The 70,832-nt window shown below is 41.5% G+C and overlaps 5 protein-coding genes across 7 annotated transcripts; 1 reads left to right on the forward strand and 4 right to left on the reverse strand.

Moving 5' to 3' along the window:
* Positions 1–2,743: 2,743 nt before the first annotated feature.
* gch1 (GTP cyclohydrolase 1) lies at positions 2,744–21,687 on the reverse strand. The gene is made up of 6 exons (XM_079165331.1): positions 21,202–21,687; positions 12,610–12,719; positions 8,470–8,525; positions 6,238–6,269; positions 6,047–6,131; positions 2,744–5,087 (listed from the first exon to the last, which is right to left on the reverse strand). Exons 1-6 carry the CDS (start codon positions 21,590–21,592, stop codon positions 4,961–4,963), a joined length of 801 nt encoding a protein of 266 aa, XP_079021457.1. The 5' UTR covers positions 21,593–21,687; the 3' UTR covers positions 2,744–4,960.
* Positions 21,688–22,662: 975 nt separating this feature from the next.
* On the reverse strand, positions 22,663–40,881 carry wdhd1 (WD repeat and HMG-box DNA binding protein 1). 2 transcript variants are annotated; one of them, XM_079159017.1, is made up of 25 exons: positions 40,683–40,881; positions 39,721–39,832; positions 39,442–39,593; positions 37,785–37,896; positions 37,348–37,398; positions 37,171–37,266; positions 36,966–37,058; positions 36,188–36,294; positions 35,948–36,077; positions 35,477–35,693; positions 34,891–35,072; positions 34,211–34,395; positions 33,836–34,077; positions 33,171–33,308; positions 32,893–33,049; positions 32,358–32,472; positions 31,918–32,049; positions 31,214–31,437; positions 30,907–31,037; positions 30,759–30,815; positions 30,539–30,570; positions 30,228–30,392; positions 29,654–29,781; positions 27,681–27,816; positions 22,663–22,993 (listed from the first exon to the last, which is right to left on the reverse strand). In XM_079159017.1, the coding sequence occupies exons 1-25, from the start codon at positions 40,757–40,759 to the stop codon at positions 22,808–22,810; spliced, it is 3,357 nt and encodes a 1,118-aa protein (XP_079015143.1). In that variant the 5' UTR covers positions 40,760–40,881; the 3' UTR covers positions 22,663–22,807. The 2 variants fall into 2 exon arrangements, with proteins under 2 accessions (XP_079015143.1, XP_079015142.1); XM_079159016.1 differs by having other exon boundaries at positions 29,648–29,781.
* A 5,211-nt stretch (positions 40,882–46,092) lies between these two features.
* Positions 46,093–47,283, reverse strand: socs4 (suppressor of cytokine signaling 4; the record flags this gene model as incomplete). Its single annotated transcript, XM_079165697.1, has 1 exon — positions 46,093–47,283. The coding sequence occupies one exon, from the start codon at positions 47,281–47,283 to the stop codon at positions 46,093–46,095; it is 1,191 nt and encodes a 396-aa protein (XP_079021823.1).
* A 10,052-nt stretch (positions 47,284–57,335) lies between these two features.
* vps33b (VPS33B late endosome and lysosome associated) lies at positions 57,336–67,572 on the reverse strand. Of its 2 annotated transcripts, XM_079163596.1 has the most exons (24): positions 67,438–67,572; positions 67,028–67,124; positions 66,138–66,218; positions 65,982–66,043; positions 65,837–65,886; positions 65,107–65,174; positions 64,960–65,005; positions 63,669–63,763; positions 62,882–62,986; positions 62,692–62,782; positions 62,037–62,114; positions 61,431–61,504; positions 61,266–61,352; positions 61,104–61,194; positions 60,958–61,032; positions 60,111–60,175; positions 59,976–60,030; positions 59,842–59,888; positions 59,611–59,743; positions 59,411–59,484; positions 59,213–59,314; positions 59,024–59,099; positions 58,513–58,626; positions 57,336–57,910 (listed from the first exon to the last, which is right to left on the reverse strand). In XM_079163596.1, exons 2-24 carry the CDS (start codon positions 67,121–67,123, stop codon positions 57,831–57,833), a joined length of 1,845 nt encoding a protein of 614 aa, XP_079019722.1. In that variant the 5' UTR covers position 67,124; positions 67,438–67,572; the 3' UTR covers positions 57,336–57,830. The 2 variants fall into 2 exon arrangements, with proteins under 2 accessions (XP_079019722.1, XP_079019721.1); XM_079163595.1 differs by lacking the exon at positions 67,438–67,572 and having other exon boundaries at positions 67,028–67,159.
* Positions 67,482–70,416, forward strand: hddc3 (HD domain containing 3). Its single transcript, XM_079163614.1, has 4 exons — positions 67,482–67,712; positions 68,895–68,950; positions 69,024–69,264; positions 70,201–70,416. Exons 1-4 carry the CDS (start codon positions 67,601–67,603, stop codon positions 70,329–70,331), a joined length of 540 nt encoding a protein of 179 aa, XP_079019740.1. The 5' UTR covers positions 67,482–67,600; the 3' UTR covers positions 70,332–70,416.
* The last annotated feature ends 416 nt before the right edge of the window (positions 70,417–70,832 follow it).

The following is a 70,832-nucleotide window of genomic DNA, read 5'->3' on the forward strand; positions in this document are numbered from 1 at the left end:
TTTGATACTGAGCACCTGAACTGTTAATGAAGATTAAGAGGAAGTGTTTTCTACCAAAGTGTCTCATCTTCACCACTAGAGGGCGCAAAGTAGTAACGCTTTTATTTCGACACACTTTGACTCTAATGAAGAAAAGAAAACAATCACTGTTGATCCTTTAAGTCATTGTATTGAGAAACCTTCTCATAATAATAAGTTAGCATCTCATAATAATGACTTCAAGATAAATGACTTTCTATTTCAAAATGATGAGAAACATTCTCAAAATGTGTATTTAGTATCTCAAAATAATGACTTATAAACTCAAAATAATGACTTTTAAACTCAAAATAATGACTTTTAAATTTAAATGAATGACTGAGTATCTGAAAATAATGAAAGATTGTGTCAATATTTTGAATTACCATCTCAAAATGATGACTGATAAACTCAAGATATAAGCATCTGATATAAATGACCTCATCTGACGATAATGAGGATGTGTCTCAATACTTCGACCTCAAAATAATGACTTAGTATCTCAAGAAAAGGAGAAACCTCCCAAAACGTTTGACATAATACCTCAAAACTACGAGTTAGTGTTTCTTTCCTCCTCATTTTAAGATGCTGACTCATTATTTTAAGGTAGTTTCTCATTAAAATCACTGATATGATCTATTTGTTTTTTATCACCGTGGCAGAAATGTTTTTTTCTATATCGACACAAACACATTTTACAAGTTTTCTGTCTGAACTTCTTCAGTTTGTAGAGTTGAACACGAGGAAGCAGACTGAAGAAGCAGAGCGTGGTTGCTGTGGGGTGACGATAAATTAAATGCAGATTTGATGTTACAAAACCTTAAACCTGCTGAGTCAGGCCTCTTGTCAGGCATCCAGATCGTCATCAGCCCCCCCCTCTGTCTCTCTCTCTCTCCCCCCCCTCTCTCTGTCTCCCCCCTTCTCTCTCTCTGTCTCCCCCTCTCTCTGTCTCTCTCTCTCTCTGTCTCCCCCTCTGTCTCTCTCTCTGTCTCCCCCTCTCTCTCTCTGTGTCTCCCTCTCTCTCTCTCTCTGTCTCCCCCTCTGTCTCTCTCTCTGGGCTCAGGTCCAGATTAACCCTCTAATTGGGCTAAAAAAACAAGCTGTTGGGCCCCTTTTTTATGGAACCAGCTCAACCTTCTTCCACTTTTAGTTCATCATTTTCTACATTTTCCAGAAGAGGTAACGAGCTCATTGCAACCAGCTGTTGGAGGTTGAAAGGTCACATCGTTACCTTCTTCTCAGTTAAAGGTCTCTATTTTCATCATGAGCACAAATAGCTTTAAGCTTCACTGCATCCTTGGACCTGAGAGGAGGAGAGCTCAGCTCCCGGCAGCAGTAGCGTGTCCTCCTCCTCCTCCAGGAGCAGAGCTTCTCCTCTCTGCTGGAGACCCAGGACGTATTGCTGGACCCGCTGGAGGGACGGGAGAACCAGAACCAGGACTGAGAGGGCCAGACTGTCAGACCCTGCTGCAGTAAAATGAGAGGTTTCCTAAAGGGACTCTGGTGAAACACTACAGCTTTAGTCCACAGGGACGACAAAATCAACACAACATGAACGTTCTTTGTAGTAACTTTGAGTATAAATGTATCAATACTACAGTGTAGAAATACTGTTACAACTAAAAGTACACATTGAGATTGTGAGATCTTATAAGTACCGTAGTGTGTTCACTTGAACAATAAACTGGACTGCACTGATCACACACATGCACTGTATAAAAAGGGTCAGAGCAGACTGCTGAGGAGACTCCGGTCTTCTGGAGTGCAGGGAGCTCTCCTGAGGACCTTCTTTGACTCTGTGGTGGCGTCAGCCATTTGTTATGGAGTGGTCTGCTGGGGCGGCAGCATCTCGGCAGCTGACAGGAACAGACTCAACAAACTCATCAAGAAGGCAGCAGTGTGCTGGGGTGTCCACTGGATACGGTGGAGGTGGTGGGAGACAGGAGGACGATGGCTAAGCTATCATCCCTGATGAGCAACACCTCACACCCCATGCGGGACGCCCTTGCAGCTCTGTGCAACTCCTTCAGCCACCAGCTGATTCACCCCCGGTGTGTGAAGGAGAGGTACCGCAGGTCCTTCCTTCACACACCGTATATATACATACATACATACATACATACATGTATGTATATATGTATGTATGTATATGTATACGGTGAGTGAAGGAGAGGTACAGCAGGTCCTTCCTTCCTGCTGCTTTCAGGCTACACAACCAGCTGTGCTCCCAGTAGACCCCTTAGAACACTAAAACAAAGCTGTGCAATATAACAATTATTCTGTCGGTATATATAATATTTTTAGTTTTTAGCTATAGTTATGTTTTAGTTATTGTGGATATATATATATATATATATATATACTGTGCTGCTGTAATCCTGTAAATGTCCCCACTGCGGGACTAATAAAGGATTATCTTATCTTAAAAGTATTACCATCAAAATATACTTAAAGTAAAAGTACTCACTATGCAGAAAGGATCAATGATATATACACAGTATATCTATTACAGGATTATATTCTTAAACGGTTTTCCTAAACCAAACTAAGTGGTTTTGTTGCCTAACTTTCTGTGAAGAATGAAGTTTATTTTGACAGGACAACATGTAACAAGAGCACATCGACACAATGACGTGTTACTAGCGTAACGTAGAGCGTCACAGTGTGAAGCGTCTGTATTCGATGAGAATGTGTTCAGCTCTACATGAAGTGCATGTCAGTCACGCGCTGTGAAGAAACAAACAGTCGCCGCGGTCACATAGAGATTCATTTTATCCTTTGATTAAAAATGATCTGAAATAAACAGTTTACATAAAGTGACAATGGTGGTGAAGAGGCCACAGAACAGGCTGTCCTTCTCAACAAGGCCACAGAGACAACATGGCAGCCGTTTGTTAGCGCTCATCTTCCCTCCAACACACACACACACACACTTAAACAAACACACACACACCTTGACCCACACACACAAACACAAGTAACTCCAGTCATCACACTAAACGAGCTAAAATCTCCCAAAATAAGTCTGCAGACAAAATGAAAAAATATTCACTTAACAACACACACACACACACACACACACACACACATACACACACACACACATACACAGACACACTAACATACATTCACACACATTTTATTTGCCTCTCATGGAATTAAAAGTTTCAGTTTATTTTCATTCTTTTGGTTTTAATTGAGAGTCAAGTTGGCACATACAGGCAGATCCACGCACAGGATAACAATAATAATTTATATTATTATTTTGTTATAATTATCAGAATAATATAAGAATAATAATATAAATTATACTAACAATGATAATAGATATTGGTAATATCAATAATGATTATTCTTATTTCAAAAGGAGGTTAAACATGTATTGTAACATATTTCCTCCCACGATGATTTTTATATGTAAATAATTGTTGTTTCTTTTGATGATACAAACATTGTTTCAATTCAACTCATAAATCATCGAACATTATCAGCTTAACAAAAAAGTCCTGAATAAAAGAAAAGGACGTTTTTGAGGTGATACGAGATGTTATTAAAGTGACGACAAACTGGAGAAGAAAACGTATAACTTTATAAATTAAAATCCTATAAAGGGCTGCGACTGACTAGTATTTTCATTATCATAGATCTTTTATTTATCTTTTCAACTGATTTGAATAGTTGTTTCGTCTATAAAAGTCAGAAATAAGTGAAAAAGGCCCAAAACGACATCTTCAAATTGCTCGTTTTTGTCCTAAACCAGATATTTAATTTAAAATAATATCAAACAGAAAATTATTCCATTTCAGAAGCTTTTCAGAAGCATTTCATCCTTTAATCAGATAATTCCATGTAAAGCACTAATTATTCAGTTATTTCATTTAAATTGTATGTAAAGCGCCGGATTAACAATGTTGTTTGAATCTAAATATTCCTATCAGATATTTACAATGGTGTATCAGCGCTATTGTATGTAAAAATATAAAGTCTAAGGGGGGGGATAACATTCTGAGATTAAAGTCGTAAATATGATAAAAACTGAAGTGATGAATAAAGTGATAAAAGCTGTGGTGGGATGAGATTCATCCAATCTTGCAAAGTGAAGCAATGTGGTTGCCTGACAAAAAACAACAACACAAGAGTTTATTTCTCACAAATGTATGACTTTATAAATTCAGAAAATATTCAATTATTTTTTCGAAAATTTGTGATTTCTTTTCTTGTAAATTTACAACTTTAATCTCAGAAAATATCCACGTTAATCTTTCATTTTCCACGTAAATATATGACTTTAATCTCTGAATATTACGCCCCTCCCCTTGCTCCATAATTATTATTTTGTTCACCTATAATGGCCCTAATATGCCAGCGCAGATATTCTACATCACTGTGCTAAAAAAAGGATACTACTGTAAATCTGAAGCTGTTTATTTCACCTGCAAACGTTTAATTGTTTAGTTGTTTTGTTTGTTTGTGACACACTCTATATGAAGGGCCGTTGGACATTATCCAGAAATACAAAAGACTAATAATTGTGTTTTTTGATGATTTCTTTCAGTGGATTCTCTCTGTTGAACTCTCCCTCTGTGTTCCGAGGCCGACGCTTGACATTTGATGAATGAGCAGAGCAAACAACTCACGTGAACAAAAGGGAGTAAAGTCCCGTCGTCTGAAAAAGTAAACATGTCAGTCCGCAGCCTCGAACACAGAAATCGTGACGCTTCTCCTTATCTGACCAACAAAAAGAGTCACAGTAAACACTCTTTGGTGAGATGGAAACACACACACACACACACACACACACACACACACACACACACACACACACACACACACACACACACACACACACACACACACAAGTACAAGTAACATGACGGCTGGTCCGTGAAGGTGGAGGTAACCCCAGGCAAGAGGAGGAAGAGGAGGAAGAGCTTCGTCGTCCTCAGCTCCTGATAAGCGCCAGGAACTCGTCGCGGGTTTTTGGATCTTCCCTGAAAACTCCCAACATGGTGCTGGTGACGGTTTTACTGTTCATCTTCTGAACGCCTCGCATCACCATACACATGTGCCTGCGGAGAGGAAGAGAGGGGGAGTTAACACGAAAGGAAAGGAAGTGGAAAATACAAGAAGATGCGTAAAAAAGACATTAGATTAAGAAATTAGAAGGAGAGGGAGGAGGAAAGAATGAGAGGCTGTAACAGAAAGAAAAAAAGAGGAAAGTGAAAGCAAATGAAGTGTTAAAAATCAGACAAATGGAACAGGAGTAAAAGAAAGTAAAGGAAATTAGATTAAAAAAATGTAATTAAAATATAAAAAATCAAAAAGAGGGGAAGGAAAGAAAGAGCTGTAACAAAAGAGGAAATGAAGTGATGGAAGTGAAAGTAAAGGGAAATGGTTCTGAGAAATTAAAATAAAGTATAAAAGTGAAAGGAAAGATGAAGGAAAGGAAGAGGTGTAACGGAAAAGAGGGCGCAAATGAAAGTAACAGAAAAGATGTCAAATAAATAAGTTAAATGATAAAATAACAACAAGAGGGGAGGAAGAAAGACAGGGCTGTAAGGAAAAAGGAAGTAAAGGAAACAAAATGATGAAGATGAAAGTATTGAAACCGAGGCAAGTATAAAAACAAGAGGGCGATATCAGAGAAAAGAGGACGTTAACGAAGAGGTAGAAAATAAATAAAGGAGAATAAAAAGGAGAGCAAAGTAGAAATAAGGACAAAGAAAAAGAAGGTGAAGGAAAGAAAATGAAGTGGACTAATGGAAACAGAGAACAAGAAAGTGAACTGAAGGAAGGGAAGAGGTGCAACAGGAAGGAAAAGAAGAAATGGAACAAAGTCAAAAGAAATTAAATGAAAAGAAAGAAAAGAAGAGTGGAGTAGAAACAAAGAAAAAGGAGGTGAGGAGGAAATCAAAGGAAACGAAGCGATGGATTAAGTGAAAGTAAAGGAAGCGAAGAGTGTATGAAACCACAGTAAAGTAAAGTTAAAATGAATAAAAACTGGGTTCCAGTTTGAACGTATACGTACGTTGCCTCGATGACCACACCGACCCCGGTGGGGTGCAGCGCCTCGGTGATGGCCACCGCGATCTGTTTGGTCAACCTCTCCTGAACTGTGGATGCACAGACAGACGGACAAACATGAACCAGGTCGGACAGAGCAAACACACCACCAGAGTTAAACAACTCTGAACTTTAACTTTGACTTAAAGGTGGTACCTTGTAGTCGACGGCTGTAGATTTCAACAATCCTGAGAAAGAGAGAGAGAACACTCCTCAGTAATAAATCAATATCCTCTGATCCATAGATCTCCATTCAAAACACATCAATGAGCTTCACTGTTGCTCCTTCATCCCCATGAACACACACTCTTTAGTTTATTCTGACTCAATCACACACACACACACACACACACACGTCCTGCTGCCTTTAAATACTCACTAGAGCTACCGATACCCGTATACCGAGGACCGATCCAACAGTATCTAATCAATAAGCTGTTTAACTCACTGTGTGGAAGAGACTGGGATGGGTAAAAAAAAAAAGGTAAAATATTTTATGGAACACTTAATTTCCAATAAATAATTAATTTCAATAATTCATATTTTTCATATTTACCGGAGTAAACATTGTAAACATGAGTTTATGGTCTCAATCTCTAGTTTCAAGTCTTCTTCAATACAGCATGATGTTCATTTAGTAACTGATGGGCCATTCAGAGTCAAACAGACCATAAAGCAGAGTAAGCTTTAGGGCGGGGCTACACAGTGATTGACAGGTCTCTACGTCACTCCTCCTCAGTCCAAATATGGTCACTTCCTGTTTATCGGTTGCAAAAACAAACACATGGCCATAATCGCTGAACTCAAGGCTTCAAAACATCAGTCCACAAACCAATGGGTGACGTCACGATGACTACGTCCACTTCTGATATTCAGTCTGTGGGTAAACCCATAGCTCCAAAACTTCTACCAAAAGAATCTAGAGTGATAAATAGCGCTACAGATAAGAGGAAAAATACGTATTTTGATTTATGGGTGAACTGTCTCTTTAAACCAAACAACAGTCATCTTAAAGCTATTCATGGACCGACGAGGGAACAGAAGAAAATGAACAGATCTGTAGAAACGACCCGGTCTTCACCTTCGACCTCTTGCTCTTCTCTGTGAGAAAAACCACTTTGGACAAATTTGACCTCATCCACCTCCAGGAAAATGTCAGAGGATCAAACAGGACGTACTGTACGTACAAAAAGGAGAGACGAGATGCTGCAGCAAGAGGACAAAGTAGAAAAGGCTGCGTCCCTGAGAGTCATGTGGACAGGACTTTGATGAAAACAATTATAATACATTTGATTTCTAGAGTGATTTTCGTGGTGCTCAAAGACGCTATAAAACAACACACATGATGAGCAGCTGTGAAAGGAAAGGGAGGATGCAGGTGAATTTAGTTCTCAAAAATGTCTTGAAGAGGAATTTGATGCTGGATTTCCACACATGTTCATGTTATACGTTCATATGACTTTACACCTGCTTATTAATACATGTGTATGCATCTAAGTGTGTGTTTTTCTATTGTTATTGTTTTATTTTTATTCTTTTTATTTACTCATGTTTACAATGTTTACTGAGGCAAAAAATCAAGAGAGAAGTAGAGTCATTTTCTCATAGACTTCTATACAACCAGAGGAGTCGCCCCCTGGTGGACACTAGAGAGAATGCAGCTTAAAGACACTTCCTCATTTGCTTCGCTCGGCAGAACCGGAGGTTGCCGCCTGGTGGAAACATAACATTTTATAAACGTGTGTATCTCCTCCCAACCTCTCCGGGTAACGAGTATCACTATTACACAAGAGCTCCAAATCCACTAAACCAGCCTGAACATGAAGAACATCTGAAACCATTGATGAGAGTCTACGGAGCAGAGGCGGATAGTTTTTGGACCCTGGTCAGAGCTGGAATGATGCTACGCTATGATTGGCCAGACTGCGTTCAAGGGGCGGGACTTAGCGAAGGCTAGGTCAGATGTGAACCAGGAGGTCAGTCTGTAAAGTGTGAAGGATGTTTACAACAGATGGTTTGGGTGATAATACTACTGTTTTCCTTCTGCCATGTCGCCAGATCTCAGCCCAAAAAACTATGGAAATAAGACCAAAGTAGTTTGAAACCAGATTTTCCTTTGAAACATTCTTACATCCCTGTAACATTTCTTTGCTTTCTCTCAGCTCGACCAGGACAGAGCTTTTAGTTCCAATCACAATTTGAGTCTGCATGTTCAGTACCGGGTTAGTAAGGGGTGTTAGTGCGATAAGCCTTAAGGTATTGGGGTCAGTGGGATCAGATTCTACGCTAGTACACACACACACACACACACCGTTTAATAATCAGCTTAATCACACACTAGCTCTCACTCTCTCTCACATGCACATAATTAAGAGTAAATTGACTCACCTGGCCAGCTTGCTGAGGCCCAGAACTCTCTTATTGGGGAGGTAACCGATGTGAACCTGCACACAGGGAGAAAGTTCAGATATTTTATACGTGTTGAACCTGTTTTCACTAAAGCGAGACGGGTGGTGCAGTAGCTCATGGAAGCAGATGAATGTGAGCACCGCCATTTATACCAAGGGATACTCTTATTTTGGAGCGGTAGCCTTTGTTAATGAATGAGATTTTTGTAGCACAAACCACATTATTCTAAGTGAAACTAAATCTGGAGTAAAATATCCTGACATTCATAGTCCCCAGAGGATGAATCCTGATGTTTTTGGCTGCACTCAGACCATAGAAATAAAGAAAGGACTAGAACGGAATAGACATTCCCATTCAAATCAACGTAGCTGAATGGTCAGAGTGGCGGCCATCTTTATGTGTACCGTTGCCATTGCACCCATTGCAGCGGGCTCACTTCCGTATAAACTAAACAGACTCACGGCAAGTCGCAGACTCACCGAGGTGAAGTTTTGCGGTAACGACTAAAACGGCAATCTCCATTTTCTTATCTACTAGTCAAATGACTACGGAAAGCAGTTCAATGTCGGTTCTACTCTGATTCTAGTTATAGTCATTTATTCAGGTGAGAATTTTCCCCCTTTGATTAACACTCAAAAAACGCTGGCTAGATTTCCATTAAGTTAACGGTGGCCGTTCATGGTCTCAGGGGATGACTCCATGACCTCATGACCGTTCCACAAGAGGCAGCGTTACACAGCGTTTTAGATGGAGCTCTGTGTGACTCATAGTGTCTCTTTCCTGCACGGGAAAAATGGCTTGCGGCAGTGGGCAGAAAAAAATGTGTCAGTCTGTGGTTACACTTGTCCGATCGTGCCAGAACGCATCAACTGTCAAGTCTCTGAGAGTCAGATCTTGCTCGCGTTGGGCTCGGATCAGTCAGACCACATGGCCGTGGTGGGCCTGGCTTGCATTGAGTTCAGATCTCAGTGAGGTGTGGAGCAGCATGTGGACACAAACCAGATAATTTATCCAAATGAAGGTCTCCATCATCACCACCTGATGAATGGAAGTATCTCTTTTAGCTCTGTTTTTGGTCTCCACCATCTCCTGAGGGAAATATCCATCTCTTCAGCTGCTAAATGCTCCGCTATGTTCACCAGCTGGTCTCTTAACTGTTTCAGTCTGCTGTTTGGAGCTCATCTGGTCGTGTACAGAGGATTTACAGAGATTTATTCATAAGCAACTGAACCAAAACAGTTCAGTTGTGGGCACCGGACAGATACAAAATGAGATGAAATGAATGTAAAGTTGCCGAACATGTAAACAGCCTTAACTTTAATTTATTTCCAATTAAAATGTTAACATCAGAATGACAGCTCTGTCGTGTTTTCCTCTTCCAACCCACATGTTGAGTTAATTTGGTGAGTTATCTAACCACTTTATCTAACCATGTCTGTCGAAACTGTGTAATTTCGCTGTGAGTGAAGCAGCAGGAAAAAGACGGCAGCAACAGAAGACGAAGATGAGAGCGGAGCAGGTGGACGAACAAAAGACAAGAGGAGGAAGAGATGGAGTCGTCAGCTGGAGAATCATTGATGTCTGTAGGCTGTAATTCTCTAACACACACACACACACACACACACACACACACACACTCACAGTCCACTCAAATGTCAGACGCAATTTGTTGACGAGACGAGAGAAAGGGCAGCGGCAACAAGCGTGCAGAGATCTCTTTTTCTTCCAGTTTCCTCCCTCTCTGCTGCAGCGGCCTGACATATCAACATCAAACAGACGGACCGTGACGGCTGCTTTTCCACTTATCTGCTCACGTTATTCATGTTTACTGGCACACGCTGGGGTGTGACGACAAAAAAATCAAAACAATAATAGATTTATTCAATTGTAGCCAACTAAACTCTGATAAACTCACTGTACATTTAGCAATGAAAGGGACGGATGCAGAGAGAGACTGAGTGACTATGACTCCAAATGAATGCAAATGTTGCTCTGTGTCTTATAGACACATGTTGGCAACGGAGGTGACGTTTTGTCCCAGAATTTCCGGACAATTCATCAAGCTTTAAAACGTTAAATTAAAACTGCAGCATCAATAAAGTGGTTGTTTTTTTTATCTTTTAAATGTTCCTCTCTACTAGATCATAAAACATATACAAAATAAAAGATATCATTTGTATGGATTGAAATAAATCTTGTCATTAGTAGTTTTAATGATGTATTATTCAAGTTATTGTAAACAAAACTACTGGATTTATTTAAATTCATCACAAAAACCACATTTTACAGATTACATGTGAACACATCATGATAAGGTTATAATGTACCTTCAGTCAGTACTCATGTTCACTGAGCAGAGCCTGAAGGCATCATGATGTAACTGAAGTGAACCTCCGTTGGTTAGCCGTTAGCGGTGCTGCTAACGTTACTAGCTCTCCTCTGATTGGTTTAAACTCTGATTGGTTGTTTACAATGTAACATGATCAGAGATCAGAGACTAGAAACACATGTTGTACTGAGTCAGTGAAACTTTATTTAACACTGTGATGGTTAACGGTAAACTGTTGAATTAATCTACGGTTCACATACGTGACAAACATGATTTTTTTTTGTTGTATATTATTTGGGGCAGTTAATTAATGAAAAGAGATGGAGGACACACAAAACAAAGGTTCATGAACAGTCTTAAGCTAGGGACACCCGAAAGTGTCCCAACTTCTCTCAAACTAGTATCCCTTCAGTTTACAAAATAAATCATCAATATCCGGAAAGTACACCACACTGCTACCATGTTAAGGACTTTTAAAGGCTGAATGGATGTGTTGATACAGAAACAGCTCCGCTGATCACAAAGTAACAAACAGTCTGTAACAAACAGACATATCAAACAGCCAGCGGCTACCTGACCAATAATAGAGGAGGAGGAAGAGGAGGCGGTCTCTCTCTCTCTCTCTCTCTCTCTCTCTCTCTCTCTCTCTGGTGAGTCACTCAGAGACACAACAGACAGACAGATGGACAGATGAGAAAGGCTGCTGACGATGACGAGGGGAGGGAGGAGGTTTAGAGACATAAAAAGCCACCTGACGGCCATCACACACACACACACACACACACACACACACACACACACACACACACACACACACACACACACACTAACACAGGAGGTGTGGTAAGTGTGTGTGTGGTTCACTGCTGTCATCAGAGCCCATTTACACATGGTGGAAAAAGATCAGCTGCCAGCCGCTATTGTTTTAAACGAACATGCACCTGCGGGTGAAGGTGGAGTGTTGAGGGAAGACGAGGAAGCAGAATCAGAGAGAAGGGAAGAGGCCAATTTAGGTTTCTTAGTGGAGACTAATGATGTGAGGAGGAGGAGGAGGAGGAGGAGGAGGAGGGTAAGACAAACGCAGGATAAACAGATCTCAGCTAATCTGATTGTTTCTCATGTTCTCTGTTGTTCAGACCAGCGGCCTCCAGATAAAATGTTTCTGTCAGATTCACATCTCTTTCTATGTTTGTGACAATCTTTATGTATTGAATTATAAATATTTGCAGCTTCCTCCAAGCAAAATCAAAAGTCCACTTTATTGATTATATCAGAAAGCAAAGCGACTCGGCTGCAGCAAAGTACTTTTTAGTATGAATTGATGTGCTTGGTGCTTACTGGAGATCCAGCGTATCTGGACATTGCATTAACAATTATTTCTCTGGCAACCGTCTTTGTTTTCTTTATCGTATGTCAGTGGGTTTATCAGGGTTGGGGGCCGGCATGTAGTTTGTGTTTTTGATATTTATTCAAAAAATTCAAAAATAAAATGTAAGAAATAAATCAATAAGAAAAAAATATCCTTTATTCTGCCTGGGGGGTTTGGGAGCCCAACAAGTTAGCTTAGCTTAGCATAAAGACTGAAAACAGAAGGGAAACAGCTAACCTGGCTCCCTGGCTAGTTAAAAGGTCGGAGGGTCACTATGATGATCAAGAATCATCCTCTGGGGATCACGAATATTCACATGAAATGTCTTAATGATCTTAACATTCATTCAACATGATCTCAGAATTTAAATGAAAAACTACCAGCTTCTTAACCCAGAGGAGGAAGACCTGTCTGTGCTCACCCTGCCGAAGATTGGCACCAGGTGATGTTCACACATGGAGAACATGTCGATGTCTTTGACGATCACCATCTCGTCGTGGTCTTCGTCGAAGATGGCGTCGTTCAGCACGTCTGCAGAGAAAATTTTAAATTAAACGGAGACATGAGACAAATGAATCTCCTGTAATTATTTTTTTTATTTTAAATTTATTAATTTACAGAATTACCACCCAAACTATCTTTCTGTATATTATATCATTTCACCATTAGTCACTTTACTGCATTTATTCATTCATCTCAATACTTATTTCCTTTTTTAATATTCATATATCAACCAATAACTACATTTAATAATACTGTTATAATTGTAACGAACAATATGTGCCACCGCGACCCGATCCCGGATAAGTGGTAGAAAATAGACGGATGGAATATGTGTCACATAATACAAATTTAAAGAAATGTATGTATTTATTGAATTATTGCATTTGCATTATTACTACACAGTTTATAACGTATATTGTCTCACCAACAGGAAAAAAATAAACAACTGATTAAAAAAAGGGAAAGAATGATACCGACTAAAATAAAAAAAGTAAAGTAAATAAATAAAAAGGGCTGTTTTCAATGAACCAGCTACTGTATCTATTTTAATCCATTTAGGCGTTTGGATTATTTTACAGACTAATTGCTTATTTACTAAAAAGCTATTTTACTTTGAGTTTTCCTGCTGTACCTTATCTTATGTCTTTTGAAAGCTTTTATCTCCAGAGTTTTTTTAAATGTGTATAAAAACCGTCCTGCATCACTTTCTGTCCCCTTCGAGGACAGATAGAAACCACGAGTGATGTTCTGTTCACCTCCACCGTGTTTCTCTCTGGCAAACAGTCGCTGTCTAATTATAGCTCTGCTTCCATACGCTCCTTCCTGTAGTTGCTTTATTGCATTTTTTTCAGTTGCCAGGGGTTCAATAAACAGCTTTATCTGTTTGTGACGACGTAGACGCCTCTCGCGCTCACAGCGGCATCTTTTAATTTCCTGACTGGCTATCTGTTGGAGGGAACAGGGGGGGGGGGGGGTCAATGAAACAACAGACTTGTTGCTTCAGTCTCTGCTGCTTATTGTGTGAAAACAGGTTGTTTAACGCATTCAGGCTCTTTAAGTCTCTTTTAAATATTTCTGTTTGTAATGTCATGGCGCCATTCATCATGGAGATCTTTCCCAACACCACGCACACACATTGTTGTTTTGTCTCTTGATCTTATTTTTGACTTGTTGATAGCGTTTTCTCTGCAGATGAGGTTTTCTGCTTTGGGACACCTAGCTTCTCTTCAGGTTAGAGAAACATCAAGCTAGTTGCTTTTCTTTGACGGCTCAGGTTCCACCTCTAAGACTCAGATATATCAGTATTCATTTTAGGTACATTTACTTTAATAAATCTTTCGACTGATTGTTCTGATCGTTGCTGTTCCTGGCTGCCGTGCAGCTGCTGAACACACTGTTGTGCTATGACATTAGTTGTTATCTTGTACATACAAACCGCAGCACATTTTGACATCGTGTTGGGCTCGTATTCTGTAACCAGTGTAGCATCAAAGCATGGTGGAACCAGCAAGCTAACTAGCGGGCGAATAGCTACTCAGCTAGCATTTTAATTCCACCATGCTTTCATGCTACACTGTTAAAATGAGCCCAACAGCAAACGACAGCAGGGTGGTTTTCATTTTAGGTCAATTTACTGGGATAAATCTTTCTACTGATTGTTCTGATAGTTGCTGTTTCTGGCCGCCGTGTAGCTACTGAACACTCACACTGTTGTGCTACGACGTTAGCTGTTATCTTGCACATCCAATCTGCAGAACATTCTATCATTTAACATGCTTTAAATTATGATATAAACCTGTAATTAATGCACATTTAGCCTGTTTCTTCAAATGCAATTATTAAATAGAGCCTACAGCTAACGGTCCTGTGAAGCTGCAGGCCTAGTGGTGCGTTGACCTAAATGCTAACATCTATGTTAGCATGTTAAAGTTTGTTAATTACCACAAAACACAAAGTACAGCTGGAGGCTGGTGGGAACGTCATTCATTTTGCAGGAATTTGGTCTTAAACCGAAGTATTGTACAAGTTGCGGTAGAGGAAAAGTTAACAGTTATTTAAGTTCATACTGAGGGGGACATGAATCTCTGGGCCACATTTCATGGTTCATCCAATAGATGTTGAGTCATTTGACTGAAAACCACATATGTCAACCTCGTGGTGGCGCTGGAGGAAAATAAATCCTAATTATTACTAGTAATTAATACCTAGTATAATTTACTAAATCAACATCATGCTGTATTGAAGAAGACTTGAAACTAGAGATTGAGACCATAAACTCATGTTTACAATGTTTACTGAGGTAATAAATCAAGAGAGAAGTAGAGTCATTTTCTCATAGACTTCTATACAACCAGAGGAGTCGCCCCCTGCTGGACATTAGAGAGAATGCAAATGTTAAGACTCTTCCGTGTCGACTTCATTCGGCAGAATCAGTTTGGGCCAAAGTGGTGGGCCGACCCACCGACACAGCCATCCCTAAAACCACAGCGCTTATGTGGCTAAAAAATGGAAACAAACAACTCTTGGGGCCAACCTAACCTCTACAATGGACAGTGGAAATGGAAAAAGCTGAGCACAACTCCTGGACACACTTTAAACCTCATTGAACCACAAACAGGAGGAGCTGATTCTGGATGTTGTTTGCCTTCAGGTCGACACTGTAATAAAGTGGTAATCCGGTTTGGAGTCAGTCTTAAAGAACAAAATGCAAGTGAAAGAAAGACTTTGCTGTTCGTGTTGATCTGGGAATGGGGCGACAACGCAGCGACAAAAACACAACCAGACACCTGAACTGTTGGTAATTATTTGTCATTTTCGCCCTTTGTGCCTCTCAGTAAATAAGTCTAATAAACATGGAGGTTTGAATAAAACCTGATCTCCTGACTATTCTTGTTTGTTGTCCCTCTGGATGTTGTTGTGTTCCCAGAACTCAACCAGAGCTGAAACAATCAGTTATTATTAGTTATGAATCGATTAGAACACCGACGCAGCAAAATCAGCTGATAATTCTCTGAAGGTTCCTCACTACGAGACACACATTGTCACATTGGTAACATATTGATTGCAGTTGCTTTAATGAAAATAGCTGCAGCCCGAATCTAAAGTACAGTGTCACGATTTCTGATAGAAACGATGGCCAAAACTACAAAATAAGACCCAAGTTGTTGCAATAAAGAGGAATTATACTCCTGCTCATTACAGCGTCTTACACCACCAGTTACAGTTACAATTGCACCCCCCCCCCCCCCCCCCGACACACACACACACACCCTGAAGGATAATAACGTTAAGTCAACCTTAACTAAATAAAGGGCAGCTGGTGAGGACTGTCGGTTCGGACGCCCTGGGTGACAGAAAGACGAGGCGGTCATCAGGTAATGACAGTGTTACTCATCATCAGCTCTACGTTTCATAGTGCTGCCTCCTGTGTGTGTGTGTGTGTGTGTGTGTGTAAATGAATATCCCACACACACACACACACACACACACACAAAGAGTGAATAGGCCACATGTTGACACATTCTGAATGAAGCAGGAAACAGTGGAGTGAATGACAACATAAACAAGGTTAGTCATTTATTGTTCCGGCAGCCAGAAGTGTGTGTGTGTGTGAGAGAGACAGTACACACACACACACACACACACACACACACACACACACACACACACACACACACACTTCCGTAACATACTCTTAACCCGTGGCTATATTTATGACTCATCCCTTCAAATTCCTGCCTCTAAAAACACAAAGAAACATACAAACATTTGTAACAAGCTATTCGTTTCTCAGTTTTCCTAATAATAATATTATGGGATATAATTGTTTTTCAGGAAATTGCCTTTTCTTTCCCCGGTTTATTTAAAAAGACATTTATTGACTTCTTCTACAGACTGTGCTGCCTTATGATTGGAGAACACAAAAAACATTTTTGAAAAAATGAAAACCACCCTGCTGTCGTTTGCTGTTGGGCTCATTTTAACAGTGTAGCATGAAAGCATGGTGGAATTAAAATGCTAGCTGAGTAGCTATTCGCCCGCTAGTTAGCTTGCTGGTTCCACCATGCTTTGATGCTACACTGGTTACAGAACATGAGCCCAACACTATGTCAAAATGTGCTGCAGTTTGTATGTACAAGATAACAACTAATGTCATAGCACAACAGTGTGTTCAGCAGCTGCACAGCAGCCAGGAACTGCAACGATCAGAACAATCAGTCGAAAGATTTATTAAAGTAAATGTACCTAAAATGAATACTGATATATCTGAGTCTTAGAGGTGGAACCTGAGCCGTCAAAGAAAAGCAACTAGCTTGATGTTTCTCTAACCTGAAGAGAAGCTAGGTGTCCCAAAGCAGAAAACCTCATCTGCAGAGAAAACGCTATCAAAAGTCAAAAATAAGATCAAGAGACAAAACAACAATGTGTGTGCGTGGTGTTGGGAAAGATCTCCATGATGAATGGCGCCAAAAAATGTTTTTGTGTGTTCGTTCCTTGCGACAACACATTCTTCAGTGTCACAACAGGCGTTGGGTGCAGTAGCTGATGTCAGTCAGGGTGACACAAAACTGGTTTAGAAAGTGTCTTCAACAACTGAACACTTTGTCCAAACCTGAGTTATTATAATTTCTGGGAACACGATGACAAACATGTGCAGTCAGACGGGTTACAAACAAACTAGGTCACACAAACTTGTCAGAGGTAAAAAATCGAAATCGGTCGCGGATGGCTAGCGAGTTAGCTAGGTAGCTTGTCCTTCTCCAGCTGGTTTCCTGCAGCATTCGGAGCTATACCTAAGAAAACTAATGCGCTATGATTCGTAGATATCCCACAAAAATATTTTGCACGTGTCAACGAAATCTTGAAGCTAGCGGCAGGGAAGAGGGTTGTTGATTTATTTATGTTTGTTGTTGATGAAAAGATGCTTCATGTCTTAAAGTTGCATTATCTCTAGTGTCCACCAGGGGGCGACTCCTCTGGTTGTATAGAAGTCTATGAGAAAATGACTCTACTTCTCTCTTGATGTATTACCTCAGTAAACATTGTAAACATGAGTTTATGGTCTCAATCTCTAGTTTCAAGTCTTCTTCAATACAGCATGATGTTCATTTAGTAAATGATGGTCCATTTAGAGTCAAACAGACCATGGGGCTACACAGTGATTGACAGGTCTCTACCACAACGTTATCCGGTCTGAACGTTTTTTGTTTTTGTTTTTTTGCCTAAGAACTTTAACCCTTTCAGTGTTTCTTCAATTCATGAGTTGATTGTAACATGTTGGTAGCCTTAAAATGTCTTATTCAGCGTTCATTTGTACTTCTGCTTCCAAAAAAACAAGATGGCGCTGGCTGAAAACGCCGAACTCTGGGCTTCATAACTTCAGTCCACAAATAAATGGGTGACGCCACGATGACTACGTCCACTTCTGATTTATCATGCAATGGATAAAGGTGGTTATTAGTGCTTTTTAATCACGATGAACTACATAATTCCCCTCCTCATTCCACAGCAGAGCAACAGCATTTGATCATCTGGTCACGCCTGAGACACGCCTCGGTGCAATCGGGGCCATGACGCTCCTGTAACGTCACAAACTCAAGATTTCCTGTTTAATCCCTGCATTTCTTTTTGCTCATTCTTTGTCGGTCATGTGCTCGACAACAAGAGGATTTTCAGCTCATGCTTTGTTCAAAGCTGAACCCGTGACCTACACACACACACGCACACGCACACACGCGCGCACGTGAACTCTCTGATCAAACAGTGACACTTACAAAGAAATGCTATAACTCGCCACAAACATCCAGTTCTGGAAACTACATGTGTTTTCTTTTGTGTTCTCTGCTTTTCCATCAAGTCTAAAGGGGGAGTCTCTTGCAACAGCCAATCAGCAGACACGACGGAACACCGCCACGTCCTGCAGAACACGTGTGTGTCTTCACCATCTTCACCAGCGCCCATGCTCTCCTTTTGCAGGTTCAAAAGGACAAATTCACTGGGTGCTCTTCACAGTTATGTCTCCTGTCGCTGCATTCCTTCCTTGTTTCATACAGTGTTACACACAAACATCCCCCACAACAGAACAAACTACCTCCAGATGGAGTTCAGAGACGGGGGGGGCAGATCCCCGACTCCAACCACTCCAACGAGCCGGCACCATGTGGATGAAACTGTTCCACACACCTGTACATGACTCAGCAAATCTCACCGATAGTTTTGAGGAGTTGAAGGGCAGGTTTTTGTAGGTTGTAACACCGAAATCGCACATCAATCTCTTCAGTGATGTTTCACCTTAAATAAACTTCCTTAAATTGAAGTCTGGTTCTATGTCAGAAATATCTATGTGTTCTATGTGGAAATGATGTCATGAAGTCATTTCTTCATGGATTCATCTGGAGATTATTTATTTATTGGATAATTTACTCAATTAAATGTCAGAAAATAAAAATGATTCTTTAAGACAGGGTTGGTAATCTTCTTCAAAATTATTTTGGATATTTTTGTTGAAATTCTCTTTACAGAAATCAATGAATCAAATACTCTGACAAAATAAATGACTAAATGTGGTATCTGTGGTTGACGCAGGACATTAATAACGTAATGATTGGCGTCTCAGAGCTTGGTCATCTTGAGAAACTTATCCGACCTAAAAAAACACAGCCAAGTGTTCTTCCAATGAAAGTAGCCGCATTAGCTTCAAAACGTCGCTAAATCTAGTAAGAAAATCCCCAAGTGGTCCCGTCAGACCTTCCTCCAAAGACATTATTATCATCATGAGCCTAAACAGCCAACATGGCCGGTCAGTGGTGCTGCGAGCTACTTCCATTGGACACGAGTTTTTAGGTTAGATAAGTTTTAAAATCTGTCGTGCTCTAACTCAGCTCTCAAGATGACCAGCTTTAAGCCCAGAGTGGCGTCTTCAAAGGGCTTGTTTTGCTCCGACCAACAGTCCAAAACCCAAAGATATTCAGTTCACTATGTAACTATAGAGGCCAAGTTACTGCTAAATAAATGTACAGTAGTCAATGGAGAGAAACAGTTCCATGAATTACAAATGTGACGTTTGTCAATTAACAAAATCATTTTGCACGTCGAGGAAGTTGAAGTTTGTCATGAAACTGTTGAATTATACGACGGTGAAAATACGTAATTAGAAAGACCAAACAGTTAAAGTCTCGTCAGTGACGTCTCTCTCTGAAGCTACGATGTTTGTGTGTTTGGTACCAGGATGTTCTCACAACAACGTTCTTTGTCTTTCTCTTGCTGACTGATAAGAAAGAGTCGCTGGATAAAAAACACATTACGTAAGGAAGTGAAGGAGTATTTATACACCGTGGTACTGCTTCTGCTGAAATACTCAAAGTAAAGTACAAATACCTCAAACCTTGAGGTACTCTGACCTTCGTCAATTTTAAATAGGATCATAGCTCAACCTCTGGCTGCATCGGAGAGAACAAGTAAAAGCATCTAAGCCTGGTTTTCATTTACTCTTCAGGGCTTTTTTTCAGCTATTGGTTGCCGAATATGAAAAAGTCTTGGTCGTTAAAAACGCTCCAGTGCACGTGCAGCGATGTCTGGTTCCTGTTCTGACTTTTTAAAAGGCACAGTGTGTTGGATCTGGTGGCATCTAGCGGTCCTTTAATAACAAGAACATTTAAATATAACTGATAAAACAATTACAAAATATATTTTTTTGTGGTACATGTTTGCACCATTTTGCAGGCCCTATAATTTGAATGTACTTCTATAATAATAAGAAAATAGTATTTGGCAACCATAATAATGAGTCATGATTACCGGTGAGCAGCAGGTCCACCTGGATCTCCTCTGGCATTGATGGAAGACGTTTTCACATTTATTTTTATGCCAAATTAAAAAATATAACGATACTAAAATAAAACTATTTTAAATAAAAACACTGCGTCCTGCATTCCTAACAACCAAAAGATAAACAAATAAGTAAGCCGAACATGATAATGACAGCAAAATGCACCTAAAGGAAAATAAAATGATCAGGATGTTCTTTAAATTAGGGATGTTCTGATTCTTCAGACCGATAGCTGGTCATAGAGAACCGACCAGATATCAGTGTTTGACCAATAAGCCTCACTGTGGAGGTGACTGGGTCCATTCTTCTATGTGTAAGGAAACATCAGGATACACATTAAATAAACAATAATATTAAAAATAACAATGCTCATATCAATATTAACAGCAACATTATTATTATTATCATTATTAGTCCCTACATTATTTATGTTCTTATAACTGCTGTATAATCATACCACAAAGTAACTACAATAAACTGAAGTATAAAGTAGAGTTAAATACTTTAGTATCTCAAGAAGTTTAGGTCCAAACAGTGTTAATATCTGTCTTCAGATATATATATTTATATAATATTAGAGTGAAGAGAGTTTTTGGGAGCAGTGTTCTCTCCTTTAATAACTGACACCTGTTGACAAATCCATACAGCCTCTGAGCGGCTTTGTGGATTTAAAAAACTCACCGATGATTTTCTCCTGGTACCCTTTGGTGAAGAACTGCATGGCGGTGGCGGCCCTCCACGGGGTCTTGAGGAGCCCCTGCCGCTGCGGGTCCTCTCCCAGCCCCCGCAGGATGGTGGTGTAAGCAGCAGCCAGGGCCGGCAGGCTCGTCTCGTTGTCCTCAACGCTCCTCGTGCGCTCCTCCCTCCAGCTCTCCATCACGGGCCGGTGCGCGCCGGACTCCGCGCCCCCACTCTGCGCTCCTGCTGCAGCCGATGCTGCTGCTGCTACAGCGGTGCGTCCGGAGCCGCCCGGTGCCGGACACTTCACCATCCCGTCAAAGTGTCCGTTCAGCACGGAGCCGCTGTCCGGCTTCTCCGTGGAGCCGTACTGCGTCTGTTCGGAGTCCTCCATCACTTCTTCTTCTGTGGTTTATTTGTGATTCCTCTCGGCTGAGCACTTGTTGAGCAAGTCTGTTGTTCGATGTTTCACTTGTGTGCTTTTGGTTAAATGTGCGCGCTCCTCGCGCTGCCTCGGGATCCTCGAGGCTTTATAAGAGCAGGATAATCCAGGGAGAGCTCCCATTGGCTGGCCGGCTCCAGGGAGGGGGCGGGGCCAACATCTCTTTCACCAGTGGAGGAAGAAGTTCTCAGATGTTTTACTTAAATTTTATGTTATATACATTTTGTTTTCATAATCGGAAACTGTAAAGTAACTAAAGTTATCAATCCACTCTAGTGAAGTAGAAGTATAAAGTAGCATAACATTAAAATACTCAAGTACCTCAAAATTGTACTTAAGTAAATTACTCGAGTACACATAGAAACACTCACCACTGAGCTGTGAAGAGTTGTTACTTCTTCTGTAGCCGGAGAACGAAAAAGGAAATATATCTTTAAAAATATATTGTATTGAGCATGCCGACTCACCATCAGTCATGGCTTACTGGGACACTTTAATAGTACATTTATGTTAATATCAATAACACCGGTATGTTTCCTACAGTAAGAAGTCAAAAGATCTGCTGTGTGCAAAGATTCCCCCTTTAAATGTTTCCGTTAGAATCGGGTGACAATAGTTTGTCTTTAGTTTTTTTCCCGGGAAAAGAAGTTTGGGAAACATGTCACGAGAGGATCAAATGAGGATTAATCCGCCGCTGAAAATAGTCAAAAATAGTTGTTTGGTAAAAGCTACAGAGACCAGCTGGAGAGAAAAATATGTGTAACCCTTTTAGAAGGAGACGTTTAGTTTTCAGGAGGAACCAATGAGCTCAGAGCTCAGAGTCACAGAGACGGACTAACTCACTGTTCAATGTGTTCACAAGAACACAACTGTGAATCGTCCCGTTTCAGTGCTGGATGTGAATACTTTAAATTAAATGTAAATCAAGAGTCAGAAAAATGTGAACTAACAAACATTTACATTTATTAAACTTTTGAAATACAGAGAATAAATGTTTTAAATGTAAAAAGAAACAAAGGAGGCTCCACTATTGATGAAGGTCCATCTGAACAACCGCTGCAGGCATCTGAAGAGCGATACACGCTCTGATCAAGTGCCTCAAAGAACACATTCAACAACATCGACAGTTTTTACACATGAACAAAATAAAAAAAAGATTTAAAATGTTTAGTTTTTGTTAAAAGCGAACGCAGAAAGCTTGGCGGAGGGATCCAAACATTTCTTCTTCTTGGCACTATTTTCATCTGCTTCCGCCTGTCCATGTTCATTTCCTCCTCCTCCTCCTCCTCCAGCTCTCTTCCTCTTCTTCAGATCTGCTTCTCCAGTTTGGCCTTTTGCTCTTTCCGTCCACGACTGAACAAAATTATACAAAAAAAGAAGAAGAGAACATGAGATGCACGTTAATTACAGAACAGGACAAAATCATATTGTTCTTCTGTTTCAATCCTACATGACGAGCACGCGCACACGCACAGGGTCTGAAATTGCATCCTGTCATGTATAATCACTACTGACAGGCTGCTGCCTCTTTTCCCTCTGCGTGGTTTTGTTTATTTATTTTCTCTCCGTCTCTCTGAGACAAAAGGAAGCGCTTTCCTGGACGTAATGGAGTCGGGATGAATCATCAGGCCTGGTGAGCAGACGGACGCACACTCACACTCTTCACCTCCACTACCCATCAACCCCATTCATATTCAAACAACACACATTACAAGCTGTGATGTCTCGCTATGCAATTGTCATTTTATTGTATTTGGACAGAATAATGTAATTAAGGACATGGACGCGCACGGTTTCTGGCTATTAATCTGATTATTTTCCAGTTTTTTTATTTAATAGCCAAACTGATAAGTCAACGCTTCGGCTGTTACAGATTCTTTATTTATTACTTTTTTTTTTATTGACTTTTTTTTTTATTGACTTGTTTCATCATCATATGTACATTCTGTTCTCTGTGATCCAAACTCATAAAATATAAATGAAACACGACAAAGAATATAACATAACTTGAGCATCATATTTAAATCCATACCAGTATTTCTAATAATAATAATAATAATAATAATAATAATAATGGGTAAATAAATAAACAAAAATGACGTACATTACAATAATAATCATATTAAACAGAGGACTACCACATTTAAAGGAAGGTGAAACAGTAATAAAAACGATATAAAGTACGTCGTCATAATAATTCCTGTTACTTTGCTCAATAATAAAACTTGATACGTTACTGAATTTCATTTGAATCATAGAAACGATTTGCAACCGGCTGCATTTGCGTCGGGTCCTTGCAGGTGTCGAGCAGACGACCGTTAAATCGGTCTGTTTGATTAGTTTAGGTCAGTTATCAGAAGGAAAATCTTCTGCTACCGGCTCCTCAAACGTGAGGATTCACTGCTTTTCTCTGTTTTGTATAAATGTGGGTTCGTTCACACAATAACACAAAGAAACTAACAGTGAACCCAGCAGCTCATGAGCTCTGAGCGGTAACTTCACTGTTTTGTGACGAGAGCAACGATATAAGAAAACTCTGCACTCAGTCTGATTTCACATCCAACAGGATTGTAATTTTGAATAAAGATTTGTAGGTTTTCAAGGTTTCCGGGGTTTGTGGAAAAAGTCCTGAAGATTAATAATTATTTTAGTTTTAAGTGTTAAATGTATTGTCTGACTGCAACTGCCTAAATGCAAACAGAAGCATTGTGTTTCTCCTGCAGGCTGACCGGCTCACGGTGGTATCATCATAAGATCAATGCTTTGTGCCCTCACTGACAAAACACACTCCACAGGGTTCCCAGGCAACAGCCCCCCCCTCACTTCCTCTGCTGAGTGTCCTCCAGCGCTCTGCTGAGAGTCTTGATGTATGCCGGGTCAGGCACCGGGCTGCAACACAAACGCTCACATCGACGTCTATTAGCGCTCGTGTGGATGAAAGGATGAGGTGCGTCATTAGATGTGCACGCACACAAAAATGATGTGACACTACAGGAATCCTAATAATACAGACTAAAAACAGGTTATCGGACAAACGTTTGAACTTGTATTCTGATATTTTACGGACGTGTTGAAGCGTTTCAACACCAGCATTTGTGGCAGAAAAGAGGTTTTCCTCAGGCTGCTCTATCCCTCTGCTGTTCAGCTCCACCGTCTCCTCTTGTAGTGACTGAAGACGGAGAGCTCATCGCCTCCAGACCGGTCCGGCATCACGCTTTGTAAACGCAAATCGCTAAAGTCCCTTTATGATTTTATGGGTGTAGCTAGTGCTGGGCGGTATGACCAAAGATGCGTATCACGGTTTTTTTTTAAGATTCTGGCGGTTTCACGGTATTTTTTTCCCCCCTTGACTGTTTTTATATAGGTTTATAGTGGCTTACTCTACTGTCAGGAGTACATAGAATATAAAAACATGTTAATGTCTTTCTCGTCTGTCTGTAGCGGGACCATGTCCTTGCATCGCTGGATCGTTATTGCGTTCGTAATGTCGCTCCACCGCTTGTTTTTCTTGTCATATTCTGCTTCGAGCAAATGCCTCTTCAAGCGATGTGTGACCCTTTGGCTTCACTGTTTCACTCGCGCGAACGTTACTGGTTGACGGCCGTAAACACACACTCTTGGTATTCCAACTCATGTTTTCTGCTGAGGTGATGGAGTAAGTTGCTCGTATTACCACCAGCGTCAACAACAGCGGCGCGACACACTTTGCAATATATAGTCTTTTGGACGTCGGACTTTAAAACCAAAACACTTCCAAACAGCAGACACAGCTCCTCTCTTGGGCACATCGGTGCATCTCCGGTCTGTCTTTGTTCATCCTGTATCGCTCTGTTCTGTTCTTTAATGTAACGTTACTGTAGCGACGGAGCCTCTCCCAGCTGTTAACAGACTGTTGTGCTAACGGGCTAACTAGCGAGCTGTACCCAGTTCGGCGGTGTAACAAATTGTTTATGTGTCACAAACTGTTGCGTCGTGGTGTTTTGCCCTGTTAAAGAGCGTTAGTTCTGGGTTATTAATTGTTGTTATAAAGTTCTAACCATGACTAGGGGTCCCTCTCAATACACATGACAAGTAGCTCTGACCACAGCGCCCTTAGCGGCGAACAATATATTTAGCTGCCTGTTGAGTGACAGCAGTTGTTTCGGCTATGCACCGGTACGACGGTGGGTGAAAAATTAACATCGTACTGGAAATTAAAACCGGTTCAGCCGCTATACCCCCCAGCACTAGGTGTGGCCTAAATAGCAGCTACAAGGACAAAAGGGCTGCAGGCGGATAGAACTGGCTCCGGTTTCCGTTCCTCTGTGCTGCTGTACGAGCTGAACCGGTATTTGTTATAATGAGACGTTCTGGCAAGTTTAAAAGTGGCCAACACCAGCATCCTGTGCCGACAGCATCACGGTGCTCAATCCGGCTTGTATTGCATTAGTACAGGGGTCGGCAACCCGCGGCTCCAGAGCCGCATGCGGCTCTTTATACGATTGTATAAGTGTAGCACTACATCACAGCCACGTATGAAGAAATACATTGAAGAAAATATATTTATGGAAAGATCGCATCAACCTGGATTCGATCTCTGTCGAGCAAAATAGTAATATATTCAAAAATGGCCGCGGTACGCGATCCGCCACTTGCATCTTACGTCGTAAAGCGCCTTTCCCTGCACCTGCCTGATCATGATTTGCAGAGCCCCGCCCTCTGTAAACTATCAATGGATAAATCCAAAAACAGAAAAGTCACGGAGGAAAATAGATAGTTTAATTCTGCGTGGACGTATTCATTTGCTTTCAGTGCAAACGATGCTGGCTTAACTGTATGCTTGATATGTGGCGAGAAATTTGCAAACAACAAAAGATGTAATGTTGAAAGACGCTTCCAGAACAAGCACACAGCATTAGCTGAAAAGTATCACGCTGGAGATGAGAGAAAAAGAGCGATTCCTCAACTGCTGCAGCAAACTCTCCTCTTCATTTGATATTGTTAGAACACGTAAAATAGGAATAAAATGTCAACAAGTGTCTTTATTCTTGTTCTATAATTTCATAAATACAACAAACTATAGTTTTTGTATATATAATATAACTATATATAAAACTTTATAAACTGTGACGTCAAATAGCTTTTGCGGCTCCAGATGAATTTTATTTGGTGGAAAATAGAGCAAAATGGCTCTTTGGATAGTAAAGGTTGCCGACCCCTGCATTAGTATAAATAATATAATAATAATAGAACTGTAAATAATAAAAGAGCCGAGTATCTGAGTGTGAAGCGTCTTCGGGGTGCAGAGATCCCTGCAGCTGAGAATCATTACGGTCTCAGAGTCTAATTGATGGTTTCACTGGTCAATCTGCTCTTCAGGCCAAACGAGATGAAAGCAGGAGGAACAGGAAACACCTGAATCCCTCTGAAGGAGCAGACGAAAAGGTTTGCTTTGGTAAGAGAAGACACAGATGGAATCAGCAGCGAGGTGGAGGTTTAATCTTAAGGATAAACAACATAATATCAGCGTGATGGCTCCCAGAAGTGCAGCACCCATCCTCCGGTTCTCCTACGGTTAACACTGTTAGCAACTTTAGCACTATTAGCTTCTAGCTGCCGGCTCACCCGTCACGAGGCAAATCAAAATGCTCTGACTTCCGTATAGAGAACCTTTAACTTCTCTCCTTAAGTGTTTACGTACACAGGCTTTGACTCTCCAATCAACGAAACAGATATTGTCTCATACAGTTGTTCATCTGTCTGATGTCCATTCAAAGCCTTGGAGTCACATAACATCGTATGAGAAAATGAAAGGGACCCCTGAACGCTTCATATAACTCCTATTTTCCTGACGCTCCCCCTTTGTTCACAGACAAAAGCTGACATTTTAATAAAATTAATGCCAATAACATCTTGGAACGATTCCCATCATGATGTTAACAAATCTTTTCAATAGTTCCTTTGTAGATTCCAGATCATTTTGCTTAAAATGTGTAATTTTTCAGGACGTGCGATCTCTTAATATGACCCAAAGCGTCCTCTCTGAAACGGTGTTCCTCACCAGTCGCTCCTCTGCCGACAGCGTCCTGAAGCGCCCCATGGCCTCTTTGATGACGTCCGTCTCCTCCAGGTCTGGGTGGTCAGCCGTGATGCTCTTCCTGTTCTCCTCCAGCCAGAACTGGAAGCCCGTCTTCGGCCTGAACAGACAAACAACACAACCGAGTCAGTCCACCTTGTAACTTCAAAAGGGTTGTACGACTCCATCTTTTACCTTGTGTGAGAAAAATGTATTCGTGTCTTGAAGTACATTTGTGTAAAATCAAAACTCGAAATGTATCCATGTATATTCACATTCATACTGTGATATTGGCCGGTATCACCGTCATATGTTATTCACGTCGCTGAGACAGCGAGTCTAGTATAGCGGCCTTGGAGCCCGGGTGAAGATAGAGAGGGTGACGATAGAGATAGAGATAGAGAGAGCGAGAGCGAGAATAGAGAGAGGGTGACTAGAGCGAGAGAATATAGATAAACAAGTAGGGCAAGATTTCTAACGGACGGAAAGACAAGAGCCGGTGGCTGTGACGGGCGGAGGTGGAATCAGGACGCGTGTGGAAGGAGACGGGTTAATCAAGAAACCCTCTGTTGTGACTTGTCTGAGGTGCACAGTGTAACTCAGTGGTGGGCCGTCAGGGCCTGCAAAGCCTTCTCTGCTGGCCTAAACAGAATCACAAAGTTATAGCTATTTTATAATTTTATAATTTTTCTTAAATACACTACATGTATCATAATTTATAAAAATATTTTTCACATTATCTTATTTTCTCAGAGAAAATCCTCAGTTGCTCTGCTTCCAGTGCAGCTTGTTTTAAGTAGAGCTTTTATCCAATCAGATTTCACCTCTGTGTCTCTAGTAAGAAGAGAGGCCCGAGGCCTGCAGACTCACCAGTGCCTCCATGTGCAGTTTAAGTGAATGGGGATGATAATATTGATTATCATAGTCTTTAACCAATCAGATCTTTAGTTTAACATTCTTTGACGCGCCAGAGCGGCCTGCAGGCCTACAGCTACGTCAGCATTAGCAGCAGCACTGCAGTGAGATCCTGTGCTGTGATTGGTCAGTGACGCGATTAACGCCGCGTTCATCGCGTTTGGTGTGAACACGGCATTATTGAGTGGCATAATAATCGAGCAACACAACGAATTGATAATGAAATTCGTTGCCAACTCTTTTAAAAATCGATTTTTATATATATATTTTTTGCATTTTGCTTGGTGTTTTTTTTTTTTACCTAGCTTTGTTTTTTTAACACTCAATGGCTGAAGGAGGAGAAACGGATTTGTGAGTTGGGATTTAACTGTGGGATTAAACTCTTTGTCAACAAAGAAAAGAGGATGTGATCAGCATTTGGTAAATCAACTGGTTCGTTTTTTTACATCTAATATCTAAATGGCCCTTGAGTGTGTAGCAGAATGCGTGTTGCTGCTGTTGTTTTTCCGTTAAGCTAGTTAGCCTAGCCTCCCGGAACACTTGCGGAGCATCAGCTGTTCAGAGGTCACACAGACCGTTGTCTCCTAGTGAGCCCAGAACACATTATATTTCCTATAATGTAAGCTTCTGTATTTTCCAAATGCACTAGTATTATTCAAACTTATTGTTCGGTTTGTAAGCCTCGTACCAAACGTTTTAATACAAATACGTAACGTTATATAGTTACAGCCCAAGAAACGAATAATAACCCTAGCTGTGGCGCCATCATGTGGTTATAAGGTGGTATTTCAGCAGTGAAGGCCCAGGTATAAAATGCACGGCCCGCCACTGGTGTAACTTGTCTGTCGGTGAGAGTTCAGAGGAGGAGGACATGCAAATAAATCTGCGTGAACTGAAGATAATCCTCTCTGGTGTTGGTTACTGAGCTCCTAATAGTGAGACGCTGTGGTGTCTCACTACGAGTCAGACAGAGAACAGTTACTGAGCCAGCCGTTAGGTAAAGTCAAAGAAGCGGCTCATCAACAGGAAAAACCCACAACAACCTCTTATTTTCAGTGTTGTCTGCAGGTGAGGCTGGAGGCGGTGCTTCTGCTGGTTTCTGCTGCTCTGCAGCTGGCTGTGTGATCTCCTGAGTCTTCTTCTTTGTCATCTGCAGCAGAGTGGACTGAGTCTGGAGAGGAAATAAAAGCAGAGAGGAATAAATACCTCCAGTCTGGAAACATAGATGCAGAATATGTACGAGGAAATCTACAGTGTTCAGTCTTATTTCTGCAATTTAAATAAAGATGTGTTTGATCATCCTGAGGTCACCACATTGCTTTCCCTATCACAAATAAATACGACGAAAAATGATATTCAGAATAACTAAACTTAAGCAGGACGGTTGTACAAACAGTATTTTTGAGTTAGGAGAAGTTAAGGTATTAAACTTAATCTAAACAAATTCACAAAGTGCTTTTCCAGTTCGAAACATGAACAAAAAACATTTCAGGACCGCAATGAAATAAAATCAGACATTTAAAACATTACAAATTAGAATGAAAATAAAGTAATGTCAAAATGAAATGCAATAACATGCCTAGAAAACTAACAGGCTGTAAAGCGGGATAACGATACCTTGGCTTTGGCCCGGGGGGCCAGCGGTTTGAGGACGGGGCCTTTGTTTGGTTTCCCTGCAGAGCCGCTGAGCTGAGACGACTTCCTGCTGGACGTCATGTTGTCCAAGATGTTCGTCACGCGAGGCTGAGCCGACGAAGACGAGGGCTTCCCCGAACCGAGGACCTGCATGAGTCGTGTCAAAAGCTTAGAAGCTTCGTTCTACATGTATATAGATATAGATATATCTATATACATACATATATACATGTTCACCCTTAAATAATAACACAAATCAAAAATAATAGCATCAAAATATGTTCAGTTCTTACCTTAAAAGGATTCGCACGTCCGACTTTACCAACTGCAAAAAAATAAAAAGTAAGATGCCAAATTAAAATGATTACATCTCTCTGATGGGGGGCGGGGGTTGAAATATTTTAACCCTCACTTTAGAAAAAAAAGTTGCCCTAAGAAGATAAAAACTGCCTTAAAAATATTATTTTCCACTTTCTATATAAATATATCTATCTACAGATGGTGTTCACTCACTTGGAGTCAGAGAAGGAGTCACAGGTGAAGCAGCTTCTTTAACAAACGGATTCACGCCTGCAGAATGAGACGCGTCCCACATTAAAACACTCAACATCTCGTGATGACAACAGACACGTGCAAAGACGGTTAAAGAGATGCAACTGACGTTTTCTGGTTTCTGCTTCCTCCTCCGTCTCCGGTGCATCCTCCTCCTCTTCGTCCCCGAGCTCCTGTACTCGCTCCTCTTCCTCCTCCTGTTGACGCCTGTTGCCTTGACGTCCTCCCGTGACCTCATACCTGTCCGAATAGGAAACTCGTGAATCAAAAATCTCTTCCGCTCTAGCGAAGCATCGTAACTTTCTGCAGCATTTCATTTTTGCCATCACTAAGTCCGACCCGGTTCTTATATTTACTTAAAATACGTATCTGAAACAGTCTTAAAACTACAGGGGAGAACTGGAATAAGTCGTTACCCAGAGGGCCGTCTGACGGCGGCGTATTCTGGCTCTTCTTCCTGTTCCTCCGGCTCTTCTTCCTGGATCTGGTTGGCCTTCTCCAGGGCGATCTCGCTGAGCCGCTGGGCGAGCACCATGCGTCTGGAGCGCGACGCGTACCGAATGGCCAGAGTCACCACGTTCTGGGTCATGAGCTCCGCCAGCTCCACGCAGCGGAACTCTCTCTCCAGCTTACAGGACAGCTGGAAGGAAACAACGACGACGAGTCTGAACACAAACGGCAGCGACAGGAATAAACGAGGCAGAAGCTCTGAAGTCCTGATGAGACAGAGAGCGCTTCTGCAGCCTGAGGAGGATTTTTACATGAGCACCCTGAACGCCTCCTGATGAAAACAATTACACTAAAAAAAGAAAGTAACATTTATTCTTACATTATAAATGACACGGTAATACAAAATGTAAACCATACTTATGTTTTCCATTGTTACGATTTCATTAAACTTATTTATAAATCTTTTTGTTTTCAATTTTTTTACTTCTCATTGTGAGACTTCTACTGGATACACAGAGCTACATGTGACTTTACTAAATACAGTTTAGATAATCTCAACAGAAGATAACAGGAGACTGCTATTATTTTATATATATATATATATATATATATATATATATATATATATATATATATATATATATATATATATATATATATAGAGACTCACTGCGAACATCTTCATGAGCAGCTCCTGCTGCTCCTTCTGGGACTGAGTGCGTCCGTCCTCGTCCACCTCGTAGCCGCTGGACGACAGGAAACTGAAGTGGTTGTGGAAAAGGACCGAACGCCAGTACTGCTCCTGGAGGAGGACAGAGGAGGACAGGAGGACAGGTGAGGCCTTTACACACAAACTGTTGTTTTTGTCATGACAACTTTCATTCAGGACGCAGCATAAAAGATAATTCTTTGCAATAGTTTTGATGCAAAATATTTGATAGTTTTAAGTTCTTTAATATATAAATGAATATTAGGAGTCTTTTTATCAGGTTACAGGTCAGATATGTCGACCGTACTCCATGTTGTGTCTTTTACTCTGATCTGGGCAGATGTTAGCATGTGTTAGCAGATGTTAGCATGTGTGCAGTTTGATCAGAGCGAGCGGTTTACCTCCATCAGTCCTTTCTCTGTGGAGGTCTGACACAGAGGCAGCTTGAAGGGCAGGATGGCCACGGCCGGTCTGGGCAGCGTGGGAGGATACCTGGAGCCTTTACATGGAATACACCTGAGAGGACGAGAGCAGAAAAACACAACTCTAATGATAAATAACAAATAACCAGGATCACACATTTTTCAAAGAATACAGTGAGTTTTTAGGTTTACAGGTGATCCGCCAGCTGCGATTTTTTTACATCAATGTTAAAATAATACTGAACAGAACTTCACCCTTTCAGATGAAAGAGTGAAGTTTGCGATGAAAGGGTGAAGTTTGGGGAGCTTTGACAGACAGAGTAGTCGTTCACTGGAAATGAGTCAACTGTTTTACAGTTTTACAGGATGCATGGGAATCCTGCAGGAGATGATTTATAAACATATATAAACCTGCTGCCGGTTTGCTCCTTATAAAACCATATTTTCTACCATACATTTCATTAAGTATCATATTTTAAGTAAAAGTGTTAAAATAAGGAACATTATTTTTCACCTGAGCTGCTGAGGGTTCTCGTGGATCCCGACCACCCAGTAGTGGTCTGATTTGCTTTTGCAGGTTTCTCTGGTGTTGCACACCGGTGTCCAAGTGTTGCCAAGACCACGGTTCAGCATCCGGACGACTCCATCTGAATCCACATAGCACGGGGTACCTGAGAGAGAACCGGGCCGACATCTTACAATCAAAACAAGGTTTCCAAAAGCATTTGCTTCTGCTGCTTTAAGAAAACAAGTTTCCAGGAGAATAAAAACATATGTTCTCTACAAACGGACCCTCGGCAGTGAATCCCAGCCAGGACAGGTGGGACTTGTGAGACAGAGGGAGCGGCTCGCCGTTCATCAGCTGCTTCTTCCTTCCACCGATCTGCAGCAGCTGGACTCCCAGAGCTTGTTCCCCGTCAAAACCTGGAGCTGACGACGGAGAGACGAGAACCAACGTTCATGTACCATCATGTATCTGTAGATAGTTGCAGTTCCCAAAGCATCAAAGCTGTTACGCTTTTAAGGAAGCTACTGGTTTCAGTTCATTTCTGTGCACTTTGACTATGAGACTGTAACCGTCGATCACTGTGAAATAATAGTTTCACTAAAAGACAGAAATTTACGAACTAAAGTGATGCAACAGACACGATGTTTACTGAACTCGGGCATCTTCAGAGTCCTTAAATGATTCATTAAACCATAAAAACATAATCTGCGATTAAATTGTCCACTGCAGAGCTGTACATGTCATGTCTTGTCATGTTTTTTGTTATTGTGATAGTATAAATGTAATTTATGGTGCTGCTGGACTGCCTCGTTTATACAGGCGCCTCTCTTCTTGTGCAGCAAGCAGTGAAAAATACCAACAAATATGGATTTCAGCAGAATATTTTGATGGATAACAATGTTGAGACAGTGAGTGTGTGTGAGTGTGAGTGTGAGTGTGAGCGTCCTACCCCGGTGGTAGACGATGAGCAGCTGCTCTCCGTGTCCGACCATACAGACCACGTTCCCCGGCAGGCTGAAGATTTCCTTCTGCACTCCTCCGATGGAGAAGAGTCTGAGCATCAGCGCGCTGGTGGCGACCGCCGCCCAGCCCTGACCGAGACACAGCGCCCGCACATCCTCGCCCGGCGGCAGGTCCACCATCCACTCCTTATTGGTGTCCCAGGACGAGAAGTGGAAGCACTGGAGCTTGCTAGAGGAAGAGAGAAGGAGGAGGAGGAGGAGGAAGAGGAGGAGGAGGAGGAGGAGGAGGAGGAGGAGGAGCGCGATGAGGAGACGTAAGCGCCAAACAAGTCACGGAGAACGAGGCGGACGGAGGTTTTTACCTGGCGAGCTCGTCCGTGCTGGGGCAGGCCAGCAGCACGGCCTCCTGGGAAAGATCGGCCACGGTGTGACCCAACGAGTTGGTGAGGTGCATGGCGTGGTGCACGGCGGTGTCGTGAAACTCCACGTCGATGGCGTTGTCCTGCTCGTCGTTGTAGCCTCGAACGATTCCCACCGAGTTCCACATCTGAGGAACAATTAGTTTGTTACGACATGTGAGACTGGAAATCATTTTATTTTTAGGGAGTTAACTTTTGGAACGCTGCATGTCATGTGACGAGGAACAACCAATCACAGCCGGCAGATTTCTTTCTTCCGTAAATATCAGTCTACGGTCAATATACGAAGGAGAAGTTACTCATTTCAGTTAATATATAATAGTATAATATAAAAAATGCACGATATATACAATGAAATACAATAATATTAAATTTAACCAAACAAAAACTGTTGTTTGTTTGGTTAAATCTTTGCACTATTGTTTAGTTAGTTAACTTAATAGTATTCTATTTCATTGTATATATTGTGTATTTCTAAATCTAATATTTTTACTGTTATTTTATTTATCTGTACCATAACAGCTGCTGTAGCAAAAAAAATGTCCGCTTTCGGGATTAATAAAGTAACGATCTAATCTATCTATCTATCACACTACAAAATAAAAAGGATGACCTGAATGTACCATGAAGCGGTGTGTGAGGTGAGCCGGGGTGGAGCCCGGCTGAAAGGCCTTCTGGGGGGCCGAGGGCCGGGGTCCCTCGTAGACGGGACGAAGGGGAACCAGCGGGGGGGCGGCCGGAGCGGCGGCGCTGCTGTCCTCATCGTCCCTGAATTTGTCCCAACCGACCTTCAGCGATCCGGTGTCTGAAGAAAAGAAACAGTTACAATGACATGAATCATAAAAAAGTTAAATTGTGTATTTTAAAAACACTGGAATCTATACATCCAACGTGCAAGTGTCCACAAGTGTTACCAATTTAAAAAAAAAACATAAATATTGAACTATTAACATTTTTATAGCCTCTCCTCTCCTCTCTTCTTCTCCTCTCCTCTCCTCTCCTCGTAATCCTTTTGTGACTTCACCTCTAAGTTTATGGTCAACCAAGTTGCCTGCATGAACTTTGAGAGTTGAGCTGCAACGTCTTCTACGCGTGTGTTCATTGGACGTCTTCAATGTGAAGTGTCCTGCTACTCTTTAAACAGTTTTAAAAACACACTTCCTGTCTTTTCATTTCTTTAATCTGTCATTCGTCTGCATCCTCACTCACCCAGCGAGTTCTCGTCGTCCAGGATCGCCCCTCGGTTCCTCACCCGCCCCGTCGCAGGCACGAGGAAGTCGTCGTCGTCGTCATCGTCGTCCCCCCCGGCGACGGGTTTCTTAACCGGCGAGTTGGTGTCGCTCAGCCCTTCATCCATGAGTCGGTCATCATCGTCATCATCAAACAGGTCGTCGTACTCTTTCGCTGTCTTTTTCGTTGGCGCCTGCTGAAAATCACGTAGTTCATTAGAACCAACGCAGGAAATTAGAAGTTGTTTGTTTTTTTCATCGAAACATCAAGAGATTGATTATGATTAAATAAAAAGTAACTAAAGCGGTCAAATAAACGTAGTGTTATTAGAAGAAAATACTCAAATAAAGCACAGTACTCGAGTAGGTTTACTTCATTACATTCCTCTTCATCTTAGTTGGTATCACAGAGTTGTATTAAACGTATTGAGGCGTGTTTTCGGAGCAGTACCTTGGTGCTGGTGGAGGTGCTGAGTCCGTCCAGCAGACCCAGGCAGCCCTCTGTGTCTGTGTAGGCCACCTGGCTGCCTGACGGGTTCCAGGCCAAACCGCACACCGTGAAGCCCTTCTCGTGCTTCTGCCTGCAGCAGAGACGAGACAACTTCAGCTGCAGAAGATCCTGAACGCTTTGAACGAGTTAGTTTGCATCGGTTGACAACTTTGAAAAGCTCACAGCTTTGCCGATCTTTACCTTTCAACGCAGAGCTTGCTGTTCACGTCCCACACCGTCAGCGAACCCCCGACGCTGCCAGCCGCCAGGAACCGACCGCACGGAGACCAGGCCACCACGTTGATGAGCTGCAGAGACAGCAGGGTGGGGAAAAAAACACACACACACACACACACACACACACACAATCAGAGCACCAACAAGACTGAACCTTCAGATTGTATCAGATAATCGGTCTGAAAATGTGCGTCGGGCTTCAAAGCGACTTCACGTGTGTCAAAGAGCCGAAAGGAACACAGGACGTAACGAGAACAACAGGAACTAGATAGAGTTTTAACACAGCAGCAAGCAAGCTTTGTTTGGACTCCGGGACCCTCGAGTGTTACTTGAGAACATTAACATTAACCAACAGGACCGTATTAGCCGACCCCTACACCGCCGGCAGGCTACTTTTGTCGGGAGTAGAGCAGACGGGAGCTCAGGAGAGGGCGGCTGGCTAGTTAGCTCGCTAGTCTCCGGAGCTCCCACTCTCCTCCCTGCGAGGAGTGAGGCAGAGAGACCGGTAGACCCATTGCTGCCACCGGCCAACTAGTGTAGCATGGAATTAGCAAGGTAGCTAGCTAGCTAGCCAGCTGTAATAGCTTAATGCTTCAACCACAGACTCTTGTCACAGCGTTGTAGCATCATTAGCATCGATTTCACCATAATTCTTGACTTTTTCGCATCAGCAGTGCAGATCGGCCTTTAACGAAGACGACTTAACCCTGAATATGTGCACGTCCACCCGGACCTCACCTACCTGTGTCTGCAGATCATCGGACAGCGTGCTCACATGATCCCAGGTCCCTCGCTCGTACAGGTGCACCTTCGTCTCCACAGGAACCGCTAAAAACTAAAGCACGCACACAGACATTGATTAGATCACAATCATTTATTAATCCCTGATGTAGTTTGCATGGAGGAAGTGCTGGAGGGATGCAGATGTTAAGAGTTGCGTCGCTGACCTTTGCTGTTGCGGGCTGCCAGGCCAGCCGACACAGAGACTTTGCATTGCTGACGTCATTGGTCTTCTGCAGCAGAGGCCAACTGATCAGCTGAGACTGAACGGACACAAAGCAGATCAGCATCTGACACACTGGACTGATGGGAGTGCACCTAAAAAAAAAAACGTACTGACGTACCTGCTCCTCGATATTCCAAACCACCACGGAGCCGTCGCAGCTGGCGGACGCCTGACAGAGAGAGAGCAGAAGACTTGTATTTGTTGCTGAAAACATCCCACAAGTCTCAGCCTTTCAATAGATTTCCACTGTGATATTATTATTATTATTATTATATTTCCTATCACAAGGATCTCTGCCGCAGAAGCGACGTCAAAGCCTCGTGACAGCTGCAGCTTTTAAATGCTGACAAAACACAAGACTCTTTTCTTTGTTAAAGGTTTGGTTAAATCTATCTCAATCAAATTATACGTTAAGAGACTCATTCAGTGAAGGCATCATCAATGCTGGTCCTCCTGTCTGTTTCTCCAAACTACTGTAGTAAAACACCGACTAGTAGTAGTAACACACGAACTGCCCCTTTAACCTCAGCGTTGCATTTCTAACATCTTACGCACCAGGAAGTCATCTTTGGGGTCAAAGGTGACACTGAGGACGGGCGCTTCGTGGCCTCGGAGCGTTTTCTGCTGGCTGCTGTCCGACACCTCCACCACCTTCACCATGAAGTCACTGGAAGAAAACAGAGAGATAATTAAAAAAGGAATAAATATGTGGAAAAACGGGCTCGTGAACACGTGACTAACGGCGACAGAACGGAGGGACATCAGCTGCAAACCGGCACGAGTGAAAATCATCGAATCGATGCAAAAATAATCCTGATTTCCGCCGACGTCCGCCAGAATGCAGATGTCAAATTTGCCCTAACAGCCTCAGATGCCTGAATTGTTACAATCAATACCACAACAGAAATTACCGGTGTGAAAATAGAAGCATCAATAAGGCGCCATGCTCTGTGCCGTCATTGCCGTGATAAACCGGCTCGGGGCGAATCAATTCTGGAGAGCAAACAAGACGTTTATGTCCAATCAAGACTGATTCAGAGCGGTGCTCCGTCTGTGAGGCGGCGCAATGGTTCAGGCACACCGTGCTGTGCTGGAACAACAACACAGAAACCTAATAATGATCAGAGTCTGCTTCAGTCACGGCGAACTGAACACAACACACACGTTACGCACGACAGCTTCACCTGCAGCCACCGGACACGCCGGAGAGCAGAGAACGCGCATCGCTGAACAAAATAGACGTGACGTCCGCTCGTCTCTCAGATCAGGTTCTTCTCTGGGATCAGACTCAGGATGACCCATCAGTAAGCTGGAGGCCCTCATAACTGAATATATATTTAAAATGTTGTCACGGGTTGTGGTCCACGTGGTCTCTGTATCTCTGTAACGCAACACTTTGAAGCAGCTCACTGACCGATAAATTCTGTCAGTAATGACTTTAACCTCGGCTGAGATGAAGGGCGCAACGCTGCAAAACGCATCTTTCTGTTTAATTAAAAGCTTTCATTCATATTTAAGGATTCTGTTATTCTATAGTATTGTTTGTATTTTATTTGTTATTAAATAAAAAGCATTCTCCAAAAGGTTTGGTGTGTTTTCTGCATGTTCATTATTCAGGTTTTAAAAATACACGAATAGCAAAATGTATTTATATACCCAAGAAACTAATAATCGAGTAGTTGAATATTCGGGTTCTATTAAAGACACGGTTGGTAATCTTGAGAAACACTAGATTTGAAAAATGACCCAACCTTAAAACACAGTGTTACAAACTCTTGTCCAATGAAATAACAGCATTAGCTCCAAACGTTGCTGAATCTAGTGAGAAAGTCTCAAAGTGGTCAACACTGACAGTTTGTCCCGTCAGGCCTCCCTCCAAAGCCCCTCCCCCAAAATGATCATCATGAAGGTAAACAATGAATATGGCTGCTATCAATACTCACAGCTGTTCAGCTCTCAGCTTGTGGAAGACGAACAGTGAGTGCAGGTAGTTAACCCGTCCAGTCATTACATTCATTCTGAATTAAATGACTGGACGGGCTAATTACAGGCCTGCGACAGCCACAGATTGTTTCTATTTTTCGTCGTTTCCTATGACTCACTGATTGCTGTCAGGATGTAATGATGTTTTTGAGGAAGATTACCATCCCTGCCTTTAATTCGTGAGCTACAGCGTCTCGTTTTGCTTTTTATTTAAAGTGATCATAAGCACCTGGACCCGGCAGCGACTCTGGAGCCGCTGCTGTTGAAGGTGACGTGTGTGGCGTTGGTGGTGAACCGGGTCAGGATGCCGTCCGGATCGCCGTCGGGAAACGTGTGGATCTGCACCGTGTTGTTGGAGCTCGCCGTCACCAGCTTGCCGTTCTGTGGAGGGAAGGACACGTCTCAATCCTCCACCGACAGCGGATTCACTTTAACAAAGGTCTCAGTGGAACATGAATCAAACATCCTTTAAGATCCCAAAACAAGCAGAAGACGGGAGGTGACCAACCTTGAGAGCGAGAGAGTACGCCTTCTCCCCCACGGTGATGAACTTTGGATCGTCATCGTCCAGACCCTCCCATATACGAACATCTCCATCATTCCCGCAGGTTACAATGAACCTGAGGACGATTTTCATCACGATCACAATTTGAATATTGTGAAGCAGAAACGTGTCAAACCAATTATTTGAGCTTCCTGAGAGAGTAAAGATTTAAAGGTGAAGTGTGCTGGACGTCTCCGGTGTGCCACACGTGTAGGAGAACTTCTGTGTCTGACGTGAACGCGTGAGTGCACTTATCTAAAGCCAGCGCGTGGTTTGTCCCTTCTGGGCTACCGTAGAGACATGGCGGACTCCGTGAAGAGGCACCGCTCCGTATATGTAGATATAAATGTCTCATTGTAAGGTAACAAAAACACAACAATACTTATTTTCAGGTGATTATACACTAAAGAAAACCTACTTATTAATATTATATTCCATTTCTAAATACCACACACTGTTCCTTTAAATCAGCTCACTAGTGTGCATCATGAGGACAGAGCTCTTTATCATCAGTGTGCTGCAGTGTTTCTACACTGTTCCTGCTGCAAGAATTCTAGTCAGACTTAGAAGTATAGCAGAATTAAAAGATGTTTGTATTCATCTGAACCACAGACAGTATACATTAAGTACAGTATACATAAAGTATACATAAAGTACAGTATACATAAAGTAGAGTATACATAAAGTACAGTATACATAAAGTACAGTGTAAATAGTCAGGGTTCAAAGTTGAGTGTACAATAGTCCTGTAGAAGAAAATAAAAGACTACAATCGTATTTGTTTTGTTGTTGTTATGGACTCGTGTGTCTGGAAATAAAGTTGAATATTTGAATATATATCAGGACACACAGAAAGAAGAGTTCCAGTGATCAGCTACCTTTAACAGTTAAATGAATTAAAACAATATAACATAGACTGAACTTACTTCCCGGAGTCATCGAAGCAGACCTCGGTGTGTCCCTCCGAGTGGCCGTAGCGCATCGGCTTCCTCTCACAAGGCATTTTAACTAAACCAGCGGACTGACGAGCAGAAGAAGACACCGAGTAATAAATAAGAACACGTTTTGTCACGAGCTGTGACTCGAGAAGAGAAGTTTGACAACCTACAACTTCTCCCGGCTCGCTGACTCCACTGACTCGAGATCCGATCCTCTTCTTCCTGAATCTCCCGCGCTGCGTTGAAAACAAGGACGCGCAGCGTCACGACTCCCGCCATATTTACGTCATGACGCAGGCGGCGTAACCCCGCCTACGTTTGAGAAACGCTGATTTTGCAAAGAGGCAATACTCTCAGAGCTTTTGGCAAAGTAAAAGTAGCAATACTGCTGTGTAAAAATACTCTGTTACAAGTAAAACGAATCTTACTTTAGTAAAAGTACATATTTCTAACTTCATATTTACACAAGTACAACAAATTGCAGAACTCTCTCCCCAACCCAGCAACAGAAAAGCCCCCCCTCCCATATTTTCACTATTTAAGATCTTTCTAACTAGTTTATTCTACAGCTGGATAATCTCACATTTATGTCTGACGCAGCAGAAAACTGTTTCATACGGTTGTTTTAATCATCTTTATTCTTTTATAAATAATACAAATACTGAATGAAAAGTTAGACTCTTAACTATATATTTATTTAGAGCAGCTGCCAAAGATTTGATTACTGTCTCATTTGGGTGAAACATGTATTTCTCAGCATCACATTTTGTATTTCAGAACACTTTTTCACTCTGCAAACACATAAATGAGACAGAAACAAATGTTCACTCACTAATACCTTTAATTATGGATCAATACAAGCAGCTATCAATGTTCATCTTAGCGGCCAGAGACCACCTGCCACCCGTCTGTTTGAGCGGCGTCTCGGGGGAGAATTTGATTAGTGCAACAGGAAGTACTCTGTCAGTGAAATACAACAGCATGTAAGAATGAGAGTGGGAACATGTAACAGTGCTGGAACTTATGTTTTACACATGACTGTACGTTTCTTTTCTCAGATTTGGATATCGAATGTATTCTGAATCTAATGTTACACAATAGAACGCTGGTTCTGCAGCTGCTGAAAAATGACGCTGGCTATAACCGGGTGGTACAAGACAACATTAATATTTCATGCATGTGGTTCAGGAAAATCAATAGATGTGGCTCCTGAACTCCTGTCCGCCGACTGAGCGCTGACATGCAGACAGTCAAAGATAGACTTTGTCTGTGGCTTCACATCTGACAGACGTTCATCAGCTGTCAGAGCAGTTCACCTCCAGTGATTTAGTGTTGGCCTGCAATTAAGGAACAAATAAAAGCAAGATGGAAGCAACGGAGGCTCAAATATAACCTGACTTTTAGAGAAAGGTTCAAAAGAAGCAGAATCGTTCATTTTATTACTTACACCTCTGCCTCTCCTACCGTGACAAATAATTGAGCCTTTAGGTGTAAGCTGATGTTGTTGTTGCCATAAAAATACTCATAATATAGTAAATATTCTTAGTTGTTAGACAGTCTGAAAGTAGAGTGGCCACAATCTTGAAGCTTAAAATTAGTCTCACTTTTGTCTGAAAGCAAGTAGCCAATGTCCCACAGTAACTAGAACAAACCAGCTCTGATTCCCACTCTATTGATACATGGATGTCACTGCACTTATACTATATACATATATATATATATATAGAGAGAGAGAGAGCATGTTGTAAACAGTAATTAACCAGGTAAGAAAGCAAATGGAACCAGTGCAGTAGAATATGTGCTTTTACATTTATTTATAAAACATTTACACCTATTATTACACTACACATATACTTAACACTCCTGTCTATTCTTTACTTTGTATTTGTCCAGCTATGCATATATATATATATATATATATTTACATTGTTTACATTTGAGTTTATACATTTACGTTTTTTTAATGAATGTTTACCTGTTTTTTTGCTTTATTCTGTATTTTATATTATATTATTTCATCCCTATATTTCAACTCGTTCTTCTTAAATTGTACTCTTGTGATATTTTCTTTTTTATACATATTGTTATTAGGATGCAGTTTTGGAGAGAGCTTAAGAGCTTAAGATTTTATTGTAATTGTTGTGCAGGTGACAATTAAGAACTCAAACTTAATTCCCTACATCTAAACGTAAACCGTATATGACATAGAGAACTTTGTTGAATATGAAAACACATAAAGGAAAAAAAGAACAAAAGACCAGCCAATTTACTCGAGCACGTATAAGTAAAACGCTGATATCTGTATAACAAATACTGACAAAAAAACTTTTGGGGCCTGAAAACCAAATGGTTTCATGCACTGTTTTGTATTCATACAAGTCACTTGCCCTGAGCAGTTGTTTCTTTACACTGCTGGTTGAAGAGAGGCTGAATGACAGGAATCAGTTGAAAAAAATAATCTGCATTCCACCCCACTTATGAAGCGGAAATAGTCTTTTTCATGTCCTTATCTCTCCATTTGCTCTGCTGCAGCGCTGGCATTTAGAGGTGTCCTTTTGCAGACAGCGGGATGAATTGTTTTCAGAGCGATACTTCAAAAGCAGCATTTTCCGTACCATTAGCCTGTCTAACTACAAAAGCCCACAGCTGCAGCGTGAACAGACACGGATGGATGAGCACGACTTGAGCTGCACCATTTAATCGGTCCAGAGGTGGCAAAACAACCTGAATCACAGTCAGACGACGGGGGCACTGTAAATGGCATTTATTGTTATTTTGTGTATCAGTGTGACGAATACAATATAAGCCTCGAGGGGGGAAACAAAGGGATTCAAATACTTCAAGTATACTCTGTACGGTGGCCCTGAGAGTTCAGAGCAACTTTAGAAAACACAAGCAAAGAGACCAAACACAAACACAAGAAGGAAACGTCTTCACATACAGCATTTTGAAAAAACAACTCTGAAAAGAAAAACACTTTGATGTTAATTTACAGTGAAATTCTAACACTAACCGACTGTATTATGCTTATACTTTATCGTTGTGAAAGCAATGCATTCTGGGAGTCGTAACGCTTGTTCTTATGATCCTGACTGTTTCTTTTCACAGTCATTTACTGCTTGCTGCTAACAAATTATTGTACATTTTGATTGCAGTAAGTTACTGTATTTCTCGTATACACTAGAGATACTGTAAATTGTATGTATGTGCCGGTTAAAATACTGTATTTTTAAAAATGATTTCAGTAAATTACAGTGAGTTGCTATATTCTTTTAATAGAGTATTTTAAATTGTACAGTCAATTACTAGCAAAATTTCTGCCAGTAATTTACTGTTTTTTTTTCCGTAAAAAGTTTTAGTCAAATAAAGAAACACTGCAAGTCACAAAGAACAACACGGAGATGCTAGTAGTCAGCAGACCGGTGAAGCTATAGATTTACAGCAAGATATCTGACATTTGGAAAAAATATTTTGTTGTGTGACTTGCAGCTTTTTTCCATATTTTGTTGCGTTTTTGCAGCATTTTCTCTTCCTAAATGAGACACATGTCATTTCTATTTGCATGTGTCTTTCTTCCAGTGGCAGTGCGTCGAGCTCTCAGGGCCACCGTAACTCCAACATGTAAACAGTTTTTTGCAATAACAGTACTTGTGAAAGCTAAAGAGGCACAACTGATGTTGAAATGTCCATCTAGAGAGGAGCTTTTCAGCTAAGAAGAAGCAGCTGAGTCCAGACAAGTGCAGTTGTGCCGCCATCTTGTGGCTGACGAGATGAAAACTGTCCCTTTGAAGCTCACATTTGTGTTAGTTCAGAAGAGCTGTTGGGACAGTATTTGAACCTTTTTTTGTCACCATGTCTTTCTACCATCCATATCTGTTAACAACAGAGTCCTTGTTCCCGTCCTCCATTCTTCAGTTTGCCCGAAACATCTGACCCTCGAGGAGGTAAATGTGGTTCACGACCTCAGTCTTCACACAAAGACTTTGGAGGGAGATGTGGTTTTAAATTTTGTGATTTGTTAAACAGGTCCACAGGATTTATATGTTGGCAACAGTCACGCTGTGCCACTTCCCCCAACAAGAGTCTTAAAATAATGCAGAATTAATTATGTTTGGATATTAGATGCCGTTAGGAGGCCTTCTACCTCAGACATTTGACAGCACTGATTGTGTGTAAGACAGAGTTAACAGTAAAACATCACATCTTTTATTATACTATGGTACATGCATAGAAATAGAAGAGGAGTAGAACGGACATTGTTTCCGTGATCATTTGAATGTTTGGCTCATTTTCTGTCGCCAGTGTAGCATTAAAGCATGGTGGAATTAGCAAACTAGCCAACTAGCCAGCTGTACACTAGTTAGCTTAGTTAGTTACAGAAAAAGTAGCCGCACAAAGTTGTCACTCATCTGACTCCCACAACCTCAGATCCACCGACGCCAACCTCCTTACCCCCCTACTCTGACCAAGCATCAGACCTGGGGGGTCAGGGCCTTCTCTATTGCTGTCCCCTCCCTCTGGACCTCTCTCCCCCAGCACCTCAGACATTCTCCGTCACTTAAAACTCATCTATTTAAATCTGCTTATAGCCTGTGAAGCTAGTTATGTATGTTTTTTATGTTGTCCCTTACTGTTATGTCATCGCTTTTGTTCATATTGTAACTGCTTGTTTTATTTCTGTTTTTACCACGTAAAGTGCCTTTGAGTACCTTTTAAAGCGCTATACAAATAAAATGTATTATTATTATTATTATTACTCCAATGCTCGTTTTAGTCTTTACTGTAAACTTCAACTCAGTATTTACACAAGTTAACCCGCTACAATGGTCGCTCTGATCATCCTGCTGCTCTGTTCTACTCAGGAGGTTCGGTCTCAGCCATTGAGATCAGAAAAGGTGCAGTTCCTCTAGTGGCCTCTAGAGATCATAGATGCCCACATGATGTCCAAGAGATTGGCTTGAAATCAAAGGGGGGAAATGCTCCAACATCAGAAGTCAATATTCCACAAAGAAAGTGAGAGTTAAAGTTGAATGTCTTGGTGAGAATCTTTACTCCATTTAGGATATTAAGGCAAGTGTTTTGGAGAATGTTTGCTTAATTACAGGTTTCTCAGCGTATCTTTACTTGTCTCCAGACACTGTCAAGATCCAAGGTTTCAAACCCTTTCTTAGCACTGAAAGAAGACACATTACGTCCATGTGTTCCCACAGTATATGGATCTGCTTGAAGATCAAGATCAACAAACATCTTAAAGAACTCTCCAGTTCTGCACCTTTTAGACCTCAAAGATCTGCAACAGCAAAGCTACTTGAAATTCAAACGGCCTCTTTGCCAAGAGATCCTGCCTTTGCTTGTCCCATCTTCGCCCCTCCACGGTATGAGGCCTGCTTTGGACATGTCACACAGCGCAGGCCCCATCACACTTGATGTGGTACTGTTGGAGGTAGTCCCTGAGCTGAGGAGGCAGCAGCAGGTTGTCTATGCCCTGGTAGGTGGTGCGGCTACAGATCACAGCCCTGCAGAGGTGCTGGAGGGTGAAAGGGAAGGACCTTGGTAGCGGCCGGGAGAGGAGGGGCTCAAAGAAGAGGCAGGTGGCCGGGTCGCTGTAGTGCCTCAGCAGTCCTGTCACACTGGGGTCCCGGTACATGCACGGGTCGCGCACGTCGAAGCTGAAACGCTTGTCGTTCTGCTCGATGCGTGCGTGCAGGGAGCGGCTGTAGCGACGGAAGCTGACCGAGAAGAGAAACTCATCCTGGGCAGAGTCCCGGAGCAGGAACGTCCCCTCCGGTTTGCCCTCCAGCAGCTCCTCCGCCTCGAAGCGGTTCAACACACCCCAGTAACAGGAGCTGTTGTTGATCTGGAGGAGATCCGGGACCAGGATGTAGTCGGTGTGGCCACAGCTGCCCTCTGCTCCCCCGTGAGGACAAGAAGGGTCCCAGTCCTCCAGACTAGTGCCTCCAGGCCCAGGAGAGCAGCAGATGTCCTCCCAGGAGAGAGGGGTCTGTGGCGGGGAGGTAGAAGAGGATGAGACATTGGGTTTGAGGGGAGCCTCCATGTCCTTGAGGGCACTTGGGTGGGTGGCGTGATTTTTTACAAGGTGCCAACATCGGGCCAGTTCGGATTTGGGCGAGAAGGGACACTTGTCCTGCATGAGCTCTGAGACGTGGATCTTGCGTTTGGACCAGAAGAGCACCGAGAAGGGTCGCGAGGAGCCCGATGGCAGGTGGTGATGATGATGGTGGTGATGATGGTGAGAGCGCAGAGGAAAACACTGGCCCACAGCATCCTGAAACTTCTGCCGCAGAGAGCGCCGGGACAAGGCCTTCCGACACACCACATCAATGTCTGCGGACGTCAATGCGTCTCCGAGAGCGCAGCAGCTACACTTTCTCTCTCTGCGCCGCCTCGGACAGGATGTCGACCGCATGCCCATCTCCTCCGTCCCCTCCGCCTCCAGCCCTCCGGGACTCGACCCGTTGCGAGAGCTCCGGGAGCGTTTTTTCCGCCGCCAAACATAACTGTCTGCACTCCAACTGCGGAGGCCAGATTTGGGTCGTGCGTCCGAGCCTCGTGGCTTCTTCTCTGACATGGCTGCTTCCTCTTCTTACTCTGTGGCACATTCAAGAAAACGGACGTCTGAGTCATAACAAGATCACAGGAGCATGATGACTCATATTATTAACACATTATTTAGTCTATTATCAAAAGTTGTAAAGTTGTCCATGAGGGAGGTAAGAGAAACAGACACACCAACATAAAGCCCTATTGATAAAAGGACTGTATACTTTTTTTTACTCACCAAAAAGAGTTCTGTGATACCAGAAAATATCATTGCAAACTCTTTTCTTGTGCCAGAGGGGTCCATTTTGTAAAGGTTACCCATTAGAAACATGTGAGTAAGTACCTCGATATGATATTATATTATTATATTATATATTTTTGGGAGCCACATTTTTTTCATCTGGTACAGAACCATCTGGCTTATGTGGAGATTTTTTTTTCTGATCGTCTCCAGTGGCGAGAAATTAAATTATCATTGCAGAGTTCAGTAACAGCCTGCAGACAAAAAATTATCAGTTCCCGTAAAAAAACCACACAGAAACTGCCCGGTTAGAAACATCTGACAAGGGAACAGACTTCTCATGCTTCATCCAGAGATGGTTCAGGAGGAAAGTTTTGTTAAACGGTTTACAAAGCTATTGTTTTAACAGTCTGTTATAATTGTACATAGCAGCAGTTTGCAGAGATGGTCTCTGACAATACAAAGTCTGTGAGCAGTTGAAGGTTTAACATCTCAGACCGGTCATTTTTATTTTTTACTGTTATGAACTCTTTGAAGGTTAATGCAGGAGATTATCTTACCTTCCAAACAGTGTCAGACATCCACATCAATGTTACGATCAGTTGTTCACTGCACATTAGCGGACATGTGTGACCTGCCTGCAGCCAGCTCCAGCTCTAACAGACGGCAGACTGTTCCGCTTCCTATATAATTATGATGCCGAATCCCCGAAGGGGCAGCCGTTTCCTCTCTTCCTCTCTGGGTCTGAATGAAGGAAGGGAGGAAAGGCGAGGTGGAGAAGGGTCGAACCGGGAGATGGGGGAGGGTTTAATGCGGGTTAATGGCAGTGAGACATCCTCTTCTCCCTCTTACATCTCCTTTACACGTTCATTGACAGATTCTATATAAAAAACAAAAAGAGCACAGATAACCAGAGCAGCCGGAGAGTGCTTTTTCATTCACAAAGTGAGTTATTGTTACTATTGACTCCTCCAGGAGGATCATGCGATGGATATCGTCTGTGTGTGCAGTCATGTGCTCCTCTTAGTCTGTCCATGACTAATCTCACATTCTACTGCACCAAACTGCATAATATTTTGTCTGCAGCCCGCGTGGCAGTGCCTGAGTACGATGTACTCAGCAGTGTGTGTTCTAGTAGTTCTGTCAGCTGTTAGCTGTTAATAATATTAATATTAATAATAAGTTTACTTATATACCACCTTTAAAAACAGAGTTTACAAAGTGCTTTGACAGAGTGAGGCCCAACAAAGCAGGACAAACTAAGGTGAAATTAAACAATAAAACCAAATCGATACGATAAGAACAAACTAAGAAAATAATATTATAATAATGAAATAAAGCAGTAAAGCAGTTAAAACATGATATCACATAAAAGCCAGTCTGTAAAAATGGCAAACTATTTTCCCTCCACTGGGTCAATGGCTGCAGAGTAGAGACTGCATTGGAGATGCACTCAGCTGTATTATCACTAGACGGCCCCTACCAACCAGGGGTCCTAAATAGCATGCAGAATGAGAGATTAGTTATGGCTGCATGCTCAAGGACCTCTTGTGGTTGTGGTGACTCACACTTTCTCAAAACACCTTTTATTGCCTGTTTTATTCTGCCATTGACTGCCTGCTGACTCCTGGAGTCTCACCGCGAGTGATAAGCAGAGTGCATCCCTGACCTCCCAGTCGTGACCCTGCACCCGGAGACACAGTGGGTGGTAACAGTTTGCCCATTTTTATTGTTTTGGTCGGTGTGTTTGGCTGACAGCTAACGGAACTACCAGTAAACACACTGCTGAGTACATCACCGCCACTCAGCCGCTGCTACGTGTTCTGACAGCTCGGTGAGTTTAATTTGTTTTTTGGCACGATTGAAAGACGTGTCTCGTACGACGACTTCGAGCCAAATGCCTGCATTGATATGCGCTTGTTTTGGAGTTTGAATGAAGTGTTACTACGCCTTATAGTCCATTGCATTGGTATCTAGACTGGGGGGTTGTATTCATTCAATTACACATCACAGCAGTGGTTGTTGCAGACACACTTGCACGCGGAGATCTGCACTGAGTGCACCTTCTAGTTTTCTGCCTGCAATTCTATTTCTGCACATTCACTGATTTGAGTTGTTTTAATTTCATCAGAGGCCACCAGAAGCTTCACTTAAAGCATCAAAGCACATTTCACAGGGAGCATTAAAGCAGTTTAAGTCTGTCTGCAGAGGATGCCAAACTACAAACAGATTATTCCTCAGGGTTACAAGCAGCACACACATACACCACCCGCTTCGGCCAATAGCAGGCTCGGTCTAATTAACAATTCAACCCAGTAGAGGAAACAACCAAGCTTTTTAAAAAGCTTCCCTGATTGATTGAAAGACATTTGAGTTTCCCAGTTAAAACTTCCAGCATGCGCTGCCAAAAGGATTCATCTGTCAAGGTGATGTCATACACACAGTGTGGATGACATTTTGGGAGATCTATAATTCATGAAACAAATAGACTACAGCTAGACAAATAATATTACTCCCAGTGGTTTAGTGTGTGTGTGTGTGTGTGTGTGTGTGTGTTTGTGTGACCTCTCAGCTCTAATAGATAAAGGATAGTCATCAATAAATGCCTGACGTCTCAGATAATGTAGTGACACTCAACTTCCTCTCAACTGAATATTTAATGCTCTTCACATTATCACAGAGCACAGCAGGAAGGTAACTCCACATGTTCTGGCAAACAACCAGATAAATCTATCTGACTCCAAAAAGAGGAGGTAAGATACTGAAACTAAACTATGAACCCTGGATGAAAGGATTCAACAGCCTCAGAAAGAAAGGTCCGATAGGTTAACTAATGCAAATTAAAACAACTGTCTCATTTCTGAACCAATCTCTCATCACTTTGGCTCTTTCAATAGTTATTTGTTTTTTTTTTCTGTCATTTAAATGTCTTAAAATTCATATGAACTATATTTGGATCTACATGCTAACGTCAACATGCTAACATGCTCACAGAGACACAGCTACCATGCTGATGTTTAACAGCTATAAATCATATAAATCTATTAAACTAATGTGTGTACTGTTACGTTAGCTGTTAGCCAAACACACCGTCTATACAAATAAACGTGTGGAAACGATGCACTCAGCTGTGTTTTCACTAGTGGCCCCTACACGCCAAGGCCGTTATAAGAAGTGAGTGAGGAGTCAGCAAGCAGTCGATGTCAAGCAAAACAAGCAATAAAAGGTGTTTTGTGAAAGTTACTTAATTAACTGGTCAACCAAAATAGTATGCAGCTTGCTGCAGAAAGATTAGCTGTGGACAGACACAGAGGTGCACACTCACACACACACACACACACACACATGGAAGAGCACATGTTCCTCCTGACAAAGACAATAATAAACCAAAGGAAATATTTATATACATACCGAAGATAAAGATTCATTTTGTGGGGACCATGAACATCATCTTTAAGTTTTTCATGGCAATCGAACTTAAACAGTACTTTGAGTTACGGTGAGTTCGCAAATAAAAGTTCTAAAAGGTTTAGTTTTGTTTATTACATGTATTTATTTGTCAGAGAGCATGCACAACAAACATTCATCTTAAACTAGAGGAGATGTATTGTGCCAGATATGAGCTGAGTAGTCCCTGAGCAGAAACACTAACACAACTAATGCAGCGAATATAAATACAAGTACAACAATAAATACTAAATCAAATCCAAATGAGTTTCTATTTCCTCAGATCTTGCAAGAGCCATTTGCTGCATCGTCAGCTGTAATTATAATGTAATCTGACTACATCAAAGGAGGATTACTGTTACTAGGCAACACTTTCATCATGTCGTTCATGGTTTCTCAGAAACTCTCCATTTACCGCACACTCCATGAAACATTCAGCCTCTCCATTGAACGACAGCACAAATTGATTGGGGAGAATAATGGATCGGAGAAAAACACACACACACACACACACACACAGAAACACACTGAGTCAGGTGAACCACAGAGAGGAAGACATGTGATCTGAAGGAGAAGACTTTATTCACCAAATGAAACAGGAAAAATGAATATGTCTCAATCTTTGTGTTTTCTTGTCTAATTTGATGTTGATGATATTACACCTTAGTGCTTTGAGATGCAGTTCCTCCCACGACCACTAGATGCAAACTCTGACAAAACACTAAATTAATAGAAGTGGATGAGAAAACTTCCAAATTCCCGCTGGAAATACCATCTCAATAATTCTTGAGATAGTATTCCCGTACCAGGATGTTCTCACACCAACAAACGGGTCTTGCTTTTTCTTTCTCTTCCTGACTGATACAAAGAGGATGAAAACACATCAGCTAAGATAATGTTACATTTGTGCGTGGAACATAGCTAAGTTAGCTAGCTAGCTAGGTGACGTATATTGTGACGGCGAGAGATGTAGTTCACTAAATGATACTACGACAAACTTAGACTCTCTTGACTTGTAAAATTATCTTTTAATATCTTATCAAACAACCTTATGTGTAATTCATGGCACAATTCAAAGGGGATCAAATAAGGTGCCTTGGGGGACACCGGAAGGGGCGGGGCTTTCGCATCTCTATTGCCTGGCTCCAGTGATAGAAAACAGACAGTGAGATATTATATGTAGAGTCTACAACATAAACACCTATGAAGCCCGCTGCACCAACTCGCTGTGAACTTATAAAGTGTGTCGGTGGGGCGTGGTGCAGAGTTTTATCCAGGAAGTGCCTCCTGCAGTGGGTGAAACCCGGTCGACCCATTAACCTGCTGCAGCCGGGACACGACCAGGGGCTCATATCAGTCCACATTACGGAGGCATCGATCCCAGGAGCAGCTCAGCCGACAGGAGCAGTCATGAATAATTGATGCTGTGCTGATTGAATGGAGTCTCTACTCTGCTGCTTGTATTTTCATATGAAGGCTAATTTTTTTTATTGACATTTAGTGCAGTCAGGAGGAATGAAACTACAAAATGCCTGTGTTACATTGTCAGATTGTTTGCGTTCAGCATTTGATGCACATTAGTTGTGCTGCTCACAAACCTGCAATTTACGGATGAAGTGGCCATCACAAACCTAAAAATGCTCTAGTAAATATTTTTAGAACAACAATGGATTTAATGACAATGTGTAGTGAATTTGCCTGACTGTGAAGTTCCCTTCAGCTCTACGTAGCATTTTGACGTCTTTCAGCTCATCGCTTTCCTGCAACTTTACATCTTTTTTTGGCCGCAGGAAGCAACCGTGAAAAAATCTCTAAAAGCCTACAGAGCCCTTCCGGCCAACTGGTGAACATAGTGAAGCATTTAGCTAAAGAACCAGATATGTTACCTCAGGGGGGTGATGGAGATGAAAGGAGAGTTAATGCTGTCAAATACACCATAAAGCAGGGTATGCTTTAGGGCGGGATTACTGTGATTGACAGGTTGATTACATTTTTAATTCAGGACTTTTCCTTGTATTGGAGTATTTTTGGATTGTGGTATTTGTGCTTTTATTTGAGTAAAGGATCTCCTTGGTTCGTTACAGGCAGAAAATGACTCTACTTCTCTCTTGATTTATTACCTCAGTAAACATTGTAAACATGAGTTTATGGTCTCAATCTCTCTCTAAATCTTCAAATCTCTTTACTTCACGAAAGTTACATTTCTAACATTTTGGAGGCCTCGTCGTACTTAGCTCCACCCTCTTGTGTTACTTCTGGTTGCAAAGTAAAATAATGATGGCGACGGCCAAAACGATGAACTCGAGGCTTCCAAACAGCCGTCCACAAACCAATGGGTGTCGTCTCGTTGACTGGGTCCACCTCTTATATACAGTCTATGCTTTAACCCTGAGCTTTATTCAACCTTAATGAAGTGTTTAAGTTGCCAAACCCTGACCATACATTAACCATAACGTATCGTCCACAAGCACAACGTTCCTCCTAAACATTGTCACTGAACATAAGCTGGGGTTTTAGCAGAATTGTCTAATATTGACATGCATTTGTTTGACAAGGGGGCAGCACTGGAGTCAAAGGAAAGGAGGAGGGATGTTTTTAGGGAAATGGAACACACCCCTTGTTTCCGGACTCCTGATTGAATCCCAGGCCAAGTCACAGTCCGTCTTAGTGTTTTCATCAATAATTATATTATGGTTTACTTTCATTTTTACATCTTTTTAAGTCATGTGATCTAAAAGACAGAAACGCTGTGTGTGTGTGTGTGTGTGTGTGTGTGTGTGTGATAGAGAGGCAGTGCTGTACGATCATGTGAATTACAGAAATGGTAAATTGAATCAGCAGGGAGTCTCTGGCTCCACTGGTCTCAGTTGTTTCCATTGATCTATATCAGAAGACTCGTCTGACCAGCAGCAGCGCTGCACCTCTCACTTTAGAAACCACAGAGTCTCATTACATCTCACTTAAAGAAACATTCCACCGTGTGTGTGTGTGTGTGTGTGTGTGTGTGTGTGTGTGTGTGTGTGTGTGTGTGTGTGTGTGTGTGTGAGTGCTCATGCAGCAACCTGAGCTGTCGGACATTCACCTCAAAGCAAAGTGGATCTTTACAAAGACATAAAAAAATTGGCTTGCTCAAATCTTTTTAGGTATTTGCACATTTTTATTCTTCATAAATGTATGTTCATGTTTAAAACATTTTACTTGCAGAATCTGCCCCTTATGATTGGATTATTCTGTGTTTCTCCACAGCATTTATTTAAAATAACAGTCCACGGATATCTTGTTCTCTTTTGATGCACCAGAATTACAAAGCGTATTTATGACTAATAATATGATTTACAGTAAAAGTATTAGGATGCTTGTCTGCAGAAAAATAAGGCTTTCTTATGACAATCATCCTTCCTTTGTTACAGTGACAACACCAAAGATGGAACGTAATAAAAATACATTTACTCAATAGAGAACTGGTGTTTTAGTGGAGTATTCCCATTTTGTGAGGCTTCTGTGTTTCTTTATTTTTCTTAATTCATCTTTTTTCTTTTCTTATTTCTCCCCTTTTTGTCCATTGAGTACTTTCACTTTAGAAGCTTACTTCTTCACTTAGAAATAAAGTTTGTTTGCACGACCATATGAAGTGAAGTACCCTTTTCTCTGTGGTACTGCTACTTTACTTTACTTTTTACTTAAAGTACTTAAGGATTCTAGTACTTCTTCCACATATCAAAGTGGCACATGTTTGCGAGTATCAGCACATTGTTTTGTAGCCATTCAGACGCAGGCAGGGGTTGGATATTCATCTCGTGTGGACATGTGAGCTGCCCGTATCGACTTTCCTCAGGGGAGATTTATTTTTGCCTGCAGTCGCTCGGCTTCCCGCAAGCAAGGTGCATCCGGAGACGTTTCTCCTCTCCGTCATGTTAGAAAAAGTGTAACCGAAGCCGGGCACTGGACTCAACACACACAAACACACAAATATTCTGACACAAGTGCCTACCATATATATACAGTATACAGTATATTTATTTATATTCCCAGAATGGAATGTTAAAATAAAAGCTACGGAGCAGAACAAGACATGACAATCAGCATCCTCACATCCTCCATGGTCCTCACACACCTCCATCCTGGTGAAGAAAAAGCTCATAAACGGCTGTATTTCTTAAGGAAACATAGGAGGGCAAAGTTCCTGTGTTCAAAGTCTTGTTAACTTGTAACAGAGGAGCAAAAGAAAGCATCCTGACTGCAAACTTTACAAACCAACACGGGATGTTCAAGGCACAGGACAGGAGGGCTCTACAGCGAGTGATTAAAACCAGAACATCATTGGTTCTCATCTGAGCATCAGAGATGTTGGTGATAAGAGGTGCTTGCAAAGAGCTCATGTTTAAAACACAGAACCCACCCAGCCCCAACCTGTTCACCTGCTGCTGTCTGGAAAGAGATGCAGAAGTATCAGCTACTGTACCACCAGACTTTAGAACAGCTTATTTCTGTTTTTATCACATGAAAACACATTTTAATGTTGTGATTCGACAATTTGGAGCCAATTTTAAACCAATACTTTTACCACTACAGTACTGCAACTTATATAAGTATATATATGTTCTTTTTTTCATTAAAAAGTATCTATAGATGTCAACTAAAGAGTACAAAGTATATAACCCCTGTTAAATGTAGTGGAGAAGAAGTATAAAGTAACAAAATGGAAACGCCTTTCCTGTCGTTCTCCAGCTGCTTTAATAAAGACAATAAAAGCCCTAAAAAGTAATGTGACTTTCCACCTCTGTAAGTGATAGAGGATGCTGTCACATTTCTATGACTTTATCCAGTAGAAGTACTCAACATAATACCACTCCTTCATGGAGGAGTGGTGGTCTGAACGGGTCTTTCTTAATTATACTTTAGTCGACTACCATTAGAAGACAGAGACCAAATCAGCAGCCGTGTGGTTTGCAGTGTTGTGAACTGCAGGCTGAGTATTGATCAGCTGAGGATTTAATTGAGTACTTTTGGGAGCTCTCACATGAAGCATGACCTCATATCCTACTGTAGCCATTCATGATAGCAAAAAACAAAGAGTCCAACGCATTGAGAGAGAAGCTGCGACAGTTTTTCCCTCCATGCAGGTTTTGTTGGACAGATGACGGACATAACCACCAGAGGATCCCCGACAGCCTCTCTGTCTCTCTTCGGCCGGCTCACATCCTGCCCGTCTCCTCCCGGGCTCTAATGCACCGAGGAGAGAGCGAAGGGAAGGGGATCATTTGAAAAAAAGCATTGAATGTCTCTTGCTAGTCATGTGAATTTGCAAAAAAAAAACAGAAAATCAATAGCAGAGAGGAGAAATTCCAGTAACTCTGTGTCTGCGTACGCAGCTTGTCTTACAGTGGAAGTGTAGGCCGCGGTGACACAAACGCATACCGAGACATGAAACGTGGTCTGGATGCACACTGGGGATCCACTAGTTTGTCCTCTGTTGGGCCTAATTTAGCTGTTGGTCAAAGTAAAGTTCTGGTTAGCTCGTAAAGCTCCCTTAAATCAATTCTTATTCCTGTTAATTACTCAAACAAATACTGTGTATGTGTAATGTGAGAAGAGTCACTCGTACTGACAACTATACAGATAATTATCAGCAAGTCTGCGTCTCTACAGCTTTTAGCCTTTTTTTTTATCTCATTGTGTTCTTCAGTTCAGGTCCCAGTCCTTGGACTGGGACCTGAACTGAATAACTGACGTAATCACCGTGACGTAATCACCGTGACGTCACCCATTGCTTTGTGGACTGACGTTTTGAAGCTTCGAGTACGCCATTTTGTTCGTCACCATCTTGTTTTTTGCAACCAGAAGTGACACGAGAAGGTGGAGCACAAGTACAAATGAACACTGATTATCCAAAACATTCAACATCGACACATAAAGGAACACTTCATCCTTCAGTTTATCACAAACATTCATCATCGACACATAAAGGAACACTTCATCCTTCAGTTTATCACAAACATTCATCAACACATAAAGGAACACTTCATCCTTCAGTTTATCACAAACATTCATCATCGACACATAAAGGAACACTTCATCCTTCAGTTTATCACAAACATTCATCAACACATAAAGGAACACTTCATCCTTCAGTTTATCACAAACATTCATCATCGACACATAAAGGAACACTTCATCCTTCAGTTTATCACAAACATTCATCAACACATAAAGGAACACTTCATCCTTCAGTTTATCACAAACATTCAACATCAACACATCTGGAGATACGTGGTTTTCACTGGACAGGAAGGGGAAGAAAAGCCGTCATGTGAAAAGTAATTAAAGCTGTCAGACAAATGTAGTGGAGTAAAAAGTACAATATTTATTGATTTCCAAAGCTAGTTGGAGTAACAACCCCGTCTCAACAGATACAGTGGAGTCTTCCTGAACTCTTTGACTGACATGTCTATAACCTGGAGCATGTGCCTCCTGACCTCTGATTAAGTATGCTTAAGCATGCATGTACCACTTTGCTTATATATATAATCTAGCGGAGTAATTACCTTACAGGACACCTTCTGTTTCTGCACATCCAGACAGGTTAAATACTGAGAAGAACTGAAGGTGGCTTTGCACTTGTGACCACATTCTTGTCCTTGAATTCAAGCTTCAATAAGCCTGAAACACTGAGAGTCCAGTTAATCTTCTCTAGTTACATTCCACCGCTCTTGCAGACCAAACCCCAAATAAAGTGAACAAGCATCCGTGTTAAAAACATTTATTCACTTTATACATCTTTACAGTCCTTTTGTTGTCAGACAGACCGGAGGTGAGCTGGAATGCATGACGAGCGGCTGCGGCGGGAATGTCTCGGTTTCTGTGCATCATGGTGTGTGTGACGGGCGTCATACTCGGTTACCCAACAAAGACTCGAGGAGTCTTGAGCTGTTTGTGATCGCAGTTGTCACCACGATGAATTTATAACCTGGGAACAGAAAGCATGCATGTTTAGTATACTTTGACCTACTTTCAGGTCTTTAGACACAAAGCAACAAGTGAATCATTTGCAATTGCAGTTTCATAAGGAATTCATGGCTAACTCCAGTTAATTCAGTCTAATTCTTTTTTTATTTAATTTAAGAGTCTTTTAATAAATAGGTTATAAATGAACATTTACTTGAGTCGACACATTCGTCACAGCATAGCTCGTGAAAGTAAGCAGGTTTAATACATATTCATCTTAATAATCACAAGAAGAGAAACATAAAGCTGTAAAACCTTTGAAATGATCTAATGTTGCTGAATGTGATGCGAGATGCTGTCCGCTGATTTGCCAGGAATTATGTAGCTAAGAATTTCAAAACAACTATGTTAAAGATGATTATATGCATCGATGTGTTCACTTTGCATCTATTATATTGGTTTGTTGTTAATGAATTGATACATCGATGTATCGTTGCCCCCTCAACTCCAAACAGCAGCAACACTAAGAGGCAGAATGAAGTCCAGAGGGGGAAACTACAGCGAACGATCGGCACACTGCTGAACGCGTTTTCCTCCCGTGACGTGAAAGGTTCCCTTCATTACCTCTCTCTCTGCCGAGGAACCGGAGAGCTGAGATCTCAGAAAAGGTGCAGCCTCCGAGGAACATGACGAGGATGATGCGCTGAGCGTCGCTCTTTGAATCCGCTCCGCTGCTGCCTGATGAGAAACAAAACATTTATAGTTATGAGTTCATCATCAGTAATATTATTATTATCATTATTATCATCGTCTTAGTTATCATTGTCATTATAATTATTATTATCAATACTATTGTTGTTATCATGATTATTATAATTATACATTTTATGATTATCATTAATATTATTATCATGATTATCATTATTATTATCATTATTATTATCAATTAAAAACACATTTAGAGATATTCATGGCCAACAAACCGTCCTCCGGGGTAAATATAGCCGAGGTCATCAGGATTTTCTAATCTCTGACACCGGTTACAAAAACCGTGTAATCGGGTTTTCTAAGTGCACGCTGACATCCTCAAATGATTCACTGTCAACATTATATTAATATCTCTTTATGATCTCACCTGTAACAGCGAATTCATGTCCATTCAGCAGCCTGGTGACTTCTTCAAGCCCCGTCCAACCGTCTCGCTCCAACACCTACACGTGACCACAGCAGGAGGAACATCTGACTCCATCGTCTCTTATTTATTTCCCACACAGAGAACAGCGGACATCCAGTGGAATAAACGACTCCTTGTTCGTTTCCTCACCTGCTCGACGAGTTTGCAGCTCAGAGGGACGTAGGCACCGCTGAAGATGTAGGCCATGTCTCGTGGGACACGCAGGTCGTATTCTTCATCAGACTTTGGCACCTTTATACAGAAATACCGATAATAATACGATTATTAAAATACGGCCTTCTCAGCGTGGCACGGTGAACAAGATAGCAAAGGTGATGAGGATTTTACCAGGTTGAGCTTTCGGCTCAGGGCTCTGAAGTTGCTCTTTTTTGCCAGAGAAGAGAAGGCGTCAGTCAGCTTACCTGTAAAACGAAATAATAGAATTTAAAAAAAGAAATTCATGAAACCATCAGTCAGGATTGTGCGTCCGGAGAGAAACTGAGATTGTGTTTTGGAGGACTTGAAATACAAAAAGAAGCCCGTTTCACCTGCGGTTTTGTCGTTGACCAGTTTGCCCACTTTGCTCTCCATGACGGTCAGCGTTTCCCCCGTCGGCTGCTCCACCAGCAGCCCCAGCTGCTTCAGGTTGGCAAATGTGAGCAGGTGGTCCGCTCCATAGCTCTGATGAGGTCGAGCAGAGAAAATGTTTCACATCGAAGGCGTGTGTGTGTGTGTGTGTGTGTGTGTGTGTGTATTTGTTGCTCCCATAAACAGCTCACCTGTAGATATTGTGCTTTTAATGAGCGGTAATCTTTTGGCAGAAGTCCTGTGAGAAACATCACACAGTTATTAATGCAACATGAGAATAATCTGAACGCGTCTTTACATTCATATCGACACAAAGACAACAAACCGTTTTCCGTGATGGACAGAAGACAAAGCAGCCTCAGACTTTCCATCATGGAGACCTTAAAAAAAGAAGAAGAAAAGCATAAAGAAGTTTCCAGCATGTTATTAATCATTTGACCTGATCCTGAATCAGACTGACCTGTCTGCTGATGTGCTCCTCTAAGAAAGAAATGCTCTCACGGATTTCAAACCCTTCAAGTAAAGCTGGGACGGAAAACAAGACTCGTGTCAATAACAACATCAACTTCACACAAGTGACATTAAAGGGATGGTTTGGATGTTTTAAAGTAGGGTTGTATGAGGTCCGTTAGAATAGTTTCAGCGCTTCATCTTTCTGTATAGGAACTGAAGCCGTTGTATCCATCTGTGCTCTCTTCAAAGCCACTAGACTCCACTGACAAAAGCAGTGATCGTACCTCTCAGCACACAGGAGCTACTGGTCTACCGCAGCCTCAATCGGTTAATCCATTTGTGTTATTGTGTGACTTTGGTGTCGAAAAGCAGAAGTTCACACTTTTTCTTTTACCGTAAAGCCCTCTAAGAAAACCTAAGCCCCCATATAGATTTTAGTTCTATATAAAATATAAGTTGTTATAAGGCTGGCACCGCTCAGGTTGTAAAGGGTTAGTTCAGATTCACTGAAGTCTCACAATAACACACACACACATACTAACAGATGGAGGCAGCAGTAGAGCAGCAACTCCTGAGTTGTGAAGAGATCAAAGATAACAGCTTCAGTCCCCGTCATGAAGGTAAAGAGGTGAAAATATTCTAAATAAAGCTTAAAACTTAAAGTGATAGAGATTCTTTAGAGTCTGGAATACATCCTCAGCAGTACATTGATTTGTGTGTTTCTATAAACTCTACTGTAGTAGAACTCTGATGATGGAGAAGAACCTCATACAAACACACTTCTGAACATCACTACTGTCCCTTTAATGATTAAGGAACACATTTAACTAAAAGCTGAATCTAACATTTCTTACAGTGTTCTGTCTTCAACAGCTCCTGAAAGTCCTGCTTCGTCTTCTTCTTCATTATCGATTCACTTGCACCGATGTCTGAAAGAGAACGTGCTCTTCAGCAAACTTTAAATGAATAAAATAAATGAATCCACGTGATGAACACTCACGTAGGCTGAGCAGCCGATGCTCCTGTTTTAACCCTTTAAGCTCATCCGACACAAACGTCTTCATCTGCTTTATGTCCATCCCCCGACGCTTCTGTAGAGCAAAAGAAAGAGAGTGTCAGTCTTACTTAAAATAACACAGGAGGGTGACGGACATTTACTCACATCATACGCAGTCTGGAGGTTCCTGGCTTTCTGACTGAGGAAGCCGAAGACGTTGGAGAAATGCTCGTTTCTGATTTCGTTGAAGACCTACGAGACGCGTGCGAGAGTTCAAACATTCAACTCAGGAGTCATGATGATGATGATGATGATTAAAGATCAGCCTACCTTATCCTGAGAGTTCAGCATGACTTTAAGACTTTTGTCAGACGACGTGACATCAGGTCCAAACTCCACACATCCTGCAGAACAGAAGCTGCGATCAGACGTCGATAGTCAAACATGTCATTATTCAACAATGAAAAACACATCGTTCCTAATCTGCTTTTAACCTCCAACCATTTTACTTGTCTGTCAAAATTGTTTATTTCTGTGATGTATGTTTTAAAATATTTCCCTCTATTTTATCTTCAAAGTGTAGAAATTAGCTAATTAAAATGTAATATTATTATATTATTATTGAAACACAAATCAGTGCTTCAGTTTAAAAAGATTTTAAAAACACATCTTTTCAAGCTGGCGCTTGTATAACACATATTTATTTACTTTTAAAATGTTTCATATTTTGGACCACTTCTTAAAATCCCTATTTGATTGTTGTTGTTTTTTGCATTTTCTGTAATTTTTTTGTCTCTTACGATTCATTATTTTTGTATCTTTGTTGTATTTTGTGAAGTAACATTTCTTTGAGAGGCACTATAGAAATCGAATCAAGCGCTTCCTAAACCAACAGCCAGCCACCAGGGGGCGCTGAGGATGAAGATTCATACCCACCACATTTGATTCTAAATATATCATCCACCAGCCCCTCGTAGACGACTTGAGAGCACAGAGGAGTGACGAAGTCCACATCTGCAAACACAACGACAGTGTTAGAGACGAGAGCACAGCTCAGCGTGGAATCCACTGAGAGATTAAAGGTGCCATGTACCAGATTGGGAGCATTTCTGCTGAGCCGGTGGCTCGCAGCTAACGGTGCTAACGATGGCAAAAGTGCTGACACAGCTAGCAGTATTTATCTGAGGGGATACTGGAGGGTTAAAGTGCTACGCTTCCGCGACGACGCCGTTAGCTAGCCAGTGTGGCGCTTAAAAGTGAAGCCAAAGCTTCATGTGTTAAAGCTGCATTCTCTCTAGTGTCCACCAGGGGGCGACTCCTCTGGTTGTATAGAAGTCTATGAGAAAATGACTCTACTTCTCTCTTGATTTATTACCTCAGTAAACATTGTAAACATTAGTTTATGGTCTCAATCTCTAGTTTCAAGTCTTCTTCAGTCTCCCTCCATTTAGAGTCAAACAGACCATAAAGCAGGGTATGCTTTAGGGCGGGGCTACACGGTGATTGGCAGGTCTCTTTATCTTCACATATGCTGCTATATTAACGCTCTGAATCTCGTATACTGCACCTTTAAGTGCCCAGGTGTTCTCACCTCTGTCGATGAGAAAAACCTTTCCTATTTCAGCTTGACGAGCTCTTTGTTCTCCCTGCTCCACCTGCTCCCTCCACGACTCGTACGCCATCTGGTACCAGACAGAAGCAGAAACGTTATCGCAGGTGAAGCCCGAACACATCACGGAGGATCTGACGCGACGGGTTTTTGGTCTCCGATCATACTGCACCTTGGAATATCGTCCGATGCCGTAGACCTTTGAGAAGGGGCCGTAGAGGGAGTGCAGGAGGTGCAGAGCGCTGCCGGCTGTTCTAATCCAGCGCTGGTCCCCCGCCTGTGTGATGAAGGACAACCTGAAGCACCTGTGCTACATCTTACTTACTAACACAAAATATAAATGATCAATCGGTTAATAAATCACAACTTGTCACCTTTTATTCACTATTTTCTTTCTACTGAGTCATAGTGTAAATAATCATTCGTGTCATTTGGATCACAACGTGCAGCAGAATTCAGATTTCTTTGATTGACTCACATGAGTTGACTGAATATATAGCAAACTCTGTTACCCCTGACTATGTGTCGTATTTTATGGATAATTCATATTATATTCAATGCATAACAAAAACAGCACAGAACTGACAAACTGTACAATTAACCCAAATAGTGAACACATGAACTGCAGGAAGTTTTTTTAAAACGAGCGATATTGAGCTGATTGATTCCTTTGAGTTATTTTTAATATAATGATCCGTCTGTATTTTGTATTTGTTTGAATTTTGTTTACAATCATACACACTTAATAGGTTGCTTTTTGGACAAATTCAGTTTCCTTTTCCCTGACGCTTGAGCCATTATTATTATAATTATATTATTATTCTGTTTGTTGCACTGAGAGTGATTTATGTGCAAACAAAAAACAGCGACGGCGACCTCATCAAACAAATAAAGAACATAAAATATGTCTCGAGGTAACTGGCTCAATGATCTATCGACTTAACGTCGTGGTTATTTACCAGGAAGTTGTCTGTAAAAAACTCCGGCAGCTCCAGACTGATGACGTCCTCGTCGAGAGGAAGCAGATAGAAAGACCACTCATCAGTGGTCACTTCTGTGGGACGACAAGAACACGTTTTAATCATTGTTCTCTTTTCATTTTGGAAAAGCATTCATTTCACATAGTATCAGTATAACTGCAGGTAGATCCATAAAGCATTTATAAACAGCTGGAGGTTTTCTTTTACAACATTAACTTTCATTATTTTTCATCAGTGTTGTAGTCAAAACCACCGAGACCGAGTCACGACCAAGACCGAGCTGAGTCCAGCACTGCATAACACACTCACGATAAAAAAGATCCACATTCCCATAAAAACAGCCACAGAAAACAAATAAGATTCCTCTTCCTTCACCTCTTTTATTGCAATTTACTGTACACTGTATATATGTGTGTGTGTGTGTGTGTGTGTGTGTATAAGTATACAGTGAGAAATGTCTTGATACAATAATCAAAAGGGATCACAGAGGTGGATTTTGTGAGTGGGACTTTTCCTTTGTTTTCTATGAGCAATCAGAGTCTTGATGCTAACTAATTAAAAACGTTCTGCTTTTAACCTCCAACCACTGGACACGTCTGTGGTTATTTCTGTGATGTATGTTTTTATATTTAAAGTGTCTGAGTTTTTTTTTTTTAAACGCTTCTCAAACAAACTGTATTAGTATTTCTATCATTATTATTATTAAATCAATCAGACGGTGCACGGGCAGTTTAGTGATATTCCTCACAGTCGTGTTATAAAATAAAACAGAGTCCTCTTCGTCTGAGGCCGAGACGAGACGGAGTGAACCTGCTGAGACAGTGCTCAAGTACAACAGCACTGCCGTCCATAACATGAATGTTAATTATTGTTTCTATCCATCCATCGCTGGTGGGTGGCTCTGATTTAAGCTACTTCCTTGTGACGGACGTTTTTGGTACAAATAAGTTCAGCACTTCCTCTCACCAAAACTGATCATTGCTGCTGAAACTAAAGTACAGGATGTTCTACATCCGCTCACATTTTGCAGTACGCACGCCAGCATGGGTTTTCTGGCTATTCTGACCCACAATCCTTTGCACAGCAGATAAATGAAGAGGGTCAAAGTTCAAGGGGCCATGTTATGACCAACTAGTATGCACCAATCGATGCGTAGCGCATAGAACAGTGCGTACTTTGTGAAGGCAGCTGCAGAATGTGCAAAAGGCAAAAAGAAACACAAAGTATGTGATTTGGAACGCAGTAAGAGTAAAGAAATGAAGACGCTCACCACCAAAGATCCCCTGCTCCTCCAGCACCGCCTCACACGCAAAGAACTGGACCGCACAGGAGGGGCAACAGGTTCGTCAATTCATTAAGAACTTACTCCAAGATAAATCAAACAGAGCGTGTGCACAACAGCAAAGTAGGGAAATACCTTCTGAGGAGTAAAGATGATCTTGTATCTTCTAAATCTCCCCACTGCCTTGTCTGCATTGGCCACATCTGGAACAAGGATCAGAGCATGACATCATTTAGGAGGCTCGTTGCTATGATGACGTCACTGCATGCGTGTCGGGCCGGGAACCGTGGGACGTTTATTTTTATACGATGCGTGAATAAGAAACGGGACTTTGAACATACTCTTCCTCAAATAAAATCCCAACATTTTGATTTAAATCAGAAACTGTGCGAACAAAGAATAAATAGATACAATTATGAAGGTGACGTTCAATGCCAACGTTGTGTAAAGTTTAGATCCTCAATGAAACACAATGTTTGGTAACATATCGCCTCTGGTGTCGTCTGATCTCCAGGTTTGGTGTTTTCACTTCAGCTGAAGGAAAGAAACAATAAATATCCTATTCTTTCATTTCATCCTGAAGTGTTTTTTGTTCTAGCTTCAACCATTTAAGCACTTTGTAACTTTGAGTATGAATAAAGTTTGATCTATTTACATAAATATGCGCACACACACACACACACACACCTATATACATTATTGTTCCTTTCATTAAAGAAAGAAAACATCACACTCTACTTACAAGAGTCGCTTTTGACTAAAGACATTTTCTCCAGAAAGAATCACACAAAAGCAACACTTTAAATCTTGTGCTCATTACTTTCTAAGAAATAAGTCATTCAGCATTAAATGCAGCCCCACTTACCACATATCCATTTGACAGTTTGTATTCTTGGCCGGATCAGAAAACAGAGCCTGTAGGAGAGTAAAGCCATCATCATCAGGTGTGTGTGTGTGTGTGTGTGTGTGTGTTGAACTATTGTTAGGACTATGAAGGGTGCAGGGCTCACTGGTCTGAGGTGCTGACAACAGGCTTGTATTCCACTTTGTAGAGTTTGTCGACTTCATGTTGCTTGAAAAAATAAAAATAAAAAAGGGAGAAAATGTTTGAAAAAGATATTTGAACTCAAGAGCTTCTTAATCAAGAGTCAGCTGATGAGGTTCACCTTTAGTATTGACACATTGGCGATTCGATCCAGCGGGCTCATCAAGTCCGCCTCGATGAAGAGGTCCTTCTTCCCCGGCAGCTGTGTGACAAAGAGAGGAAGATGGGAGGGTGAGGACGACATCTACAGGACAATGTGTTCACACACAATGAGCAAAACAGGATTCTCTACCTATTCAAATGAATTTTCTCCAGCCTTAACCAAGTGTGGGGCAGAGCACGTACACGTTGTACACTAATTATATGTAGAACACTTGTTATTTTGACAGTGTTATATTATTCGTATTGTCTACAAATCACACTTAAACCTCTGAAGCCTCAGTTCGTTCTGCCACTGAGCTCCAAGTCCATTGATTCTACCAAAGACAGACATCTTTAAACATGTGCCCGAAAATGCAGTTTCATTTTATAAAAACGCAAAACAGCTGGTCACAGCTGCCTTTCTACCAAATGTTACTCAAACAGGGGGAAGTAAAGCATTTGTTGCGGACTATTTTCAGCAGCGGATGAATCCACATCTGGTGCTCTGGTGAGTATTGGTGGCAGCAGGACGGTGTGTGAGTTGTCACCCAGTGCTGATGTGTTCTTAAATGCAGCTCTGTGACACATCAGGGTTTCGGATATATAGACTAAACTTGTTTTTTAATCATATATTTTCACGGGGTTTGTTGAGAATAATAAAATGGAGAATGTCACTAGACTTTAAAGAAGAAAAAGCAAACCGTTTCCTCTGACCAACACCTGATGACAGATGGGGTGTGGTCAGCAGTGCAGCAGCTTCTTCTTTATTTTATTTGTTTACATACATTGTTGGTGGTGATTCTGTAGTTGGAGCAATGGCAGTCAGCCAAACCAAACCAATAACGGACATATTGCGACATGTTGTCCTACCTGTTCCAGCAGGTAGATGAGCTGATCTCTGGCCAGCCTCTTGAGCAGAGAGAAGTCTGGGAGCTCCGGACAGTCTCTCCTGGAACTGTGAGCCATGCTGGGCCACAACAATAAGCACACATCCAATGAACACAGAGCACAATGCTCATACAACAAAGCGTGTAATGACAGAGAGGCTACAACCAATGGAAACACATAAAATATATGCTGTGATTGACCTAGCTAGCGTTAGCTTGTAGGCTAAAAACACATCCTTAACATCACAGTACATGTTTAAAGACGAGCGTCAAAGAGCTGACAGTTATGCAGAAATATTTCCACTAAATTATCCAATAAACAGCAGAAATCAAGCAGCAAATATCTGTCGAAACATTATAAAGGAGGGGGGGGGACTGATATTAGAAGCTAACCTGCTGCTTCCGTAGCAAAAAAAAGCGGAACAGATAATCAGCTGCTGTTTCCACCCGGACCAACACAAGGGACGGACTGCTACACCGTTGGTCAAAAGAAAAAGAAAAGGAACGACGTTGAAGTCACAACTGTTTCCTGTTACTACTTCTTTGTTTTTCCACCATGAATTCAGACGCAGTTTTATTGTTAGAGACGGTTAACTTCGCGGCAGAGAAACATCGTAACCAGCGACGTAAAGATCCCGAGGAAACCCCGTACATTAATCACCCCATCGGTAGGACTCTTTGTTGTGATGCCTTCAGGTGCTGCTCGGTAGGACTCTTTGTTGTGAGGCCTTCGGGTGCTGCTCGGGAATCGCTCAATCCAACACTGCAGAAGTCAACAATAATAACAGTGGTGGAAAGTAACTTTAAAGTGTATTTACTCAAGTATTATATTAAATATTATTTAATATACAAATATAACTAATAATAATATTATTTCATACAAATATTAAATATATATTGTACTTTATTTCCTCCTACTTTCTACTTCTACTCCACTACATTGCTGAGGGACATATTTTTTGAACGTGTATTATTATTATTAGTTAATGACAGGTTCAGACTAATAATACAAAATATAATCAAATAAGTTCCGATGTATTTGTAGAGATAAGATGAGGTATACCTGGCATTATATGTAAAGCAATTAAAGTAGCTCCGCCTTTACGAACCACAGCATTAAAGTGTTTATTTATCCATCAATAATTATAGTACAATAATATAATAAATAGGATTTTAAAATTGTCCATTTTGCGTGATGAGTGCTTTCACTTTTGGTGTATTAAGTATTTCTTGATGCTAATACTTTTGTACTTTTATTTAAGTCATATTTTTAATGTAGGACTTTTACTTGTAACAGAGTATTTCTACACTGCAGTATCACAACTTTTACTAAAAGTAAAGAGTATTTCTTCCACCGCTGGATTTTAAAATGATTTCTGATGCTGAACTCTGTGTGAAGCTGTGATACTTGACACTAGCTGAGGTTTCAGAAGGACGGAGAATACAATCTAAGTTGGGGATTTAATCATTTTCACAGTGGTTATTAAAGCTCGACTATAAATTGGCTACTATTAGATGATTTAGGATATATCAGCATCGATGTATAAGTAACACAAAGTTGCACGACAGAAGTATCAATAGGTATGAGTTCATTTAGAAACAATATTAAAAATATTAAAAACAAATATTCTATCACCGATGTATTTTTAACAGATTTCATAGTCTTAGTGAAATGACAAATACATGTTTTCCAGTTGTGTCCTTGAGTTAAATGTTTATTTATCACTTGTTATTTGCCAAATATATGTAAAAAAAAAAAAGAAAATCAATATGTGAGTATTTTAACATCAAATGTCTTATAAATGTATAAATATCTGTCAAAATATTTTCTCTGGTTTCAAACTTTTAAGGAGTGGCGAGAATCCTCAGCCATGAAGGAGGCGTCACAGACATCGAGGTTTTACAAGTGAGTATGAGACTTTGTTAGGAAGCTCCAGTGCTCTTTGTGTCACTGAGCCGGTGTCTCGTCTTCCCCGCAGGCCGCTCTGCTTCACGACACAGTGGAGGACACGGACACCTCTCTGGCAGAGCTCGAGGCGACGTTTGGGCTGATCGTGGCTCGTATCGTTGAGGAGGTGACGGACGACAAAAGCCTGCCCAAACACGAGAGGAAGCGTCAGCAGGTGGAACACGCAGCACACTGCAGCTGCCAAGCCAAGCTGGTCAAACTGGCAGATAAACTGTACAATCTGAGGGATTTAAACCGCAGCACACCAGTCGGTCAGCACCTCTCTGTCACTCTCAGTGCTCTTATACTGTAACCGAAGAGTTCATTTAAGTTATCTTTTCCTATTTGTTCATTGTGTCAAAACAAGGCAACTGCTATTAGCACCCAGGTTTCCGTAGCCAACAATGTTATTTGCACTAACCAGGCGGCAACATCCGGGTCTGCATAATGACGTAAAGGCTGAAGAGTCTCAAAGCTGCATTCTCTCTAGTGACCACCAGGGGGCGACTCCTCTGGTTGTATAGAAGTCTATGAGAAAATGACTCTACTTCTCTCTTGATTTATTACCTCAGTAAACATTGTAAACATGAGTTTATGGTCTTAATCTCTAGTTGCAAGTCTTCTTCAATACAGCATGATGTTCATTTAGTAAATGATGGTCCATTTAGAGTCAAACAGACCATAAAGCAGGGTATGCTTTAGGGCGGGGCTACACAGTGATTGACAGTCTCTACGTCACTCCTCCTCAGTCCAGATGGTCACTTCAGTTCACCGGTTATAAAAAACAACAAGATAGCGACACCGTAATCCAAGATGGCGATGACGAAATCGCCGAACTCAAGGCTTCATAACAGCAGTTCACAAACCAATGGGTGACGTCATGATGACTACGTCCACTTCTTATAGACAGTCTATGAGTACACACAGTAAAGTGTACCCAAGTCCCAAAAATAGAAGTAATAATTTGGTATTGGTTTTTCCCTTTCATTATTGACGTGTCTGACTGTTAATAAGTACTTCACGGACTCTCTAAGGACACTAGAAGACACTACAGCTGTCAGATTAAGAGTAAAACTGTAACACGACAAGTGTGTTTTCACTATAGAAGTACATAAGTACCAATACTTGACCGTGTACTTACCTAGTCACCATACTTCTTCCCTGTGTGTGTGTGTGTGTGTGTGTGTGTGTGTGTGTGTGTTTTACAGGTTGGACAGCCGAGCGGGTGCAGGAGTACTTTGTTTGGGCCCGTGAGGTGGTGAGAGGCCTGAGAGGAACCAACTCTGTGCTGGAGCAGAAGCTGGAGGAGCTGTTCAGACAGAGAGGGGTCCAGCTCTGACAACACAGCGGAGAGCACACCGCTCCAATTACAAAGAAGATACTTTTTCATTTGTAAATTATAGAAATAAATCATATCGTTTACATCTGTGTGGTCACTGGTTTTTAATTTCTGTTTTCACATTTTGTTTGTGTAGTTGAATTGAGTTGTTAGGAGTATTAGTATCAGTAGTTATGTTCCTATCCATCTATCTACCTAAAGGGGTGGAATGTAACTAAGTATGTTTACTCAAGTGCTTTGAGGTACATTACTTGAATATTTTCTTCTCACTCTTTCACTTTATACTTCAACTCCACTACATTTCAGAGGGAAATAATATTGCATATATTGCACTCAAAACATGGAAATGTTCAAGTAGAGCTGAAACCATTGGTTAATAGATTGACAGAAAATTAATTGGCAACTACTTTGATCATTGTTGAAGTAATGTTTTGTGTAAAAACAGTTCATGGTTGGCTTCACAAATGTAGAGGTTTGGATTGTTGGTCGAACAAAATACAC

This window comes from Pholis gunnellus (genome assembly GCF_910591455.1).
Source record: "Pholis gunnellus genome assembly, chromosome: 1".
NCBI classification, from domain to species: Eukaryota; Metazoa; Chordata; class Actinopteri; order Perciformes; family Pholidae; genus Pholis; species Pholis gunnellus.

Bases quoted from the DNA above. Each gene is read 5' to 3' on its own strand.
- gch1 (XM_079165331.1), bottom strand. From the start codon at position 21,592: ATGGAGGACTCCGAACAGACGCAGTACGGCTCCACGGAGAAGCCGGAC. The intron at 12,720-21,201 runs GTGAGTTTTTTA...TTTTCTCTGCAG, and splicing joins GTACCAGGAGAAAATCATCG to ACGTGCTGAACGACGCCATC. The intron at 6,270-8,469 runs GTGAGTCAATTT...TCTCTTTCTCAG, and splicing joins GGCCTCAGCAAGCTGGCCAG to GATTGTTGAAATCTACAGCC.
- wdhd1 (XM_079159016.1), bottom strand. From the start codon at position 40,759: ATGCCTTGTGAGAGGAAGCCGATGCGCTACGGCCACTCGGAGGGACAC. The intron at 39,833-40,682 runs GTAAGTTCAGTC...AATCGTCCTCAG, and splicing joins TGCTTCGATGACTCCGGGAA to GTTCATTGTAACCTGCGGGA. The intron at 36,078-36,187 runs GTAAAGATCGGC...TCTCTGCTGCAG, and splicing joins AGCAAGCTCTGCGTTGAAAG to GCAGAAGCACGAGAAGGGCT.
- vps33b (XM_079163596.1), bottom strand. From the start codon at position 67,123: ATGGCTCACAGTTCCAGGAGAGACTGTCCGGAGCTCCCAGACTTCTCT. The intron at 61,353-61,430 runs GTAGGCTGATCT...CGCGTCTCGTAG, and splicing joins TGCTGAACTCTCAGGATAAG to GTCTTCAACGAAATCAGAAA. The intron at 59,889-59,975 runs GTTTGTTGTCTT...TGTTTCTCACAG, and splicing joins TCTGTCCATCACGGAAAACG to GACTTCTGCCAAAAGATTAC.
- hddc3 (XM_079163614.1), top strand. From the start codon at position 67,601: ATGAATTCAGACGCAGTTTTATTGTTAGAGACGGTTAACTTCGCGGCA. The intron at 68,951-69,023 runs GTGAGTATGAGA...TCTTCCCCGCAG, and splicing joins CAGACATCGAGGTTTTACAA to GCCGCTCTGCTTCACGACAC. The intron at 69,265-70,200 runs GTCAGCACCTCT...TGTGTTTTACAG, and splicing joins AAACCGCAGCACACCAGTCG to GTTGGACAGCCGAGCGGGTG.